Source organism: Hevea brasiliensis, chromosome 4 (assembly GCF_030052815.1).
Source record: "Hevea brasiliensis isolate MT/VB/25A 57/8 chromosome 4, ASM3005281v1, whole genome shotgun sequence".
NCBI lineage: Eukaryota > Viridiplantae > Streptophyta > Magnoliopsida > Malpighiales > Euphorbiaceae > Hevea > Hevea brasiliensis.
In genome coordinates this window covers 19,054,366-19,126,454 of record NC_079496.1, presented here as the reverse complement: position 1 = coordinate 19,126,454, position 72,089 = coordinate 19,054,366, and the positions used below count along the sequence as shown (strand labels likewise).

Genomic DNA, 72,089 nt, shown 5'->3' with positions numbered 1-72,089 from the left:
CCCCTTCACGTAAAGTTATAATTATTTGACATGAAAGGTTTTTTTTTTAATATTTTTTCTTAATCAAGAAAATGGAAATATTGCAGTAGATGATGAAATGGTTTGCAAGGTCACAAGCCCGAAAAAAATATATACGATTTAATACAAAATCTCTTCCAAGCTCAGAAAAAAAAGGATCTAAAGCTCAAATGTTGTGGAGCCCTGAGACTAAACAGGTTAACCTGAACTCTTTTCTATAGGCAGCCATCAAGAACGCCACCTTCTACTAGCAGAAACCAACTGAAGGAGAACTGAATCAGTCTAAGGGAAGTTGCAAAATCAGATAATGAAGCTTAGAGGGGAAACACCACAGTTGGAGTCATGCTCCTCACCCAGATGCATCAGACCAAAACATAATTAGAACAATGGAGTTAAAAAGTAAACGATGGATGGATGCACCAAAGGTGCTAGACCAGTGCCAAATGAATCGGGAAATGCATGGTAGAGACAAAGAGCATCTCATTCTCCTATAGCCTCGACGGATGATAGCCAATTAGATTCATAAGTATTGTCGTAATCACCCGCCGATAGGGAAGCTTCCTAACATTAGAATAAAACTACGCACGCTGATTTGCACCGAAACCCCCACACTAAAGCACAACACTCATAAAAACAAAACTATACATTAACCAATTGAAAATGGAGAGAGAGATTCACCCCTCAGCTGAAGGGAGAGGAGGAATCGTCCCCTTCCCATAGGGTATGAACGGCCATAAAGAATGGGACTCAGGAATTAAAACTCTAGAAGAGAGACAAAGGAAGCTCTGATCAGTTACATGAAAGCCTAATTACACAATATTCTTTTTATTATTATTTTCTTAAACCTTTGCATGATATGGGAAGAGCAACTCTTTTTTGTTTTATGAGAATTTGAGGATTTTTTTTATTCTACATAATATTTTGTATTCTTTAGTTTATTTTTTTTTTGTTAGGCTCCTGTTAAGATTTAAATTTTAATTTTATAAATAATTTCAATATTATTAAAAAAAAGTATTGGAAATAAATAGATATTCATGGTAAATTGTATGACATTCACTTACAATTCTTGAAGAACATAAATTTCTATTTGAATCCCATAATAATCACCTAATTGAAAAGGCATAGGTTTCTCAAAATTACACATATAGAGAGGGAACTATTTTATAGATAGGGGAAGAAGATATAAAAAGAGAGGGTGTCTTTATAATCGTAAGAGAGGAAGGGAGTTAGGCTTACTATCAGTGTTATTAGACCCAGTTCGGAGGTTAATTCAGTAAAGAAAATGAGTAAATAGGTCAAAGGTTCTATCGGCGAGTTACTAAAAATTAATTAAATATATAAATTATTTAAATATAATACCTATTAATATAAATAAATATAATTAATTAAATTTTAATTATTTAAAATGAAATTTTAACATTTGTTAAGTTATATTTAATAAGTTTAATAATGTTCTTAAATTTTATATTAAAATATTAAAGTAATATAACACATAAATGTATAATTCTCTTTTTCATATTTATTGTCACGACCCAACCTATGGGCCGGACCGGCACTAGGACCTGGGCCAGCCTAAAGCCCCCGAGGCCCGTAGTAAGCCTAACTGTTCATTTACCCAATGCTGAGGCCCATTTGGGCCCAATTTCAAGAAAACAAACGAACAGAGTCCGGCCATAAAATGGACTTATCAACGGGGAGTTTTTGACTCACCCGACCTGTAAACACAATAAACAATCCATTGGGGAGCTCAGCTCACCCTCCACATACTCATCAACATAATAATAAATGGGAGCTCAGCTCCCTCATCCAATCCATCAAAACAGACTTAAAATATTAAGTTTACAGGTCCAACATGATAATAATATTACAGACCAAATTCAAATAATTACTGCTAACACATGCGGAAATTATAGGAGTAAATAAAATTACACAAATATCGATAAACAACCTGCGAAGTATAAAAGCAGGTTAACCCAGAATAAAATATCCTCCTGCGGCCTGTAAAAATTTTTGAACAAGAGTGAGCGTTCGACTCAGAGAGTAAAATATCAATTTTAACCATAATCTCTATAACTATCTCAGAACTAATGCACTGTAGAGTGAAATGCAACATCAACATCATATTCACATCATAGCATCAAAAGGTAATTTGGAGCACTCACACACCTGTAGCATCAATCATAATATATTGAGAGCCGATCCCTATACTGACTCTCTTAAATCCAACACAGTGCGTGAAGAACTCAAGCCGGACTTTCGCTTAATAAACCAAATCGAGGGTCCCAGCGAAGACTCAAGCCGTGACTACCCCTCGAAGGAACGGGTCCCAGCGAAGAACTCAAGCCGTGACTACCCCGTCCTATCCATAGTCCACACCACATCACACGCACGCCAACGCACGCACACTGCTCCAAATTACCCCAACAACACTCATGGCACATTAACAGTTATGAATGCAACATAAATCGTGCCTAGAGTTTAACTATATAAATATATGCATATAAGTGATGCATGGGCATGCTGAACATATAATAATATCGAAATTACAATTAAAATTAATATTTTACTCACAGACTTGACGACAATCACTGTGGCGGCTAGGCGGAGGAAGAAGGTTGTCCCGGCTCACCTGACAATTACATTACAATTATTTAATACAAATGACTCAATACAAACAAAGAAAAAGACCAAATACGTCCTAAGTCGTGCCGAAAATCCGGCAGAGTCTCCCCTATACCTAGGACCTACCCAACCTGCAAAAGGGCTAAAAACGCACTTCTATACTCACAATCCATACATCAACAGTTCAATCATATCACACAGCCCCTCCTGGGCCCATCAAATCAGTCATTCATCACAATATGCAAAATTTCAATTTTGTCCTATTATTGATCATTTTTGCAAAAACTGCCTAAACCAGCTCTAAAAATTATAAAACTTTGCCCCGCTGTCCTTAGCAATATTACTAAGCTATTGCAAAAAGAATCGTAATTTTCTAAGCTACCACGAATATTTTATGGATTTTTAATCCTATTTAAGCACTAGAAAATTACGAAAAAGCAAGGTTCGAGTTTACCTTTGCCGATTCCGACTTCGGGAACGCGCTCGGGACGTCTGACAATGGGGGGCTAGCCAAAACCTCGGTCCAATTCGGAGACTTTTCCAGAACGTCCGTTCGCCTAATTTTGCGCACCGGCCAATCGTCGAATTTCCGCGAATCGAGGATACCTACACGAAGCCCATAACACGGGGGTTAGTACATAAATTTTTCAGAATTTTCTAAGCTCATTAAATGCTCGAAAATACACTGCGAAGTTCCGTGGGACCCACCGAAAAATGGTGTCGGAAAAATTTGAAATTTATATCGTTGCGAAGCTCTCGACGAATGGAGCGTGCTGGTGGCCTCGGTTTCCTCGTGGGATTCACGGTTTTCGAGAAATCTAGCCCAAAAGTCGAAATGGGCTAAAATCTTCCCGAGCAAAATCGGACAATCCGCTCGATGGATTTCGGCGTTCTTGGTGTCTATGGAAAGCTCTCGCCGAGTAGATGATTTTGGACACAAGACCCGGTCCAATCGGTGGCCGGATCGGCGGTTGGCGGGGAAGTGAACGGCGCAGCGCCAGGGGAGGCTTGCGCGTTTTCGGCCGTGTGGGCGTGCATGGGTAGGCGGCCGTCTCTTTTGAGTGGTGAGTGGTGGCCGTGGTGGGGAGGAGAGAGAAACGAGAGAGAAAAGGGAGATGGACGACGCGCGCGGGGAAGAAAAAGGAAGAAGGAAAAGGGCCGGTCCGATCCGGTTCGATTCGGTCGGTTCGATTCAGGATACAAAATTTTAAATTTTTACTCTGCCTCGAGACCGAAAACGAGGTCCAAAAATTTCGAAAAAATTCCATAAAACTCAGAAAAATACGTAGACTCCAAATATATTTTTAGTTTTGCCACGTGGTCTTTAAATTAATTTTTAAAAATCATCAAAGTTTATATTTTCGAAAAATCGAACCCGATTTTTAAAATCCGAAAAATCTCAAAAAAATTCATAAAATTCAAATAAAATTAAAATACCAAAAATACTCATAAATAATAAAATTTTGGGGTGTTACATTTATGAAATGTTAAATATATATTAAAAAATAAATAGCGAAATGAAAAACACATAGTTACCAAGCTAATTTACTTAATTTTAATTTTAAAGATTTTTTATTAGATTTTGAGTTAATTTTTTATATCAAAAATTAAAAAAAAATAAATAAAAAAGAGAAATTCTATTGAATAATTAAACCGATTAGTTCAATTAGGTCACAACAATATCTGGTTCAATCACTAGATCGATCGAGTCATGTCGGGTCACTTCCTTATTTAGTTCAACTAAAAATTCAAATCGATTCATAATTCAGTTTATTAATTCAATTAACTGGTATGATTGAGTTTAAAGACTATGTTTACTATCAAATTAATGTAAAAAAATGAATTTATCAAAATAATATAAAATTAAAATAATTTATTAAAGTAATGTTTATCAAAGAAAACGCTAATTGCAAGGGAAGATCATTAAAAATGCATTTTCCAATGACATGCATGTGAGACGCTAAAGTTAGGTAGCAAAAGATTTGCTCGAGAAAACGCTGTCCAAAAGATAAGAGAAATCGCAACGTACAGGTGCATAGCATTAACATTTGATATGCATGTCGTGGAAAATATTTTTTTTAATTTACATATTTTTATTTAATAGTTTTTATGAGAATATTTTAATAAAATTAATTATTAAAATTTTATATTTTAAAAAATATACTATTTAGTTCTCATTAATTTATTTAGTAATTTCATTAAATTTTTTATTATTTATATTATTTAAATTATTATTTAGTCTCTCTATTTTAAGAAAATTAATTAATTAATTCTTATATTTTGAAAAATATTACTTTTTAATTACTCTATTTTAACGAAATTAATTTGTTGATCTATATATTTTAAAAAATATAGTATTTTAAAAAATATATTATTGAATAAAAATAGAAATTTTACTATATAGAGATTAAATATGAATTTATATATATTTTTTTAATTTTTAATTCTTTAAACATCTTTTTATATTTTTTATTGAAAAATAATTTTTATTGATTATTTAAAAATTTAAAGAAATTAATGATACTATTTTTATTAACTCAACTCAACTCAACTAAGCCTTTATCCCAAAAATTTGGGGTCGGCTATATGGATTCGCTTTTTCCACTCTGAACGATTTTGGGTTAAATCCTCAGAAATGTGTAATGCTTCTAAGTCATGCTGTACTACTCTACTCCAAGTCAATTTAGGTCTACCCCTTTTTTTCTTTCTATCCTCTAGCCTAATGTGCTCTACTTGTCTAACTGGAGCCTCCGTATGTCTACGCTTCACATGACCAAACCACCTCAATCTCCCTTCTCTCAACTTATCTTCAATTGGCACCACTCCTACCTTTTCTCTAATACTTTCATTACGGATTTTATCTAGTCTAGTATGGCCACTCATCCACCTTAACATTCTCATCTCTGCAACTCTTATCTTAGATGCATACGACTCTTTCAGTGCCCAACACTCACTACCATATAGCATAGCCGGTCGTATCAGATGCGGTAAAATTTTCCTTTTAATTTATTGGGAATCTTATGATCACATAAAACTCCCGTGGCACGTCTCCACTTCAACCATCCGGCTTTAATCCTATGACTAATATCCTCCTCACATCCCCCATCTACTTGAAGAACTGAGCCTAGATATTTAAAGTGATTACTTTGGGACAGTGCCACTCCATTCAAATGATACTATTTTTATTAATATATAAAAATAAAAAAAGAATGAAGGCGATAATAGTATGGGCATAGTAGAAAAGAAACGTGAAAAGAAAAATAAAAGAAGATACAAGAGAAATAAAGAGAAAATTACTATGATAGTTAAGATATAAAAAATAATTATGAGACTAAATAGTTGACAAAATCAAATTACAATGACTAAATAATGTAATTTTTTAAAGTATAAAGACTAATTAAATAAAAATACTAAATAGTAGTTTGATCAATATTAACTAACGAAAAAATTAACGAAAAGACTAAACGACCTAACAAAAGTAAAATACAAATATTAAATAGTGTATTTTTTAAAATACATAAAATAAGTAATTAATTTTACTAAATTATAGGTACTAAATAATAATTTATCTTATAAATTACTTTTATAATTGACAATTTTTTTAATAAATACTATTTAAAATTACTTTAAGTTCACATTATTTGAATAATTTTTTTAACATTAATCTCAAAATAAACCCAAGGGAGTTCTCCGTTTTTGGTGCTATAACGAAGATGCATACAATGATGCGTTTCAACATCCCTCGTTATTCCATCTTTATTTATCGAAGGATCAACGACGACTTTATCTTTATATATATAAAGAACCGACTTTGTAAGCCATAAATATAAAAACGTTATCACTATATTTTTTATATAATTTATTAATTTTATGAAATATAAAATAAATATTAAATTGATAACAGATAATCTCTCATTATATTTATTTTTTATGTTATTTTAAAAAATAATATAAAACTCCCTTAATTCATTATAATGCAGAGATAAATTAACGATCAAAATTAAAATAAATAAAAATTAAGGTGACTTTGGACACCTTCATTGTTATATATTTATTGTTACATTTTATAATAAATAGTTATCATATTTAAAAAATTGAATTACAGAAATTGATTAATGACGAGAAATATAATATAGAAAAATATCGACATACAATCAAATACAATCAAATCATTGAAATGAATAAGATATAATTAAGATCTTAAAAGTATAAAATTTAATTGAAAGTCTATGGATAAATAAAGTCAATTAATTTTATGAAAAAAAAATTATTGATTTATAAAATTGTAAATTTTAATTTAAGTATAAATAAATTAAAAAAAATTATAAACTAAATAAGAACAATATTTTAGATTATTACATAAATAGCTTTTTTAATTATAGCCTTCCTTGCACCATCATCATTTAACATAGGATTTTAAACAGTTAATAATAATAGCTTCTTTAATTCAAACTAGCACTCTAAAATTTTATTGAAAATTTGTTAGTCTTTTTTTAAAAATTCAATGAAATTATTTATTATAAAGGAAATTTCAATGCAATGTGTCATCGTCCTTGTAAAGATAGTAATTTGATTATGTTTCACAGTTTTATCCTGTTTCATATTCAATATTCAATCATTTCCGCTGCCTTAAAAGATAATGGGTAAAATAAAAGAGAATTTAATGAAAATATTTAGATTTCATTTATTTTATAGGAAATATTTTATTAAAAATATTTTTAATATTTTTTAATATTTGTAATACTTAAAATGTATTGTACGAGTTATTTATTATTTTAATAATATAAATTTATATGTATTTTTATATTTTATGTTTTTATAATTGTATTAAAAATGTTATTAATGATAAATTTTTTAATTAATTATAATTTCATTTTAAGTGTGATAAATAAATAAGTTTATTAATATATTATTTTTAAATTATAAATAAAAGCTAGTTATCATCTTTATACTTTCTAGATATTAAATAATTTCAAACTCTAAATCTTTTAAATAAATTTTTATTTTTTGAAACACAAAAATATTTATACACACAAATAGATGAGATTTGATAAACAGTTTATCAAACATAAATATCAATATTTAAAAAATAATAATTAAAAAAATAATTATATAAAAAAATTAAATTACTGAAATTGACGAATAAAAGGAGGAAAATTTTAATAAGCACTATATTTAATATCTAACAGAAGTGATAAATGAATTTATTTTTTAATATTAATAAATTTTATTAAATTTTAAAATTTAATAAATAATATATTATTCATATTTTTTTAATTAGTTCATATATACATTTCATCGGATTAAAAAAAGCAAAATTAATATTTAATATTTTTTTTAATTTGAATTTTAAAAATTATAGAAATAAATTGACTCAAGTAAATTTTAAATAATCATTATTTTTATACCCTAATTTATATATCAATTAATCAATATCTTTTGCTATGTGGCACATCAATTAATTAATATCTTTTGTTAAGTGACATTTTTTGTCGATTGACTTATACAAGTTAACAAAAGATAATCATAATTTATTGACAAATGGCATAAAAGTTTAATGTCACGACACAACCTATGGGCCGGATCGGCACTAGGACCTGGACCAGCCTAAAATCCCCGAGTCCCGTAGTAAGCCAAACTATTCATCAATCCAACTCTAAGGCCCATTTGGGCTCAATTTCAAGAATTCAACCGGACAAAATCCGATCATAAAATAGACCATTTAACGGAGAGTTTTTAACTCGTCCGATCTATAAACACAATATATAATAATTTGAAGAGTTCAGCTCACCCTCCTCATAATAAAAAGGTCATAACTCAAATGGGAGCTCAGCTCTCTTATCCAATCCCATCATACATACAGTTAATAATCTTACAAGTCTAACATAACTTTTACAATACAGGCCCAAATAAAATAAGTGCTTCTAACACATGCGGAGTCTAAAAATTTAACTCAATTGTACAAAATACATTAATTACTATCAATGGACCTGCGAAGAAGAAGAGCAGGTTAGCTACAATAAATAATCCTCCTGTAGCCTGGAAAAATAAATGAACAAGAGTGAGCGTTCAACTCAGAGAGTAAAATATCAATTTTAAACATAATCTCTATAACTATTTAAAGCTAATGCATCATGTGGAGTGAAATGTAACATCGCCAATATTTTCATATCATAACAGCAAAAAGGCAATTTGGAGCACTCACGCACCCAACACTGTCAAACAGTACATATATGGGAGTTGATCCCCTATACAACCCTCTTAATCCAACCTCTGCCAGCGAGTGTCTCTTAAGCCAGACTTTCGCTTAATAAACCAAATACGGGGTCCCAGTGAGTGTCTCTCAAGCCGTGTCTACCCCGAAGGACCGAGTCCCAGCGAGTGTCTCTCAAGCCGTGTCTACTCGTCCTGTCCATATCCACTACCATACCACAAGCAAGCCACGCACACACACTGCTCCAAATTACCACAAACAGCATCTATAGCATTTCAACAATTACGAATGCAATATAAAGCGTGCCTAGTGTTTAACTACATAGATACATATTTATAAGTGATGCATGGGCATGCTTGAACATATAATAATATCGAAATTACAATTAAAATTAATATTTTACTCACAGACTCAACCGAAGTCACTGTGGCGGCTGGGCGGAGGAGAAAGGCTGTCTCGGCTCACCTAATAATTTTATTACAATTATTTAATACATTTGACTCAATACAAACTAAGAAAAGACTAAAGATGTCCTAAGTCGTGTCGAAAATCTAGCAGAGTCTCCCTTATACCTAGGACCTACCCAACCTATAAAAGGGCTTAAAATGCACTTCTATATCTACAAACCGCACACCCACAACTCAATCACATCACACAGCCCCTCTTGGGCCCATCCAAACAGTCAACAATCACAATATGAAAAATTACAGTTTAGTCATTGTAGTTAACCCTTTTTGCAAAAACTACCCAAATGAGCTCTAAAAATTCTAAAACTTTGCCCCGCGGTCCTTAGCAATATTACTAAGCTAATGCAAAAGGAATTATAATTTTCTAAGCTACCACGAATATTCTATAGATTTTTAATCCAATTCAAGCACTAAATAATTAAGAAAATGTAAGGTTCGGGTTTACCTATATCGATTCCGACCTCAGGAACGCGCTCGGGACGTCTGACAAACGGTGAGGTAGCCAAAATCTCAACCCAATTCCAAGACTTTTTCGGTAGCCTGTCTATCCGACCTGAAATTTACAGACCCTGGCAACTATTGAATTTCTACGAATTGAAGGTACCTACACGAAGCTCACAACATGGGGGCTAGTATATAATTTTTTACTGAATTTTCTAAGCTCATTTAGTACTCAGAAAAATACTACAAAGTTTCGTGGGACCCACAGAAAAACAGTGTCGAAAAATTTTGAAATTGGTATAGCCATGAAGCTCTCGACAAGTGGAGCACTCAGGTACTTTTGGTTTTCTGGTGGGGTTCACGGTTTGCGAGAAATTTAGCCCAAAAGTCGAAATGGGCTAAAACTTCCTGGACAAAAATTGGGCAAATCGCTCAATGGATTTTGGTGTTCTTGGTGTCTATGGAAAGCTCTCGAGGTTTAGAAGAGGTTTGACACAAGACCCGATTCGATCGGTGGCCGAATCGGCCGGATTTTGGCTGGAAAGGTGAAACGATGAGCTGCGCAAAGGGTAGGTTTTGTGCAACTTTTCCGACGGCCTGGAGCGTCGGCCAGCGGCAGGGAGGGGCTGGGGTGGCGCACCGGCGAGCTGGGAAGGCTGGGGTGGCAGCGACACGGCGAGAGGAGGAGAGAGGAGAGAGAAAATGGGAGAGAGGGAGAAAGCGTTTGGCGCGCTCGTGGAAGAGGAAGAAAAAGAAATGGCCGGTCCGATTCGATCGGTCCAATCCGATCCGGTTTGATTCGGTCGGTCCGATTCAGGATATAAAATTTTGAAGTTTTACTCTGCCTTAGGACCGAAAACGAGGCCCAAAAATTTTAAAAAAATTCTAGAAAACTCAGAAAAATTCGTAGAGTCGAAATATATTTTTAGTTTTGTCACGTGGTCTTTAAATTAATTTTTAAAAATCATCAAAGTTTTATATTTTCAGAAAATTGAACCCGATTTCTAAAATCTGAAAAATTTTAAATAATTTTCTAAAATTTAAATAAAATAAAATATTAATATTTACCCACAAAATAATAAATTTAAAAATTAGGGGTGTTACATTCTTCCCCCCTTACAGAAAATTCGTCCTCGAATTTTTACACAAGGTAAAATAAAGTATAGAATTACACATTGAATAGATAAGGGTACTTGCTACGCATGTCCCGCTCTGACTCCCAAGTGCACTCTTCCACTGACTGGCTCCTCCACAAAACCTTAACTATAGGAATCGGTTTTTATCTTAGCTGCCTCACTTGGTAGTCCACTATGGCTACAGGTTGCTCCTCAAACGTCAAGTCTTCCTTCAGCTCTACTATATCTGGCTGTAGCACATGAGAAGGATTAGGTATGTATTTCCTGAGCATAGAGATGTGAAATACAGAATGAACATGAGAAATGTTGGGTGGTAACTCCAACCGATAGGCAACTGCTCCAACTCTATCAGTAACCTCAAAATGTCCAATATACCAAAGTGCCAACTTGCCCTTCTTCCCAAATCTCATGACTCCCTTCATTGGAGAAATCTTCAGGAATACGTAATCACCTATTGCAAACTCTACATTCCTCCGTCTGGGATCTGTATAACTTTTCTGCCTACTGAAAGTTGTTTTCAATCGTTCCCTGAGTAAAGGAACCATCTCTGAAGTGTACTACACTAGGTCTACATCATGTACCCTCGCTTCTCCCATTTCCGTCCAACACAGAGGAGACCTACACTTTCTGCCATATAGTGCCTCATAAGATGCCATCCCTATGCTGGAATGATAACTGTTGTTGTAGGCAAACTCCACCAAGGGTAGCTGATCATCCCATTGACCTCCAAAATCCAAAACACACATGCGATCCAGTGTTTGGATTGTCCTTTTGGACTGCCCATTTGTCTGAGGGTGGAAAGCGGTACTAAAGTTCAACTGTGTGCCAAGTGCCTCCTGCAACTTTCTCCAAAATCGCGAAGTGAACTAGGGCCCTCTGTCAGATATTATGGAAGCAGGAACTCCATGCAATCTGACTATTTCTTGAATATAGAGCTGGGCGTACTGTGCAACAGAATATGTGGTCTTCACAGGTAAGAAATGAGCTGATTTAGTCAGACGGTCTATAATTACGCATATTGAATCATATCCCCGTGTGGTACGAGGCAACCCAGTCACAAAATCTATAGTAACCATTTTCCACTTCCATTATGGGATAGGGAGCTCTTGCAGCTTCCCTGACGGCCTCTGGTGTTCAAACTTCACCTTCTGACAAGTCAAGCACTTGAACACAAAGTCTGCTATGTCTCTCTCCATGCCATTCTACCAATAGCTATCTTTCACATCATGGTACATCTTGGTGGAGCCTGGGTGGACATTGTACAGTGTATAGTGTGCCTCTCACATGATTTCATTTCTGAGATTGTCCACGCCGGGCACACATATCCTGGAACCTTGCATAAGGGCACCATCATTGGCAAATCCAAACTCACCACCTTCACCCTACTGTCCTCTTTCTATGATCTTCATCAATTGTTGGTCTCTGTGCTGAGAAACTTTGACTCTATCTCGCAGGTCTGGTCTCACTGAAAAATGGGCCACCAATACCCCCTCATCAGAAAGATCTAAAATCAGACCTTGATCCATCAACTCATGTACTTCCTGAATCAACAGTCTCTTCTCCGTTGATATGTGCGCCAAGTTGCCAGAAGATTTTTTGCTCAAAGTATCTGTTACTACATTGGCCTTCCCAGGGTGGTACTGGATGGTACAATCATAGTCTTTCAGAAGCTCCATCCATCTCCTCTGTCTCAAATTTAAATCCCTCTGTTGGAAGTTGTACTTCAAACTCTTGTGGTCGGTGTATATCTTGCACACTTCACCATACAGGTAGTGTCTCCAGATATTTAGTGCAAAGACTATAGCCGCCATTTTCAAATCATGGGTGGGGTAGTTCTACTCATGCCTCTTTAGCTGCCTTGAAGAATAAGCCACTACCTTTTCATTCTGCATCAAAACATACCCTGCGCCAACTCTGGAGGCATCACAGTACATGGTATATCCTTCACCACTCATCGGTAATGTCAACACAGGGGCGGTGGTTAGACATTCCTTAAGCTTCTGGAAACTCTCCTCACAATCATCTGTCTAAATGAATGGAACATTCTTCCGAGTTAACTTAGTTAGGGGAGTTGCTAGCATGGAAAATTCCTGCACAAAACGCCTATAGTCGCCAGCTAGGCCCAGAAAACTTTGCACATCAGTGACTGTTGTTGGTCGAAGCCAATCAGTTATAGCCTCAATTTTCTTGGGATCCACCTGAATGCCTTCACTAGAAACCACGTGTCCCAAGAATGAGATGCTTTCTAGCCAAAATTCACATTTTGAAATTTTAGCATATAGCTGGTGCTCCCTCAAAGTCTGCAACACTACCCTTAAATGCCACATGTGTTCTTTCTCGGTCTGAAAGTATACCAAAATGTCATCTATGAATACGGGAGAGAGAAAACGGGAGAGAGGGAGGAACTCGGTCAGAGAGTATACCAAAATGTCATCTATGAATACGGGAGAGAGAAAACGGGAGAGAGGGAGGAAGCGTCGGGCGCACTCGCGAAAAGAGGAAGAAAAAGAAATGGTCGGTCTGATTCGACCTGTCCGATCCGGTAGGGTTCGATTCGGCCGGTTCAATTTAGGATATAAAATTTTGAATTTTTACTCTGTCTTTGGACAAAAAACGAGGCCCAAAAATTTTGAAAAAATTATAGAAAACTCAAAAAAATTCGTAGAGTTTAAATATATTTTTAGTTTTGCCACGTGGTCTTTAAATTAATTTTTAAAAATCATCAAAGTTTTATATTTCTGGAAAATCGAACCCGATTTCTAAAATCCGAAAAATTTCAAATAATTTCCTAAAATTTATATAAAATAAAATATTAATATTTATCCACAAAATAATAAATTTAAAAATTATGGGTGTTACATTTAATATACTCACAACTTTTTCATTTTTTAATATTTCAAAAATTCTTTAAGAAAAACTCTGCTAAATTTAAATATGGTCTCTTGTTACTAACTCAATAATATGTTCAATTCTTTCATATAAATCACATGTTAGACTATAATATTTTTCTTTTAAAAAAAATTCAAACTGTCAATATTTTCAAATAAAAATAAATAATAAAATTGTAGAAAATTTGTTAAAAAAATAATTATAATATTTTAAACATTAATTACAGTCCTAATTGCTTAAAAACACAATATATTACATGAATTTTTATTTTTTTTATCCCAAAACTAAAATTTTTTTACAAGTTAATATAAGTAATTGAGCACTCATTTAATCAATTGCATTATTCCTCACATTATCACATACCTACATATACACATTGTTTTATTCCATAATTTTATTATTGATTTGTTAGTTGATTGTCTGATTCTCAAGGGTTCAATTCTTAACATCTTTATGTAAATATATATATATATATATATATATATATATATATAAATAAATATATTAAAAAAAGGGGAGTTTCTAGGAGTTTGAAACCTCATATATCTATTATAAGACAAGCATGATAGTTTGGTACAATTATCTATTGTCTCACTTTAATCATTAGGCTTGCAAGAATCTAATGTTCACTATCAAAGAAAAATATTTTTCTATACCATAGATTGTTTGGTACAAAGCTACTAGAAAATTTTTCTATAGTCTCACTTCAATCAAGAATCTAATGTTCACTAGTTAGATCAAACATAAAATTTTGTTTATCTCTAAATATGCCTACCATAGATTCCAAGCATCAACTTTTGCCTATTATAAAATTTAAAAGGAAAAATGTTCAGAAATTTAATTGAATTTATTTTTAAATTTTTATTTAAATTAATTCAAAAATTTAATTAAAAATTCCTTCCAGTCAATTTTGCACCACAAAAAGCCCAAACAACTAGAGTTCTACACGGCCTTGAAGAGAATTTTGGCGAAATTCAATTATTCATTCAGGACCACTTCTTTAACAAAGTAATTTTTAAATTTTGGTGAAAATTTAAAAAGTTATTTCAAATTTTATGTAACCAAATATTATAGATCAACTGTTAAAAAATTTTGGAGGTATTTATTTGGTGCTTTAAATTATAAATAAAGGATGATTGCTAAATGCTCCCTAAAATTTTATAATCCAATTTACTAACAAAATACATGCTATATTTTAATTAAATAAATAAAATTAAATTAATATAATACACAAAAAATAAGGAATAATTGAATGCATTGCTAAAAGAAAAATTTTTATGGTGCAGCTATTATAAATTTGATGAATTTAATAATTTTTAGATTAAATATTTTATTTAAATTTATATATTTATTATATACATTTTAATTATTATTATAAAATTTTAATATAAAATATTTAATATTTTAATATAATTGACTCTAATAAAAACTTAAATGTGAGATATTTAATTATTATAAAATTCATTTTAAGATCAAGTTTATATTAAATATATTCAAAGTTTTAAATTTTATTAATTAATTAAAGGAAAATTATTATTTAATTTTTATATTTTAATAAAATTAATTATTTAATCTTTATATTTTATTTTCGTTAAATCAGTTAGTCTTTCCGTTATTTTTTTCTTTAGTTAATAAATTTTATTACTAATCAAATTACTATTTAGTTTATCTATTATAGTAAAATTAATTAGTTAATATTTATATTTTAAAAATATTATTATTTAGTTATCTATTTTAATAAAGTTAATTAGTTGGTCCTATATTTTAAAAAATATATTCATTGATAAAAATAAAAATTTTATTGTGTGAAGACTAAATGTAAATTTATATTTTTTAAAAATTGTTCAAATATTTTTATTCAATTATTTTGAGCATTATTTTTGTGTTCTATTGAAAAATAATTTTGCTAAATTATTACCTTAATTATATGGAAATATAGGGAATTGATTAATTTATTTAAAAAAATAGCTTTTATAATTTTTTATTAAAAGATAAAAAATTAAGAGATAATGAGAAAAGATTGATATGAATGTAAAAGAGAAGAAATATAGAGATAGAGAAATAAGGAAAAAATATTAAGATAATTTGAATATAAAAATATAATAAAAAAGTACTAAAAGATTAATGAAGTTAAATTATATGTACCAAATAATAGATTTAATTAGAATTAAAAAAATTAAATAATTAAGTTAAAAATGAAATTTAAAGATTAATTTATATATTTTTTTAAATATATATTAAATAATTAATTTTTAAAAATATAAAAATTAAATAATAATTTTTTTTTTAATTAAAATAATTTTTATTAAATTTTTTTATACGTAATGTCCTGATTCTGACTTTCTTTCATCCGTGGAATAAAAGCGTTGGTTAAAGAACCAAAGAGAGAGACTTTGAACGGTGCACCGTAAACTTACAAAAAGGGCCAACTTTTTTTGTCCTTTCAGCATTGATAACGACCGTTTGATCCCTTTTTTGTCCAGCTTAGCATTTTCTGGAAGAATATTCTGTTTCGACTTGCCGTACAAAGAGACGGAAAGAACGAGGGGTGTGGCGGAGGAATCAAAACGACAAATCACAAGGAAGGTCTTATAACTGTAAAGAGGGATAGTCCGCGTGTCGTTTTATTCTGCATGTCAATGTCAACGGAAAAGTAATCACTAACGTTACGCCTAGTTGTATGATTTGACTGAAAAATCTTCATTTGCGTCATAAGATCTCCAGTTTTCCACTGCGGGTTTCACAAGGCATGAAGTTAAATATCTTTTTTTAGAAAATACATTTTGCTTTTATTATTGTATTAAAATATTCTATTATTAAATATTAAAATACCATCATACTTATTTTTAAAATACTTTCTTTTTATAAATAATAATTATATTTAAAATTTTAATAATAATTAAAAAAATAATTAAATAATCTTATTTTTATAAAAAAATATTAATAATTTATTTAATTATCTATTTTTAAAAAATAATATCAATATAATAAATAGTTAATTTAATTAAAAAAGAGTGATAATATTAATTTTAAAAAATTATATAAATATTATTATATTTTATAAAATTAAAAAATAAAATTTTAAAAAATAATTTTTCTTGATCTATTAAATATAATAAATAATTTTAAATGAGATAAAAAATAAGTATATTAATTATTTTTGAACGAAGAGAATAATTTTTAATATTTTAATAATAAACTATTATTAAAATAATTCATACAGATTTATTTAATATATGATATATTTTTTATAATTTTAATTGGAAATAAAATTAAATTCTTTTATGATTTAATAAAAAAAATATATGGTTTAAATTTGTTTGTATAAAAACGTAAAATTAGAGAATTTTCTGTATTGGACGCAGTAAAACAGAGGCATTGTCGAAATTGGATTCTAGACTTTAAGGGAAGTGAGCAAATTGTTTTTCCTCTGTCGTCTATATATAGTGTACTCTGCTCCTCTTTTGCATCTGAAGCTTCATCTCCTCTCTCTCTCCTCCATCTCGCTGCACTATCAAATCTCACTTGTCCTGATTCAGGTATTACATTATCTCCATCTGGGTATCTTGAAAAATATCACTTTCTGTGTCTCCATTTTTTTTTTCTAGATATGTCTCCATATATACATTCTGTTTCCTCTGTTTTTATGTTCATTCACTTTTCATCGGTTTTTATCAACCTGCATTTTCTGCTCGCCACACGTGGCTTTTTCCCATGGAAACCTCGATTTCACAGGCCTAATTTTAGTGTGTCATGATCAGATTTTGCTGCTCTTGTTATTATTTGAACCAATCCGTGATTTTTGCTTTCTCTTTTTGTGGGTTTTTCTCCTTTTCTTTTCTTTTTTGTTTGTCTATTTTGTTTCGACTTTAATCCTTTTTTGGTGTGTGATTCATACAGAGAGAAGCTAAACAAGAGCTGAGCAATGCAACCTAAGAATCTTGAGAAGCTAGCATCGATTGATGCACAGCTTAGGCTTCTGGCTCCTGCAAAAGTAAGTGACGATGACAAATTAGTGGAATATGATGCTCTGCTGTTGGATCGGTTTCTTGATATTCTTCAAGATTTGCATGGAGAGGATCTCAAGGAAACGGTAGAATTACTAGTCTAACCCTTTTTTAATTAACAGTTGATTGTAAATGGAAAGTTCTAATGCTAAAAGAATGGATTTTTTTGGTGTGAATGAAGAAGACTCGATCCACTATGATTTGGATTTTTTATAATTTTTATTCCATGACAATGGATTTGTTGGTTTAAGTGATACCCAGATCACAATTTTGTTTCTTGGAGACATTATTCACTGAGAGGATCACTAAAAACCATCATAATCTGAAACATTCCACTCTTTACTACATTCTGTAGTCCACTGCAATAGTAAGGGGGTTCTTTTGAATTTGTTTTAAATTTGAGATATCTTTTCATTTTGGTCGGTTTTGATTCAAGATCTACTTTTCATGTTGTCATTCCTGTTTTGAATGATTTATCTTTCACATTGGAGAGATAGAAGTATGCAGTGATCATGATCCTGCAGTGTATAGCTTATGGTCTCTGACATAGAAATATGTGTGCATGAGTTTTGCTAGTTTTGTTGTGTGAGAAATAATAACAAGTGGGTCTAATTGAAACTTATATAATGAGTTACCATTAATTTTTGTCAACATGTTTTCTGTTTAGGTTCAAGAATGCTATGAGCTTTCTGCTGAGTATGAAGGGAAGCATGATTGCCAGAAACTTGAGGAGCTTGGAAATGTCTTGACCAGTTTGGATCCTGGGGATTCCATTGTTATTGCCAAGTCTTTCTCTCACATGCTTAACTTGGCGAACTTAGCTGAAGAGGTTCAAATTGCATATCGTCGACGGCAAAAGTTAAAAAAGGGAGATTTTGCTGATGAGAACTCTGCAACCACTGAATCAGATATTGAAGAAACTCTCAAGAGACTTGTTGTTGATATGAAAAAGTCTCCTGAAGAAGTTTTTGATGCACTGAAGAATCAGACTGTAGATCTTGTCTTGACTGCGCATCCTACTCAATCAGTCCGTAGATCTTTGCTTCAAAAGCATGCAAGGTTTGTTCAGGAATTCCTATGTTTTTCTTTTGAGATTTTTGTTGATTTCTTTCACCTCCATTTTGATGATTTCATTGTACCTACCGTATTTAAGTTTGCTTTTACTGTTTATCATATAAATTTTTTTGCTTTATCATAAAAAAGTTTATTACAGCATCCGGGTATCTAGTCATTCACAATGTCTTGTTTTTCTTGTTCTTATTGTTCAGGATACGTAATTGTTTGGCACAACTGTACGCCAAAGACATTACTCCAGATGACAAGCAGGAGCTTGATGAGGCTTTACAGCGTGAGGTAAATGTCACCTACAAATGTCTTTCTTTATCTGTGTCAAAGTCTCTGTTCGATTTATCTAAAGAAAATATGTACACACACCTTTTAAAGCTAGTTTTAAACAATAGAATGTTGATTTGTTTTCTCATTTTCCGTTTTTTCTTTCCATGCAGATTCAAGCTGCATTTCGTACAGATGAGATTCGAAGGACCCCTCCAACTCCCCAAGATGAGATGAGAGCAGGAATGAGTTATTTCCATGAGACAATCTGGAAGGGTGTCCCAAAGTTTTTACGTCGTGTTGACACTGCTTTGAAAAACATAGGGATTGATGAAAGAGTTCCTTACAATGCTCCACTTATTCAATTTTCTTCTTGGATGGGTGGTGATCGTGATGGTATGATCTTTCTCTATTGGTGAAAAACTGAAATTACACCCCCCCCCCCTTCCCCCACACCCCACCCTCCCTCTCCTTCCCCCTGTGCTTATCATTTTCTTGATCTGAGATGCAGGTAATCCAAGGGTTAATCCTGAGGTCACAAGGGATGTTTGCTTATTGGCTAGAATGATGGCAGCTAACCTATACTATTCCCAAATTGAGGATCTTATGTTTGAGGTACTTAATTTCTGTTTTAGCTTTAGGATTTTAATTATTTATGTAGTGCCCTTTTGCTCATTTCACCTTTATTTATTTTTGTCATTATTGTTGGGCTAATTGCCTACTGTGTTTTTCCATGACAGTTGTCCATGTGGCGTTGCAGTGATGAACTTCGTGTTCAAGCTGATGAACTTCACAGATCCTCAAAGAGAGATGCAAAACACTACATAGGTAAATTGGAATTAAGCAGTTCTTAATAAATGAAAATAGCATTTAGCTTGCTTCAAAGATTTTAATCTACATAAATTTGCCTAAGATATGTAACCATCCTTATATTAGGCTGTGGTTTCCTTGTTATTTTCACATATTTCATTGTAGGTTCCAGAGTCCGCACTCCTGAGGAAGTCGCAGTTACCATTTAGTTATAATTTATTGATGTGATTTCCCTTTTCTTTACTTGTGGTGCAGAGTTTTGGAAACAAGTCCCTCCAAGTGAACCCTATCGTGTGATTCTTGGTGACCTGAGGGATAAGCTGTACCAGACCCGTGAACGCTCCCGTCAATTATTATCCCATGGGATCTCAGACATCCCAGAGGAGGCAACTTTCACTAATGTTGAGCAGGTGTATATTAGTTTTTGTTTTTAGATTTACTTCTGCAATTACAACTCAACTCAACTAAGCCTTTATCCCAAAAATTTGGGGTCGGCTATATGGATTCCCTTTTTCCACTCTGAACGATTTTGAGTTAAATCCTCAGAAATGTGTAATGCTTCTAAGTCATGCTGTACTACTCTCCTCCAAGTCAATTACTTCTGCAATTATATACGATAATATTTTTGGGCCTCTGTACTTTAAGTGAAGTCAATGAACAGATATTTCCTGAATTCAAAATGCCTTGATCTTTTGAGAATTCAAGTTCAGGCAGTGGAATCATTTTGTTAATGTTTGTTTTGTTGTTGAGTTTTCAGCTGGAACTTATATAATTCCTTGCATGGGTAGCATGGCTGTTAAGAGATGATGATTGATTTTGTTGTGATATTATGCTAGTGTGCATTACAAAGAGATAATAAGAACCATTGAATTGCCTGTTTTTATGACAAGAGACATAGGACTTATTGGGTTTTCAATTTCATGCAGTTTTTGGAACCTCTTGAACTGTGTTATAGATCGCTTTGCTCTTGTGGTGACCGGTCAATTGCTGATGGAAGCCTCCTTGATTTCTTGAGGCAAGTTTCCACCTTTGGACTTTCACTAGTGAGGCTTGACATTAGGCAAGAATCAGACCGTCACACTGATGTCATAGATGCCATCACCAAGCACTTGGAAATTGGTTCCTATCGGGAATGGTCTGAAGAACGCCGACAGGAGTGGCTTTTATCTGAACTCAGTGGAAAGCGCCCACTGTTTGGTCCTGATCTTCCAAAAACTGAGGAAATTGCTGATGTGTTGGACACTTTACATGTTTTAGCAGAACTCCCTGCAGATAACTTTGGAGCATACATCATTTCTATGGCAACTGCTCCGTCAGATGTGCTTGCTGTTGAGCTCCTGCAACGTGAATGTCATGTGAAGCAGCCATTGAGAGTGGTTCCTCTGTTTGAGAAGCTTGCAGATCTGGAGGCTGCTCCTGCTGCTTTGGCTCGGCTCTTTTCAGTAGAGTGGTACAGAAACCGCATCAATGGAAAGCAAGAAGTCATGATTGGTTACTCAGATTCTGGTAAAGATGCTGGAAGACTCTCTGCAGCCTGGCAGTTATATAAGGCTCAAGAGGAACTTATAAAGGTAGCTAAGCAATTTGGTGTGAAGCTCACAATGTTCCATGGTCGTGGTGGGACTGTTGGGAGAGGAGGTGGTCCCACTCATCTTGCTATATTGTCTCAACCACCAGACACAATTCATGGATCACTCCGTGTTACTGTTCAGGGCGAAGTTATTGAGCAATCATTTGGAGAGGAACACTTGTGCTTTAGAACCCTTCAGCGTTTCACAGCTGCCACACTGGAGCATGGTATGCATCCCCCAGTCTCCCCAAAACCAGAATGGCGTAAGCTGATGGATGAAATGGCTGTTGTTGCTACAGAGGAGTACCGCTCTATTGTCTTCAAAGAACCACGATTTGTTGAATATTTCCGCCTTGTAAGTAAAGCATGCACCCAATTGTTTTATTGATTCTATTGTAAGCGATCAAAGTGGGGATTAGTAAAAATTTTCTGCTTTGCTTATGACTGTAGGCCACACCAGAGTTGGAGTATGGTAGGATGAACATTGGAAGCCGTCCATCAAAGCGAAAGCCAAGTGGGGGTATCGAATCTCTCCGTGCAATCCCATGGATCTTTGCCTGGACACAAACTAGATTCCATCTTCCAGTATGGCTAGGCTTTGGCGCAGCATTTAAGCATGTCATTCAAAAGGACATTAGGAATCTCCATATGCTGCAAGAGATGTACAATGAATGGCCTTTCTTTAGGGTCACCATTGATTTGGTTGAAATGGTGTTTGCCAAAGGGGACCCTGGGATAGCTGCCTTGTACGACAAACTCCTTGTTTCTGAGGAGCTATGGTCATTTGGTAACAAGTTGAGGACCAACTATGATGAAACTAAGAAACTTCTTCTACAGGTAAGTTCACATAAACATAAGAATTAAAAAATCCACATTTTTTTCCTTCTTATTATGACTTTGATACAGTACCATTGCATGCGCAAACCATTTTGATAGACCTTTTTGCTACTTTATCTTCAATGTGTAGTAACATGAATTCAAGTAGAAGTTGGAATATATATATATATATATATATATATATATATATTTTTTTTTTTTTTTTTTTTTTTTTTTTTCTTTCAACTCTTGTTCACTTGTATATTTGTTTTTGTACTTCAGATTGCTGGACACAGGGATCTTCTCGAAGGAGACCCATACTTGAAACAAAGACTACGATTGCGTGATTCATATATTACAACCCTCAATGTTTGCCAGGCCTATACGCTGAAACGGATCCGAGATCCAAATTACAGCGTGACTGTGCGGCCACATATCTCCAAGGAAATTATGGAATCAAGCAAACCAGGTGATGAACTTGTAAAATTAAACCCTACAAGTGAGTATCCACCTGGTTTGGAGGACACCCTCATCTTGACCATGAAAGGTATTGCTGCCGGAATGCAGAACACTGGTTAAAACCTGTGTTATCCTGCATCCTCTTTATCTTTTCATGGCTTTTCTATATATAGGTTTTGCCCAAAATGCAGAAATTATAGCTTACCGTAAGTGGATGCTGTTTAAATTATCCACCTTGAGGATAAAAATTCGGGCAAACTTTTTCCAGTTGTATGAGTGTTTAGTGTACTTGGATACTCCTTAGGGCCACCAGTGTTTGTTGGGGCCTCGTAAAGAGTGGAACTTTGCTCATAATGCTTTAATACTATTATTCCTTGAGCCATTTGAATACATTTTGCTTAGAATGCTTGTAATGCCTTATAGAAAACATTTTCTTAGAAAATAAATTTTATGAAAAATATTTTTTATATACAAATTATTTTTTATGAAATAAATAAAACATATTTTAATTTTTTATAATTATATTAAAATTTTTAATTTTTTTATATATATGGTTAAACTCTCTTGCATATAAAATAAAGAATTCAAAAGAAAAAAAAGTAAAAAGAAATATTGTCATTAATTTTAAGTCATTATTTTTAAGTCCTTTATGCGTAATATACTTTGCCTAGCATGCAATTTGAATAGGGAGATATGTCATACGGTTGATTTTGATTTTTATTAATGATTTTATATTTCTAATTAAAAATTATTTTTATGAATTAAAATGCCTAGTTTAACTTAAATAATTTTGGATGCATATTATCTGATTATTAAAATTGAAATTAATGTTAAATTAATATGATTAAAAATTGTAGCTAAAATTGAAAACAACCATTAAATGTTTTATTTTTTTTTTAATCATTTGGCCTTCTAAGATTATAGTAGATTTTATTATTATTATTATTATTATTATTATTATTATTATTATTACTACCAAAAATTATATTTAATTTTATATGAAATTTTAATATTTCAATTTAAAGGAATATATATATGTATATATATATATATATATATATATGTAAATTTTTAATATATAATAACAATGAAGTAAAAAAAATGTAATATCATAAAATAATAAATTCTCTTTATAATATTAAATTTATGATTGTATGGATGAATTTTCATTTTGTTAAGCGTTACATAATTATTTTATTATTAATAATATTAAATATGATTTTATCAATAGATATAATCAAATAATCATATATTTTATTTAATTTTATAATCATTTTTCATAATATTCATTTCCAAAAATATATTTTTAATCTTTATAATTATAACACGTAATATTAACATCAATTTTATAAATAAAAAAATTAATAAATTTTAATTTACTAAATATAAAATATAACACTAATTTATTATTTATTTTTAAATATTAAAATAATTTAATAAATTTAAAATTTTTAAATATAATAATATTTTAAAGGTTTTAGTTATCTCAGTAAAATCATCACATGGATAATTTTTTTAATGTATCTTAGAGGCAGTTTTATATATATATAAAAGTGGGATGAATTGACCCCTCCAATACATATAGCTCCGTTGCGTAATAAAGTGTCCAAAGTATCATCGTCACTAAGGAAGGAATCGCAAGCCCTTTTCCACGCCGGACCGGCGGGTCCTCACTCTCTCAATCATTTTCACGAACGCAGAAAAAGCAGACCCCATTTCACCCCATGGCTCTATCGACGCGGCAGCGCCGTCCTCTGCCTTCCGATGTCACCTCATCGTCGTCGGAACCGTACACGAAGGTTAGTAAACCTGGGAGATCGAATGTTAGGGAAGAGGAGGATAAGGGGTTAAGATGGTTCTTGCCTCTGCTTGCTTTGGGAATGTTAAGGTACATTAGTGCCACATCAAACATCATACACGACTGCGATGAAGTTTTCAACTATTGGGAACCTCTCCATTATCTTCTTTACAAGTCTGGATTCCAAACCTGGGAATACAGGTATTTTTTTTTGTATTGTATGGCAATTGGGTTTTCGTTTGTTTCTCTCTTTTTGTTGTTGGGGTAGTTTCAGAGCTGGTCTTGTGTTTGATGATGCTATTTAGAACTTTGTATTGCTGGATGCTTGAAAGATTTGATGTTGATGGTTTGGGGTTTTTTTTTTTTTTTACTTGCAGCTCTCAGTTTGCACTTCGGTCATATCTGTATATTAATTTCCATGAACTAGTGGGCTTACCTGCTTCCTGGTTGAATGGAGACGAAAAAGTAAGATATTTATCTTGCCTCTGCCTTCTTGAAATTCTCCTGATGGATGATGGTTTTTTATTTTTATTTTTTCTCCTTTTAGTGTGTGCTTTTTTCAATCTGAAAATTTGATTACCCAAATAAACTTAAACCATACTTTACTTATTCACAGGTGAGAGTGTTCTATGCAGTAAGACTCTTCCTTGGTCTCATTTCTGTTGTTGCAGATGCTACTTTGGTAGTTGGCCTTTCCAGGAAGTATGGAAAACGTCTAGCTTCCTATGCGCTTGCAATGCTATGCTTAACCAGTGGTTGTTTCTTTGCTAGTACAAGTGAGTGGTGCTTTTTTAGTTGCCTTAGTTGTTTTTCTGGAATGTGAATTTTATTTCTTCTAATTTGTGCTTCTGCTAGCAATGATTGCATTCAATTATCCAAGTATTGATGGTTGGAACTTTCTGTTCTGATTTCATTTAACCAATTATCCGGTGGATAATGATTTTGAATTATCATATTCTACGTATGATTTCTGTTCTCTTGGGGTTTACTTGCCAGGTTTTCTGCCAAGTTCATTCTCAATGTATGCCATGAGTCTCTCTTCAGGGTTATTTCTGCTTGGAAAACCTGCTATGGCTGTCATTGTAGCAGCTGTTGGGGTAATTCTTGGTTGGCCATTCTCAATCTTGGCTTTCCTGCCAGTTACATTCTACTCTTTGGCTAGAAGATTCAAGCAAACATTTTTAGCTGGTGCAGTCACTTCTATTGTTCTTCTTGTAAGTCCATCATTATTTGATTGCCGCATATCACTTTTGTGGCTCAATAAGTTGTATGCCTATATCTATCAATTGGCATTGAAGAGTTATAATAGTCTCTTATTAAGTCATTGGGAAAGTTAATTAATCCTCAAAACTAATGGTCATATCCAATAGCAGTCCTTAATTGAAATCTCTAACTTTCTGTTTTTAATTAATTTGTGTTTTGAAACCCTTGGGACTAATTTAGTAATTCCCCAATTTTAGGGACTAAAATGGACTTTTCCCTTAGTCATGCATGTTCACATTTTTGCTGTTACAATTTAAAGATCTGAATTCCTTCAGGTACTCTCAGTACTTGTTGATTATCACTACTACAGAAGGTGGACATCATCCGTTTTGAATCTTTTGCTATATAATGTCTTGGGAGGTGGTGAGAGCCATTTGTATGGGATAGAAGGGCCATTATTTTATCTGAGGAATGGATTCAACAATTTTAACTTCTGTTTCATCCTCGCTTTGCTCTTCCTTGGATTTTTGCCAATTGCAAGGAGAAAATATGCCCCTGACATGCTAATTGTGGTCTCACCTCTTTATATATGGCTAGGATTTATGTCCTTGCAGCCTCACAAAGAAGAAAGGTATGATTTATGCTGTTGGTGTGAAAGTCCTTATAGAATTGTGTTTCTTTTTGTTTAAAGGAATGATGTGGATCTGGATGCTTTATGGTATTCTTACTGTAACATTATGGGATGTTTCATTCGGATAGATAACTCTCTGTAATTAACAATCCTAGTTTGTTTGCCATTTATGAGTTTGAATTTAACAATGATTTATTGAATTAAACTATCAAATAGAAGAAATCTGTGGCTAAGTAAATTTATTATCTTTGAGGAGTTTTGTCTTGCCTGGGCTTGTGAATTTTTCTTGTTAAGGTCGTCCTATTTATATAATATTATTGTGCTGGTAAATTTAAGATTCTTATTCTCCCTCTTTGGTCTGTGGTCTTTGTATCACCAATTACACTGCATTTTTGCCATAACATCTGGTGTGGTGAATGAACCTGTTTTTCAGTGGTGACAACATAACTTATTTGTGTTACCTGGGCAGCAATGCTCTACTGGTACATCAGAATTCTTGGTATCACTTGAACTTTCAGATCCAAATTAGCCAAAAGGATAAATTTGCACTTAATAACATGGTTGTTAGTTTCAACTGTTTAAGTTTAGTTTACGGTGAGTATGACATACACTGCCAGTCTTTTTCTAAATTGAAGATTTGAGTTGACAATGACATGATCTTGCTTAGAGCAGCAACAAGAAGAGATGCGATTGACAATTAAAAAACTGGGTATCACTATGAGAATTCAAGTTTAATTTGGGTTCTGTTGGTTTGAGTAACACTTCATGCTCCCAAGTTTGAATATTAGAGTGTAATTGAAGGGAGAAAATTTTGCTCTACTACAAATTACTGTTATATATATAATCTTGAATCATAGAGATGGTTCAAAGAATTGATTGTCACATTATCTAATTTGGTGATTTGAGTTATTGATTTGAAATTAAAATTAAACAAGTTGTGAGCCTGCACTTTGTGCTGGTTTTAATTTTTATATTTTTTAATATTATTAAGTTTTATTTAATTATTTATTAAAATGCCTTTTTTCCTTTTATTTGTCTGTGAATTGATTTAAATACAGTTTTTAGTGTGTGTGTGTGTGTGTGTGTGTGTGTGTGTGTGTGTGTGTGTATATATATATATATATATGAATGTATTTTAAATATATAATTTTAATATTTAATGAGTATTTTATGAAGGAATTTATTGAAATGATTTAATTAAACTTTCTTTAATTGGCTTATTGAATTGATATTTAATTAATTTGAAATCAATTGAATCTAAAATCTAAATTATCAAATTGATAACGTGGAAAAAAAATCATGGAAACAGTATCTGAACTTTAAGATTATAAATACGCACACAATGGAAATTAGTACTAATTAAAAACAAATAAAATTTAATTGCATATTAAATAACATGGTAAGTAATGAATGGCTATCATATTGTTTTCCAATAATGTTGAAAGTGTCCATATCTGGTATGGACTGTGGGACATTTCTTTTTGTCCCCAAGTTGATTGCTTTGGGATGGAATTGGAGTGTGGTTTCTCAACCATTAAAAGTATAATTAATGTGGCAAACCAACTGAGTTTCAAACATATATATGGCAATGCTTATGAACTTGATAATCCGCTTGGTGCATGTTGTTTGCGGATGATATTGTTCTGATAGATGAGATACGAGAAGGAGTCAATAGAAAGTTAGAGCTTTGGAGAAGTACTCTAGAGTCAAAGGGTTTTAAGTTAAGTAGAACGAAGACAGAATACATGCATTGCAAGTTCAGTGAAGGCCAAACTGGTGATAGGGAAGGAGTTAGTTTGAATGGAGTGGTACTGTCCCAAAGTAATCACTTTAAATATCTAGGCTCAGTCCTTCAAGTAGATGGGGGATGTGAGGAGGATTTTAGTCATAGGATTAAAGCCGGATGGTTGAAGTGGAGACATGCCACCGGAGTTTTATGTGATCGTAAAATTCCCAATAAGTTGAAAGGAAAATTTTACCGTACAGCCATACGACCGGCTATGTTATATGGTAGTGAGTGTTGGGCACTGAAAGAGTCGTATGTGTCTAAGATAAGAGTTGCAGAGATGAGAATGTTAAGATGGATGAGTGGCCATACTAGACTAGATAAAGTCCGTAATGAGAGTATTAGAGAAAAGGTAGGAGTGGTGTCAATTGAAGATAAGTTGAGAGAAGGGAGATTGAGATGGTTTGGTCATGTGAAGCGTAGATATACGGAGGCTCCAGTTAGACAAGTAGAGCACATTAGGTTAGAGGATAGAAAGAAAAAAGGGGTAGACCTAAATTGACTTGGAGGAGAGTAGTACAACATGACTTAGAAGCATTACACATTTCTGAGGATTTAACCCAAAATCGTTTAGAGTGGAAAAAGCAAATCCATATAGCCGACTCCAAATCTTTTGGGATAAAGGCTTAGTTGAGTTGAGTTTAATGACGTGGTGGAATCATTATATTTTTTGTTTTAATACAACTGGAAATGCTGCTAAAATTTATTCATTTGGTTATGGTATCTCTTCCTTATAACTGTAACAATTGACATAATTTCCTTGCATTCATCCCTCAATGCTTCTACAACCATATTATCTGTCTGGGAGGAAATTTATTGAAGCTTTGGGATATAATATATTTTTTATCTTTATTCTAACAATTAAACATGCTTATTCTTTTTGCATAATGTGAAGTTGGTTTGATCTTATTGTCGGGTTACATCAAGGTTAGAAAACAAAAATGCTTAGTTCCATCAATAGGTTTCATCATGATGCCTAATTCCATCTAGTACGAGGCTCTAGTCTAGAAGAGTATAGGCTGAATGTATGTGTTAACTGTTGACTAAGCATACTTTCTACGACCAATGCAGGTTCCTTTATCCAATATACCCTCTTGTTTGTGTTGCTGCATCTGCTGTCATTGAAAGCTTTCCTGATCTTTTCCGAGACAGATACAATACCTATGACAATTCTCTGATGGTTATGGTAGGCTTCTTTTTCATTACCTATATATTCCTCTGGCTATTATATAAGCATTAAACTTATGGTACTCTTGTGCAGATAGCAAAATTTCTTAGACCTGTGTTTCTTGGCCTCATATTATGCGCATCTCATGCTCGTACATTCTCACTTATTAATGGTTATGGTGCTCCTATTGAGGTTTACAAAATTTTGGAGCACCATGATGATGCTGGAATAGGTATGAATCAAATTCTTGTTTGATTGTCTTGTATTTATCTTCAAATTGCAGACCATGAAATTTTCTTGTGGCACTAGCTGCAGTAACACTCTCTGTAGCAAAAAATCTTGGGAGAAGTACTAGTTCGTTCCTATGGTTTGTCATTATTCTCAGATGAATCTCTCTATTTGAAAAATTATATTATCATGTCCATGAGGTTTGATTCCATAAATTAAACAGTCCCTCTGTTACATTTTGCTATTAATGATGGGTGAAAATACAAAATTACCATCACCCCCCCGCCCCCCGCCCCCTTCTCCTCTTCTTTCTTTTTTTTCTCTCTCCCTCTTTTTCGTGAAACCAGCAGCTTACTCCCTCCCTCTCTCAAGCTTGCGCAACCATCTCCTTCACGAAACCAACAGCCTACCCCCTCCCTCTCTCAAATACACCCACCCCTCTCCCTCACAAACCCAGCAACCCCACCCACTCCTCACCCTCACCCTCATGAGCAAAACAATCCCACGCTCCTTGGCTCCACGGATCCTCCATCGATTGTGAGCCCGTTATCCGCTCCCTCAACACCAAGCTTGGCTGCATTGATACACTCTATGTGGGTCCTTGACCTATCATCATCATCACTGATTTCTCCCTTGCTCACCAGGCCTTGGTCCCGGATGGTTCCCTTTTCTTTGACCATCCACCCGCTTTTCCCATCAATAAACTTATCAATATCAATTAGCACAACATAATAAGTACTGCTTTCATGGTCCTACTTGGTAGCTTCTCCAGCATAATCTCATCTCAGAAATCCTCCACCCTTTGCATGTCAAATCCTATGCTCATTCTCATAACTGGGCAATTCAAATTTCTTTCTTTCGCGATATGAAAGTAAACTAGGGAAAGAGAAAAAAGGGGGATGTATTAGTCTCCGTTTGTCTCTTTTCTTTCTTGATCTTGTTGGTTTTTTTTTTTTTTTTTGCTTGGGGGGGTGTTCAGTTGACACAGCCTATGCAAATGGAAATGGTATGTTTGTTACATGCCCTTTTGCTACTTGTACTTATTTGGATCTCTGCCTTGTGATTTTGTTTGCCTTTTAATTCTTGTTGATGCTTTTCATTTGCTCTGTTTTGTACGTAATGAGCAAAATTGAAGAATGAATTGAAATTGGATAAGAGAGGGAGAGAGGTGGGAAATAGCAAATTAGGGCTTTTGTAAAATTTATTTAACTCCCAGAGCTTGAAGGAATAATCAAGCCAATTATTCCACAAAATCTCTTCTTCTCTTCTATTTCTTCATAGTTCAACTTTCTAAGGTTGGAAGAGTTCTTTTATATGTTTTTCTAGTCTCAAATTGTGGATAACTCTGTAATTGCATTTGTATAGCATCAGTAACCAGTAATCCTCTGATGTATTAATAGCAGATAGTGTTGTTCAATGGCATCTAATCATCCATACTGTTGATCATGAATCCTAGTATAAAGTGCAATTGCTTCTTTTGTTTCCAGTTTGCATTTTCCCGCCCATCTCATACACAACCTAAAATTTTTATAGGTCCTTTTATCACCAATTGGTTATTAGGCCTTTTTATGTTCTTAATTTGTACAAGATTGTTGCCTAATGTGGCTTAAAATTCTTTCAAAGAAGCACGTCATAAATTGGTTCCAACACATTACAGGTTCTGTGCTTTGTGTTGGAAGTGAATGGCACCGCTTCCCATCATCATTTTTTGTTCCCAACTATGTCAGTGAAATCCGGTGGATTGATGATGGGTTTCGAGGTCTTCTTCCACTCCCATTCAATTCTACCTTGGGTGGGACTGCAGCAGCTCCTCCATATTTTAACAACAAGAACAAGGCAGCAGATGAGCAATATGTAATTAATCTGTCCGCTAGTTATGGTTTTTTTTTTTTAATCATTTCATACTTTTCTGCCATGGAGTAAATAACACATCTTAATTCAACGTGCAGCTCCGTGATCTTGAGACCTGTACTTTCCTGGTTGAGCTGCAGCTTGATCGACCTTACCCTTCACGCGGAAGTGACTTGTCAACTTGGGAGGTACACATTTATATCCGTCTCCTCTCTCTTTCCTGTTTATTTATTTTCTTTCATGAGTCGTGACTGCACTGAGACTATTTACTTCAGCCTATTGCAGCATATCCTTATCTAGACAGGGAGCTCTCGCCTCCCATGTATAGATCGTTTTTCATCCCATATCTGTGGCAAGAGAAGAATGTTTTTGGGTTGTACAAGCTGTACAAAAGAATACGAAAATGACAGGCTTTCCAGTTTGCTGAACAATTGCAATTCTTGTAGTTCCAATTTTTGATGCCTAACAGCCATTACTACCCGAAATTTGATCGCAAAACCAAGAAGAGGAACTCCAAACAGAAATTGTAGTAATTGAATTCTAGTTTTTTTTTTTCAATTTAAAATTCTGTAGTAAATTGAAGTCTGTTAATCTGAGCTATGGCTCGTAGGTAGTAGTCCTAAGATTTTAATGTACCAATGACCAGCAGAGGAAATATCCAGGGACCCCTTCAGAAGAGGAAGTGATTCCTTGAAATTGATTGCATTTTTGTATCTTGTTGTTTGGCTTCAACTCTTTGTTTAGTTTGTTTTTCCTTTTTTTTTTTTTTGTTAACTTCAGAAATTTTTAAATGAAATGTTGTGTTCCCTTGCACTGTCAGACTATTGAACAAGTTGATGCATCGTTTTTAAATTTTATTGTTCATTCACTATTTCTTTTTTTCCTTTGAATCTCATTGGATAAAGTGCTTTTATAAAATTTAAATAAAACGAGGAATTGAAATAAAACATAGCAAATTAACATATTTAGTTTATTACTATTTATTTTTTCTCAACACTTTTCATAATTAAAACATAAAAAGTTCAAAAAAAAAATTCACATGGCTCTATTTAGTTTATTGGTAATCAGCAAGTTTTTTTCTCGTACTACAAATATTTGCATAAGAATCTCTCACAATCATAAGGCCCAAGAACATAAAAAAAAAAAAAAAAAAATCCTAGGTTTGAGTGGGCCAACAACCCATCTCGAAGATCCAACATCTTCAAACACAACAATACCGCACGCCAGTTTCTCCGGCGGGAGCTTCAATCAGACAGTGAGCATGCAAAACGTCTAAGGGGGCGTTTGATTTACTTGTTGGGTGCAGTTGATAGCTAATGAACATCGAAACAGGTAAATTATAATATTTGACAAGCTTAAAAAAATAGAGTTAATAGTGATAAAGAATCGATGATACCCATCACCGCAGCTTTATATCGATTCTTTTTAGAAATTTTTCATCAGTTAATAGCTGATTTTGTTTTATTTTTTATTTTGACTATATTATTATTTTTTATTTAATTTAAAAATTAATATTATTAATGTTTTTATTTGTAATTTTAATATTTTAATTAAAGTATTTTAACTTTGTTAAAATATTTTTTATTAATAACATAAAATATAAAATATTTATTTATATCTAAAAACTTAAAATTAATTATAAATTTTTCTATTAACAATAATTATTATTTTATTATTTTATCTATATTTTTAAAATTATTTAATTATCTTAAAAAATAATTATTTTCTTATTTCAATAATAAAATAAATGATATAATATAATAAATTAATAATTATATATTTATTTAAATAATATAATATATTAATTTAATAATTATATATTTAATTTAATAATAAAATAAATAATATAATATAATAAATTTATAATTTTATATTTATTTAAAAAATTAAATAAATTACATGATATATACTCTTATTAGTCATTTCACATATCAACAGCAACAGTTAAATATAATTTTACCAAATACTTGATATAAAATAACTATCATCAGCTATCAGTTATCAAGAATAAATTGCCACCAATAAACTATCATTTAACAGTTAAACCAAACATGCCCTAAATCTTGGTCATACCTAGGAGCTCCATGCTAAACCACTGGAAGGCATCCAGGGAAGGGATCCGATCAAAGTATAGAAGAACCAACGATCAATGGATGGAAGAAAAGAACCTCAACAGCTTAGCTCAAGTAGACTGGAGGGTGGTAAAACCCCATAGCCTCTCAATTTCATGTAGCTTGAAAGTCTAACGCTAGAACCAAAGCCAACAAAACAACTTGGATATGCCACCACCAAGACCAAAGAAACCTTCTTGTCAATTAAAGAAAAAGAAGCCTAAGAAGCAAAGCAACACAGCGAACCCCCTACGCAAATCAGCCAAGGAAAAACATCCTCACTATATGTTCTTGATCTGCAAACCAACAATCAACAGTCATCACAAAAGGTATATACACTCCAATCTAACAGTGTGGAGAGTGGAAACCCACAAGCTAGGTCGGGAGGTCACTTCCTGTCCCGTAAGGGCAAGGGAAGCTTCAAAATAGAGACAAGAAAATGAAAGGAAAAGCTCTCCGAACCGAGAGAGAGAGAGAGAGAGAGAGAGAGAAATCTCCGTAGAAATCTAGCAATTAAATGTTGATGGTTGGTAATTGTCAAATGATGGCATTAACAATTATAAGGTTGAGTGTTAATTTTTTCAAAAATTGATTCAAAAGTTATAATTATTAAATAGATATTCATAGTAGTTGTTAGAGGCTCTTCTTTTGTTATGTTTACCCAACAGTTAATCAACAGTAAAAAGTTTGAACCAAACAATGTTCTTTTTTTCTTTCATCGGCAAAAGGCCATTTTTTGCCCCTAAAATTATGGTTAATAGTTATTTAAGCTCCTAAAATCTTTTCAGGTCATATAAGCCTTTTAAGTGTTTAAAACTTTATAAATAACTCTAAACTTGATAGAAATTAAATAATATTGAATTAAAAATGAATCATGTGATCACGTAACTGACAACTCCGTTTCCTTTCTTAATTGTTTACTGTCATCCTATTCTATTTCATTTCCATTAACTAACCCTAAAATTTTATCAGAGGTAAAGGAAATTGGGTCATTCATTCATAAGTATAGGTGAGCTGAATGAAAAAAAGTGATGGATTCTTCTTCATCATTGGCACTGATCTTTTACTTCTGAAAGAATGAGTTTACGCAGAAGAGTTGAATCGACAATGTTTAGCCATTCGTGAATTGCATTGTCGTGTACCTGTCAAAGTATGGACGACATGGAAAGATATAAATCCTAGAAGACATTTTTATGGATGTGCAAAATTTTTGGTAAGTGATAATATTAAATGAAATTAATTATCTTGTTATTTATTTGTTAAGTGTTATTAAGCCTCTCAGGCTGATCAATTTGGTTTTTCTTCTACAAAATAGCAAAGCAAATGACCCATGTAAATGATAACCATGGCATATGATTGGGATAAATGGATTACCTTTTACCCACTTGCAAATAAAAAAACGATAGTTGTAATGCTCTAAAAAATTTTAAAATTTATTTATAATTAAAAAAATTATTTTTTTAAATGTTATTTCCTTCAAACATATTTTAGGAAAATGTTTTAAAGTTTAATATTATATTAAGTATTAAAGTATTAGTATTATTAAATGGGATTTTTTTATAATAATAATAATAATAATAATAATAATAATAATAATAATAATTATTATTATTATTATTATTATTATTATTATTATTATTGTTATTGTTATTGTTGTATATTATTTAAAATTTGATTTAAACTGATTAAAGTACTATTGGACCCTATTGAAAAAAATTTTGGACCTAATTGAAAAACTTATAAAATTTTAAGGATTTATTAGGTAATTAAAAGTAAAAAAAAAAAAGAAAAAGAAAATAAAAAGAAAATACCCCCCCCCCCCCCTCTTTCTTTTCTTCTTCTTCTTCTTCTTCTTCTTTCTCGATTTCCTTTCTTCCCCATTCCTCCATGTTTTCCGGCAGCGAGCTTCAAACTCACCGGCCCAACCACCCTATCGACTCTAAACGATGGCAAGAGGACTCCGGCAACATATTCAACCAACGACAGCAACGTGGAGCTCATTTCTCTAGCCCAATATGTGCGCGAAGATTACACCTTACCCATCTGTAAGGCATAACATGATCCCGTAATATACCTAATGAATTATCGAACTTCATCTACCGATAATCCATTAAATATACTACAAGAAATTTTAAATCAATTTCTATTCATTTTTAAAGTGTAGGGTAATGATGAACAATTAATAAAAAGCCTTTAATTAAGGTTTATGTCATAGGATAAAATTTGATTTATTTGGGATTTCGAAAATTTTACAGAAATTTCGGCAGAATACCGGCTATAAATTGAGAAAACAGTTCTTTAAAACCTGTTAAAACAATTCCAATATGTATATAATACCCACAACTCTATTTATGGTCAACACAATCCAAGTCAATCAACACAAATTCAAGCAATTTTAATAGCATTCCATTCAATTCAACTTAAATATAAAACTTTGCAATTCCAGAAAAGAGAACAAAATATTAATATTACAATTTTGATTGTACAACTGCTCAACTAGTTCTATAGATATATATGAATAATAATTTACATCAAAAAAAAATTTATAAGGGTATAAAATATCATACCTGTAAAAGATCCAAAAATAGATTTCCCCTGCAACTATAGCAGCTCACTCTGCTGCTTTATCCTTCTCCTTATCTGCGACAACAAGAAAAAGCCATCGCTGAGTAATTTACTCAGTGGTGCACAACAATAATTTCTAAAATCATCAAAAATATAATCATTAATTGATAATAGGAATTTAAAAATTTTCACAATCACAGTTCACAAAATTGATGTCAAGATTTTTAATAATAATTTATCAAAATAAATTGTAAACAATGGTGTTGCCAATTAATACACAACTTAGGTCATGACACAAAATTTCACGATCAATACCGTGTTATACACCATGACAAAGCAATCTACAACCTCACTAATTGAAATTAATGAGAGAGGTGGCTAGCTAGCTATATGAGTATTCATCTGATTTTAACCTCAACTAGCAAGCCAGAGAGGGAAGAATATAATCAATTTCAACTCCAAAGATGGAGGAGGAACACAATAATATTACCATGTCAAGTGTGATTTCAAAGTCCAATTCAAAACCAAATCATTCAAATATTTCATACAATTCACAAATCATATTTCATTCCAAATTTTTCATTTACAAAGTAGACAACACACTATTTTTCAAATAAGATTTTCAAAGCCATAACAATCAAAATTATTCACAACATTTATTTCAAGAATTATCAAGTAGAAACAAAGAATTTTAAGTTTGTTGTGCACAAACTTCTTATGTTGCTTTGACTTAGTCCACTCTTCCTCCTTCCTTGTAGGGCTCCTTTCCAACTGAAACACATAATTTAAAGTGTTTCAATACCCATCCAATTCATTTCTACTAATTAATCCAACCATTAAATTTTGCATACTTAATTTTACTTATAAGTTCTCCTAAGGGTTGAGTTCTTTGTAATTGATAATATCGTGGTTACTATTCACATTACTATTCATGAAAATTTTTGACTTTTTCATAATTAATTGGTATACCATTTCTAAACACATGGTCATACCACATTTTGGGTCATAAATTTATTGGCATTGGTTGCTAATTACAATTCAAGGCCTATTAGATGAAATTCCAAAATTTCAGATCTGGTCACTTAGGTTTACTATTCCGTTGGACCAATCTACAGTGAAAATTTGGCTAAACTTTCTTCATCAAAGTTGTTCCTTAATGTGTCTAGTTTAATTCCCTTTTTTGAATCACTCCATTTGGAATTTTGTAGCTTAAGTTATGATATTTTTACCATAACTGGCTGGATTGGTCATTTTCAGATTTTCTAGGCAAGTTTTTGGTTCTGACAGTTTTGGTAACCTAATTTTAGTTAGCAATTTAACTAGGTTATGGTTCGAATTTGAGTTTCTGTTCTTCATGAAAGTTGTTCTACTATGTCTAAGCTTTCCAATGGTTTAAAAATCAGGTCATTTGGACCTCTCTACACAAACTTATGACCATTTGAACATATATTGTTCATTTAGTCAATTTTGCCCAGAATCAGGGCACCAATTCCGGATTCAACCTAATTTTAGACAAACTTATGGTCAGTTTTTGGGTAAGATTTCTTCATAAAAAATGTAGCATTATGACCCTAATTTAGCTTCACACCAATTGGAGCAACACAATTCAACTTATGGCTTGTTAACCTAGCTGGACTCATTAGTTTAGAATTCCACAATTCCATATCCACAACTCAACTCAATTCCAATCATCAATTCACAATTCAAAACACCCTAAATGACCAAAATTGAGCATCATACACATCAATTAGTCAATAATTTTCAAAATCCCCAATTTCCCCCAATTTCCATAAACCCTAATTTACCATCTTACTAATCCATGCAATTTCATGAAATTTCTCTTCACTAAACACATATACCACTTCATCTAAGTCCTAATTCACATCCAATTAAACTAAAACACATTAAAACCCTAGTAAACCATGCCTGGCCGAAATTTCATCTCTCCCTACATGCATGATTTTCATGTTTCTTTACATAATTTCATCAATTTCCACTTATATTCAAGCATATACACTTAGTTAAGTAGAGAGAGAACTCACATATGCTCTTCTCAACATCTATTCTTTCACTTTTCTCCCAAATTTCTTGATTCATTTCTTCTCTTCTAAGGTCAATTAGGAGTTTTCTATGATTTATGGTTAGGGTTTATGATAAGAAATCAAGCTTTGGAGCTTGAATTGGTTTGTTAATGGAGGAATTTAGGGAGAGATTTTGAGAGAAAGTGGGACGGCCAAACAAGAGGAAGAAGACCAAATTTTCTTTTCTTTTAATGTTTGTCTTTTTATTATATCATTATACCCCAAATTTTCAAAATTTAAAAATTATAATTTTTTATTGTGTCATTGATGATGTCATAAAGCATTTAATTTGAATTTTTCTTTTCCTTTTTCCTTTCTTCCATTCACCTCTTCACTTTTTATTTTATTTTTCATAATTTTAATTTCCTATATTTTAACAGACATTTAGGCCAAGAGTCACCTCTAAGGGTGAATTGATCAAATTGTCCCCTATTGGTCTGATCAATTTTTCTAATAGCACTGAGTTACTTCCTAAACTTTGATTCAATTATTTGAGCTTATTCTCCATTCTTTTCTGTGGTTTTCATAATACCATTAGTTTCGCAATTATCCTTAGGCCTGGGGTGTCCTAGGGTTCCACACGAAATTAGGGCAGTAACTGAGCTCGCAGTCACTTCCCAGTTCGGTTACCCATCACCGGGACCTCGGCTCATTTAACTGATTATGCTTTATTTTTCTTATTCCAATTTTACCTTCATATAATTTATATTAATTTTTATTTATAACTTTTCTAGGTAACATAAATATGGTTCTACACATCCTGACTGTTCAAACGGATACTAGTCACCAGAACAGTAGAATGTATAGACTACTTAGTATGGGGGTGTTACAATTCTCCCCCCTTAAATAAATTTTGTCTCAAAATTTTACTTGGTTTTAGTCTCCGAACAGCTGTGGGTGTTGTCTCCTCATATCCTTCTCGCACTCCTAAGTGGCCTTCTGGCCTGAATAATGGTTCCACAGCACCTTAACCAGTGGTATCTGCTTGTTCCTCAGCTGCTTCACCTCGTATGCCAGAATCTCTATAGGCTCTTTCTCATAAGTGAGGTCTGGATTCACCTCAATTTCTTCTACTAGTAGAACATGAGATAGGTCGGATCTATACCTCCTCAACATAGAAACATATAAGACATTATGTATCCTTTCTAACTCTAGAGGTAGTGTTAGTCTATATGCCAGAGGACCCACTCTTTCCAGAACCTTATACGGCCCAATAAAGCGAGGACTCAATTTCCCCTTTCTGCCGAATCTCATAATTTTCTTCCAAGGATAAACCTTGAGGAATACCTTGTCACCCACTGCATACTCAATATCTCTTCTTTTCAGAACAATATAAGACTTTTGATGGTCTGATGCAGCTTTGAGTCTATCTCTGATGAGCTTAATCTTCTCCTCTGTCTGTTGAACAATTTTTGGGCCAATAAGTTTTCTTTCACCCACTTCATCCCAACACAAAGGAGTTCTGCACTTTCTGCCATACAAAGCTTCATATAGAGGCGTCCCAATGCTTGATTGATAGCTATTATTGCAAGCAAATTCAATCAAAGGCAAGTGTGTATCTCAACTACCTTCAAACTCAATCACATAAGCCCGTAGCATATCCTCCAAAATTTGAATTACCCTTTCAGACTGGCTATCTATCTGTGGATGGAATGGAGTGCTAAAGTTCAATCTAGTTCTCACGGCTTTTTGCAGACTACACCAGAATCTAGAAGTGAACCTTGAATCTCTGTCTGACACAATCGATACTGGCACTCCATGAAGTCTCACTATCTCATCAATGTATAGTTTAGCCAATCTGTCCAGAATATAGTCCATTCTCACTGGCAGAAAGTGAGCAGACTTAGTTAATTTGTCCATAATGGCCCATACTACATCATGATCCTTCTGTGTTCTAGCAAGTCCCTTCACAAAGTCCATCGTGATTCGTTCCCATTTCCACTCGGGAATTGGCAATGGTTGTAGCAAACCAGCTGGCACTTGGTGTTCAGCCTTTACTTCCTGACAAGTTAGGCATTTGGATACATACTCAGCTATACCTTTCTTCATACCCATCCACCAATAGTGCTCTTTTACCGTTCTATACATTTTAGTCCCACTAGGGTGCATAGCAAAAGGAGAGTCATGTGCTTCCTTCATGATGATTTACCTCAATTCCTCATCATTTGGAACGCACACTCTGCCCTGGTGTAACAGTAAGCCATCATCATTCACTGAAATCCAGGTTTCTTGCCATCACGAGCTTCCTTCATTAATCTCACATACTTTTCATCATTCAATACTGTCATTTTTATCTGATCAGTCAACATTGGCTTCACTTTCCAAGTAGCTATCATCTGTCCCTCATTATTTATCTCTAGATTAGCATGCAATGCCCTCAACTTGTGTACCATGGACAAAGTAGAAACCCTTAAACTAGCCATAGTTTTACGACTTAAGGCATCAGCTACTACTTTTACTTTCCCTGGCTGATAATCTATCAAGCAATCATAGTCTTTAATCAGTTCCAACCATCTCCTTGCCTCAAATTCAGCTCTTTCTGTGTGCCCAAATACTTTAAGCTCTTGTGATCTGTATAGCTATAGCATTTCTCCCCATACAAATAGTGTCTCCAGATCTTCAGAGCAAATACAATGGCAACAAGCTCCAAGTCACATGTAGAATAGTTTCTCTCATGGGTTTTCAGCTGACGAGATACATAAGTAATGTCTTGCATCAGTACACAGCCTAGCCCATTGTAAGAAGCATCACTATAAATAGTATATTTTTTACCCGGTGCAGGTAAAGTCAGAACTGAAGCTTCAGTCAAACATTTTTTCAACTCATCAAAGCTCTGCTTGCATTTATTAGTCCACTAAAATTTTACATCTTTCCGAAGCAGCTTGGTCAGTTGAGATGCTAACATAGAAAATTCCTTTACAAAACGGCGGTAGTAACTAGCTAAACCCAGAAAACTGTAAACTTCTGTAACATTTCTGGGTGGCTTCCAATTAAGGATAGCTTCTACCTTTCTGGGATCTACCTTAATGCCTTCAGCTGATAAAATGTATTCCTTTAGCCAAAATTCACACTTCGATAACTTGGCATACAACTGTTTCTCCCTTAGGGTCTGTAGTACAATCCTCAGGTGCCTATCATGTCCCTCTGCATTCTTTGAATACACCAAGATGTCGTCAATAAATATCACAACAAACCGATCTAAATATGGTCTGAATATAGTGTTCATCAGGTCCATAAAAGCAGCTGGAGCATTTGTTAACCCGAATGGCATAAGCAGAAACTCATAGTGGCCATATCAAGTTCTGAAAGCAGTTTTTGGAATGCTCTGCTCTTGCACTTTCAACTAATAATAGCCCGATTTTAAATCAATTTAAGAGAACATAGTTGCACCCTTCAACTGATCAAACAAGTCTTCTATGCGAGGCAGCTGATATCTATTCTTTATAGTCACCTTATTCAACTATCAGTAATCGATAAATAAACGGAGAGTACCATCTTTCTTCTTGACAAACAGAACTAGTGCCCTCCAAAATAACACACTAGGGCGAATGAAGCCCTTATCAAGCAATTCTTGCAACTGCACCTTCAACTCCTTCAACTGAGCAGGTGCCATTTTATAAGGTGTAATGGAGATTGGGTCCACACCAGGCATAACCTCTATTTCAAATGGCACTTCTCTTTCCGGAGGTAACCCTGGTAATTCTTTAGGAAATACATCCGGAAAGTCACATACTGTAGAAATGTCCCTCAATGCTGGACTCCCTACTTGGGTGTCTATCACGTGGGCCAAATATGCTTCACACACCTTCTGGATCATTTTTCTAGCAAGTGTAGCTGAAATGAGATTTTATGGCAATAACTGCCTCTCCCCATGTATTACCACATCACCATATTGAGGGAGACCAAAAGTGACTATCTTCAGTCTACAGTTAATCATAGCATGATGCCTGGCTAACCAATCCATGCCCAAGATGATGTCATAATCTCTGAAGGGCATTTCAATCAAATCAGATAGGAAAGTGTGTCCTTGGATCACCAAAGGACAATCTTTATACATTATGTTGACCTTAACTTCTTGTCCTAATGGGCTAGTCACTAACACCTCAAAATCCATTTTCACATAAGGAACAGTAATAAAACAAGTAATGCTGGCACTAACATAGGAGTGAGTAGACCCGGGATCAAATAGCACAAGTACATCTTGTTCAAAAATAGAGAATATACCAGCTATAATATCAGATGTCTCTGCCTCCTCTTTCTACCACATAGTGTACACTCTGGCTGGTGCGCCACTTGGCTCTGGCTGATTTGCTGTACTCTGACTACCATGTGTACTACCCCTACCTCTGCCTCTGCCTTTGCCTCTACCAACTGAGGGTGAACTTCTGGGGGTAGAAACTTGGGCTGATCCCTCTGAAGTAGCAGGTGGTCTAGAATGGCGTGCACTTGTACAATCCTTGGCAAAATGACCAGTGCCGCCACAATTATAACATTCCCCTGTGGCTTTGTAGCATATCCCACCATGCACCTTTCCACATGTTTCACAGGTGCAGACTGACAATGTCCCCTTGGATGTCTATTGGGTAGACCTGGGTGGCCTCTGTCCTAAGGATCTGCCTCTACCAGACTTATGAGATCTGGATCCTTCAAAATTTTTCGTCTTTCTTGATCCACTATCAGAAGCTTGACCAGTAGCCTTTCCACCCTTCTCCTTTTCCTTTGATCCCTTTTTAGGTGCCCCTTCCATTTTAATTCTCTCCAGCTCTAAGGCTTGTGAAATCAGCTCTGAAAAGTTCTAATGTCTGAACCCCACAACTTGCATTCTCAAACTAGGCCTTAATCCAGCCTCAAAGCGTTTACATCTGTCTTTAGCAGTGGTAAGTAGGCTTCCAGCATAGTGGATCAGCCTGGAAAAATCCCTCTCATATTCTGCTATTGTTCTGTCCCGTTGCTTCAAACTCAGAAATTCTTGCAGTTTCATGTCGACATACGTATTAGGGACCCATTTCTGTCTGAACTCTCTCAGAAAATCTAACCATGTGAAGACTGGGGGCTCCACTAAACTATGCAGGATGGTCTTTCACCACTCATACGCATCCCCTTGTAGTAGAGAGACTGAGTATTCAAACTTTAGTTCTTCCGTGCAGTGTAGCTTTTTAAATACCCTTTCCATTCTTTCAATCTACTGCTCTGACTCTAGTGGATCCATAGTACCCTTAAATTCAGTAGCCCCAAATTTCATCAGCTTATCATACTGCCTAGCTGGATGCTATGGTTGCACTACTGGTGCTTCGGTTGGGGCTTGTGTTGGCATGTTTCCAGCCATCTGTTGGAATAAGGTAGTCATCTGCTGAGCTAACTAAGTAGGAAACTGCGGCATGGGTGGGGTTAGTGTAGTTGACCCACTAACATGTTGGAATAATGCAGAATGCCGGTTATAAATTGAGAAAACAGTTCTTCAAAACATGTTAAAACACTTCCAATATGTATATAATACCCACAACTCCATTTATGGTTAACACAATCCAAGTCAATCAATACAAATTCAAGCAATTTTAATAGCATTTCATTCAATTCAACTTAAATATAAAACTTTGCAATTCCAGAAAAGAGAACAAAATATTAATATTACAATTTTAATTATATAACTGCTCAACTAGTTCTATAAATATATATGAACAATAATTTACATCAAAAGAAATTTACAAGGGTATAAAATATTATACCCGTAAAAGATCCAAAAATAGATTTTCCCTGCAGCTATAGCAGCTCACTCTGCTACTTTATCCTTCTCCTTATCTGCGACAGCAAGAAAAAACTATCGCTGAGTAATTTACTCAGTGGTGCACAACAATAATTTCTAAAATCATCAAAAATATAATCATTAATTGATAATAAGAATTTAAAAATTTTCACAATCACAGTTCACAAAATTGATGTCAAGTTTTTTAATAACAATTTATCAAAAATAAAATGTAAACAATGGTGTTGCTAATTAATACACAACTTAGGCTATGACACAAAATTTCACAATCAATACTGTGTTATACACCACGACAAAGCAATTTACAACCTCACTAACCGAAATTAATGAGGGAGGTGGCTAGCTAGCTATATGAGTACTCATCCGATCTCAACCTCAACTGGCAAGCTAGAGAGGGAAGAATATAATCAATCTCAACTCCATAAATGGAGGAAGAACACAATAATATTGTCATGCCAAGTGTGATTTCAAAGTCCAATTCAAAACCAAATCATTCAAATATTTCATATAATTCACAAATCATATTTCATTCCAAATTTTTCATTTACAAAGTAGGCAACACACTATTTTTCAAATAAGATTTTCAAATTCATAACAATCAAAATTATTCACAATATTTATTTTATGAATTGTCAAGTAGAAACAAAGAATTTGAAGCTTGTTGTGCACAAACCTATTATGTTGCTTTGACTTAGTCCACTCTTCCTTCTTTCTTAGAGGGCTTCTTTCCAACTGAAATAAATAATTTAAAGTGTTTCAATACCCATCCAATTCATTTCTACTAATTAATCCAACCATTTTGCATACTTAATTTTACTTATAAGTTCTCCTAAGGGTTGAGCTCTTTGTATTTGATAATATTGTGGTTACTATTCACATTACTATTCATGAAAATTTTTGACTTTTTCATAATTAATTGGTATACCATTTCTAAACACATGGTCATACCACATTTTGAGTCACAAATTTGTTAGCATTGGTTGCCAATTACAATTCAAGGCCTATTAGATGAAATTTCAAAATTTCAGATTAGGTCACTTAGGTTTACTGTTCCATTGGACCAATCTACAGTGAAAATTTGGCTAAATTTTCTTCATCAAAGTTGTTTCTTAATGTGTCTAGTTTAATTCCCTTTTTTAATAAATCCATTTGGAGTTTTTTAGCTCAAGTTATGGCATTTTTACCATAACTAACCGGATTGGTCATTTCCAGATTTTCTAGGCAAGTTTTTGGTTCTGGCAGTTTTTGTGACCTAACTTTGGTTAGCAATTTGACTAGGTTATGATCCGAATTTGGGTTTCTGTTCTTCATAAAAGTTGTTCTACTATGTCTAACCTTTCCAATGGTTTAAAAATCAGGTCATTTGGACCTATCTACACAAAGTTATAACCATTTGAACATGTACTGTTCATTTAGTCAATTCTGCCCAGAATCAGGGCACCAATTCCGGATTCAACCTAATTTTAGACCAACTTATGGTCAGTTTTTGAGCAAGATTTCTTCATAAAAAATGTAGTATTATGACCCTAATTTCATCTTCAATTGGCCTCACATCAATTGGAGAAACACAATTCAACTTATGGCTTGTTAACTTAGTTAGACTCATTAGTCCAGAATTCCACAATTCCATATCCACAACTCAACTCAATTTCAATCATCAATTCATAATTCAAAACACCTTAAATGACCAAAATTGGGCATCATACACATCAATTAGTCAATAATTTTCAAAATCCCCAATTTCCCCCAATTTCCATAAATCTTAATTTGCCATCTTACTAATCTATGTAATTTCATGAAATTTCTCTTCACTAAACACATATACCACTTCATCTAAGTCCCAATTCACATCCAATTAAACTAAAACACATTAAAACCCTAGTAAGCCATGGCTGGCCGAAATTTCATCTCTCCCCACATGCATGATTTTCATGTTTCTTTACATAATTTCATCAATTTCCACTGATATTCTTGCATATACACTTAGTTAAGTAGAGAGAGAACTCACCTCAAAGATGCTCTTCTCAACTTCTATTCTTTCACTTTTCTCCCAAATTTCTTGATTCAATTATTCTCTTTTAGGGTCAATTATGAGTTTTCTATGGTTTATGGTAAGAAATCAAGCTTTGGAAGCTTGAATTGGATTGTTAATGGAGGAATTTAGAGAGAGATTTTAAGAGAGAGTGGGACGGCCAAACAAGAGGAAGAAGACCCAATTTTCTTTTCTTTTAATGTTTGTCTTTTTATCATATCATTATCCCCAAATTTTCAAAATTTAAAAATCTTAAATTTTTATTGTGTCATTGATGATGTCATAAAGCATTTAATTTGAATTTTTCTTTTCCTTTTTCCTTTCTTCCATTCACCTCTTCACTTTTTAATTTATTTTTCATAATTTTAATTTCCTACATTTTAACGGACATTTAGGCCACGAGTCACCTCTAAGGGTGAATTGACCAAATTACCCCTTATCTGTCTAATCCATTTTTCTAATAGCACTGAGTTACTTTCTAAACTTTGATTCAATTATTTGAGCTTGTTCTCTATTCTTTTCTGTGGTTTTCATAATACCATTAGCTTCGCAATTATCCTTAGGTCTGGGGTGTCCTATTGTTCCACACGAAATTAGGGCAGCAACTGAGCTTGCAGTCACTTCCCAGTTTGGTTACCAATCGCCGGGACCTTGGCTCATTTAATTGATTATGCTTTATTTTTCTTATTCTCCGTTTACCTTCATATAATTTCTATTAATTTTTATTTATAGCTTTTCTAGGTGACATAAATATGGTTCTACACATCCTGACTGTTCGGACGGACACTAGTCACAAGAACAGTAGAATGTATAGACTACTTAGTATGGGGGTGTTACACCTTCCAAGTGCGATTCTGGCATTGTTTGGTAGCCAACACTATCGATTTAGTCAGCAATCAGCTCCCCTTACTGCCAGTTCCAATTTTCGACCAACGGAGCTTGATTTGGTGGCCGAAGGAGAAAGAATGGAAGAGAGAGAAAATAAGTCTCTTCAAGGCTTTACGGAGAGTTTTCCGACGATACAATTGTTAGATTGGTAATCTGAGACCACTGTTAGTTCAGAGCGACAAGATCTTCAAGATGGGACCTACCCTGCTTTGATCGGGTACCATTTGGAAAAGGCAATCATCGAATGGTCCAGATCGCTCAATGAGATTTTTGAGTTTTTCGATTCCCGTAAATTAAATATAATTATATGATAATCATTAACAATTTATGGGCTTCATATAGGTGCGATTGGATCAATGATAACTCACCGATACATAGGACCGAGTTTTAGGCCCGATTCGAATGTTCGGCGGACTGTTCCGAAAGGTGATCATGTTTACAGTCGTTTTCAGTGTTTTTAGATGTTCTGAATGCGTTTCAAGTAGCAAAAATTGCAAAGATAATTCCGAACTCAAATTGTGTAATTTTTACATTGGCTAAGCTAGCTGATAAAATCTATTAAATATTCCTGATTGAATGAAATGGAGTAAAATGAATTTAAACAATAAAAGAATGATAGAGAGGACTTTTACGAATATTTTTATAATTTTTGAAGTGTTGAAAATAATTATTTGAATTATAGAAGAGTTAGAGTCCCGAGCTGGAGTTTGAACGATTCGACATATATTAGGTTCCTTGTAGGCCCTGGATGGGCGTTGTATTTGCTATTGTGGGCCTCAGGCTCTGTGTGTTGTGTTTTGTTTTAGTTTTCTTGCAGGAGGTTAGATCTAGTTTTAAGGGAGTCTATGCTAAAATTTTAGCAATACCTTATGATTAATTTCTTGCTTCTTAGATTTAATTTAATTATTTTGTCAATCTATTAATAGAAGTCAATGTGCCTATATAGGTGTTTGGGCTGGCCATTTTCTTCTCTCCAGCCTGTGAGTTAGATATTAGTTATTTTGTAATTTCAGTGTTATTTATATATTTGACATGCTTATACATTTCATAAATATATTTACATACTTAGTTAAATAATTTATGAGTATTTTTATTATTGCATATTTATTGGATGATAATTACTTGTGTTTGTCGCACTAATGATAATTTAGAGCTGTGTGGGGTGTGTTATATATGGCAGCTGATGGATATGGATTGGACGGAAAGTCATGGCTTAAGCTAGTCTCTCTAGAATCAGGTCATTATGTGTACACCCTCATTTTATGATGAGTATGTGCATTGAGGCTGTGAGAAACCCGATGATGAAAAATTATATGACTATAAGATGTAATTGAAGGCATAGAGCTGAATTATTAATTCCATGGCATGATCTTGAAAAAAAATAATAATATGTTTTTTTTAGAAGTGAATTTAATTAAATTTAAATAAAAATTTATTTTGTTTAAATTTAATATGGGTAGTTTTTAAATGTACCTAATTAAGCTTAATTGGGCCCCATGGGTCTAAAAAAGCCTAGTTATGAATTTTAAATATGACCCACTTAATTTATTTTTTGAAAATTAAAATAAAAAATATATTTTTCTCTATCTTTTCCCATACAAACTCTCTCTCTCTCCCCTTTTGGCCCTACTCTCTTCCTCATTCCCTATTGGTGTTACCCCCTTTCCTTCTCTTCGTATTGGTTAGAACACCCCACCCATATCCCAATCTTATCCAAATTCCTCAATCTCAGTTGTTTAAGTTATCTGAACCTTACCACACTAGGACTTCAAACCCTACCACACCTCTTCCTCACTCCCTATTGGTGCCTTCCCCTTCCCCTCTCTTTCTATTGGTTGAAACACCTTATCCATATCTCAGTCTCACCCAAATTCTGCAATCCTAATTGTTTAAGTTATTTAAACTTTATCACCCTAAGACTCCAAACCCTCTCACACCTCTCTCCCAAAACCCTATAAATACCCTACTAGAGAAGGAAAAAAAAAAGGAGGAGAAGACAAAAAATTTAAAAAAAAAAAGGAAAAAAATTTAAAGAGAGAAATAGTCAAAATTTCTTTTAGTTCTTCTTTCTTTTTTGTCATATTTTTTGAAGATTAGTTCTTTTATTTTCTTTTCAAGATCTATGTCATGTAATATTTAATTCTATATTCCTTGTTTCTAATCTATCTTGCATGTTCATGTGGATCATGTAATCATGTTTAATTTGAGGGGATATACAACTCTGTACATATTCAGTTTTCTGTCTCTCACATTTTTATTATTTTTTTGTTATTTTATGAATCTGTAAAAAATTTGAAAAAGTTATATTCATATTCTACACGAAATTTTATTAATTTTAGGCTCAAGAATCACTAAAAAAGCTTTAATATTTTGTAAGTTATGGCTGTTTGAAATTAGGATTCCTGTAAAATCCGATTTGCAGGATACCTGACTTGTGGAGCCCATATCTCTCATGTTTCTTAATATTTTTGTCTAAATATGGTGTCTAAAAGTAAGTTTGGAATCTTGTGTAGATTATTTAGTTCCATATTTTGATTGGTGAGTTATGAATTTTACAAAAAAGTAGCGCGATTCTGTCATCAGGAAAATTAAAGAATTGTGTAGATTATTTGGCTAGGATTTTATTTAATCTATGAATTTTATGATGTTGTATGATATTTTGGCTATCTTTTGTAATTTTTTTCATGATTTTTAGGCTTGTCTAACTATTTTTCAAAAACCAAATTTCTTGCTACTGTCAATCTGCAAGAATTTGGAAATTGTATGTTTATACATGTTCTTATATTTTCTTAAGTTTCAATTGATATTTGATCTATTTTTCTGTGCTTTTTTTAATTCAAGAAGTGTTATGAAGTGTTGGGAATATGTTAGAAGATGTGGAATTTTAGGTAGTTGTAATTAATTAGGAATCTTAACCCTTTAGGAGAATAGAGTTAGAATCCAATGTAAATTGTTATTAATATTTTCTTATTTTCTTTATTTCTTTTAGTTTTTTAGTTTCTTTATTTTTATTACAAACAAAAATTGGTAAGTAGCCTTAAGGTAGGTATCAAAGCGGGCATTTGCGTGGAGTTTATATGGAGCTAAACGGGAATAAGTCAGGGATATCATTGCTATACTAGAAGAAAAGACCATTTTTTAATGACATCTTACCCCAATGGCAACTGTAATTACTAACAAGTAAGTAATCATAAATTCCTAAAATAACCATTAGGATGAAATTGTAGTAATAATAGGATTTTTATTTGGTAAATTAAAATTAACTTTGTTTTTAATTTAACTTACTTTTGCATGTAATTAATTTAAATAAATACTTTGTAAATAAAAATTAATCTTATTTATAAATTAAACTAACCTTGGCATGTAAAATAAATTTAATTTGATGCTTGGTAATTGTAAAATAAATCTGTATGTTAGAAATCTTTATTAGTTTGTGATTGTTTGAGCCTTATGTGATATTAGAATAAATTACACATGTACATAATTAATTTAGTTTAATTATCCTTAGGGCAACTTGGTGAAAATTAATTAATTAAGTTAAATAAAAATTTAGGCTTATTTGAAATTGAATTTGTTTGTAAATTAAATTCTCAATAATAAATTAATTTTAGTTATTTGGTAAATATCATTTAAATAATTAGCAACCCTATAGTGATGAATTACTTGTGCATGAAAATTATTTGTAAACAACAACCCTTTTGTGAATTACTTGCGTATGTAGGATTAGAATTGTATTTTTAGGATAAAGTTTAATAAATGAATAATAAACAAGACTTCTGAAAACATTAGTAGAGGACTGACACTCGAATTAACGAGGTTAGACCAAGCGTAAAGGGTGCCTAACACCTTCCCCTTACGTACCCACTATCCCGAACCTAGACATTGGTCTACGGTAATGATGGTTGTGGAAACTCTACAAGGAGTAAATTGCCATCCATGACCCTCGAAAGAAATACTAAATATGTCCCAGTTATTACCCGGGTGGCAACTCATGTCTATTTATACCTTCGTGGCATAAATCCTTAGTACCGTGGTAGTGTTATGGGAAGACGGTACTTATCAGTGGTTTGATTCTATTAGGATTGTATGAAGTGCATATCTAGGAAATGTTGTCTAAGGAGGTGATACTTAAGTAAGACCATTATGACTCTACTATCTTTCCTGGGCATTATCTGGTGCATTTTATATAATTCTAGTGGATGATATTTCGCCTCACACCCTCCCTCTCCCCACAGTTTGACAACTCCACTTGGGACTAAATGGATAGTTACTCCAACATGCTTTTATTAGTCTAATATTATTCCTCTGTTAAACTTTTTGCATTGCACTACACTATCACATGGATCACCTTTACCCTTTTAGCCCGCTAGTACTAGCCAAGGAGACCATAGTTCCACTCAAGCTATGACAAATTGGTGAGTGCTAGCACCCCATGCCTGTACCTTCAAGTATATAAAAGAGCCACAGCTCCGGCCGTTGTGCTTAATGGACAAACTCTCGCATGGGTGACTCTTTTCCTACCCGATGAAGCCCATAAGCCATAGATTTCAGCCCTAGGTACCCCGTAGATTTTTGTTGTGTTGTAACCTTACTGTTCAAATCATAAGTTCTAGTGGTAGTTGAGATGAACCTAGGCCTATGCATAAACCCAATGTGTGCATAGGCACAAGTCCATTTTAAAACCCATGTTAAGCAAGAGGATATTTACTTATAGTTAAACTTTAAGGATATAAATCCTTTGTTTGTGAGGGAAGGATCGTCCTGGACCACCCCCCGTTGGTGTGTCCAATGTACCGTAGCCTAGGATAGAATTTTTTCTTATCCTGCACGTCAGAGTTGAAGTTATAAGGGGGCAAAGATTCAGTTCTGGAGATTTTTTTTTTTTGGTTTTGATTCAGTCTTTGGTTTGATCTTAGTTCAGTTTATATGGTCTGGTTTTGGTTCAATTTTGGTTCTATTGGTATGGTTCGGTTTTGGTTTTGCAAAAGTAAAGGCAAAAAATAGTCCATTCATGCATTGCATTCATGTACATAGCATACTTAGGTTAACCCTTAAATCCTATTTTTTTAAGCAAACATAGCCTCAAAACACACCAAAGAGACTTCCAATCAGGTCACTTGGGTTAGGGAAGGGAAGAGACTAGTAAGGATTTCACCTGCACTACTTAAGATGGAAGAAACTATGGCCAGACTTGATGAAATATTGAACGCCAAGATGTTTGAGCTAGAAGAGAAAATTGTGGTCAACTTTAGAAAGAGGCCCCGAGGTAGGCCAATTAAGTGGCATTAAAGTTATTGAGGTTCAAATTGTGTCTCACACCCTAAGGAGATTTTTTCCAATTCAGCCAACCTTTATCCAAAGTTTTGGAGTGTCTCAAAGCTCAAGACACCTACAACTCTTAGCACCCAAACCACTACCAAATCCACTCCCACCTAACTATGATATCAATCAATGTTACCGGTTCTACCAAGCCCACAGTCATAAAATCGACTAATACTTTCAACTTAAGCATGATATCTAAGATCTAATTGATGCCAAAAGGATAATTGACCTAAAAAATCAACCAAAAAAACTCACACTAGCCCCATGCCTAACCAAAATTTCCTCCTACACCAAGTCTCTACATGATCTCCATCACCCCAAATAATCCTAACAGAATTATTAACTTTATCCAACCCATCCAAAAGCCCAATGAACCTATCCAACCCATTCAAAATCCTAATTAACCTATCCAACCCATTCAAAATCCTAATGAACGTCAGTCTATAATGGTTATCGACATTTATGATAATTCTAGCTATGATGATGATCCTTTGGATGTCTGGACTGGTTCTGATAAAGAGATAATTGCATTACAACTAGATCGTTCAGTTCCACTAGTGTCTGATTTTCAAGTTGTTAGGATCTATGAAAACTAGATGAATCTAAAAGTGGTTACTATGAAGAAAGGGATAAAGTTTTTTCTTAGCATAGGCCTAGGAGAAAGTATAGATGGTCTAGTAACTTTTCCTAAGATGAAGGGGCAGATCACGAGTCGTGGTTTGGGCTATGAGCCAACAGAAGAGGAAGAAAAGCCAAAGCCTCCTAAGTTCTTGAAAGAGGGGGCAATTACCTTAACATATAATTAAGGGTTACCACGTGTGAAAGAATTAGAGCAGAAAATCAGCACTATTGATCTAAAGACTGCATGAAAGCCAAGAACCTAAAGTTACACTCCTAAGTTTGAGTTTGTCTTTTGTAATGCTCACAGTAGTGATACTGATGTTTCCATTTCTGATATATTTGGTGCTGATTTTAAGGTGAAGATCAATAATATGACCAATCCTTCAGCTTACTTGTTTGATGTTTATTCTAATGGGCATATGCATGGCATTCATAATAATCTAGAATCTATTTTTTTTAATGCATTAAAATCGATCTCTATTAATTTGGGTGCACCAAATAATCTTAAAGATATTAAGTTAGCTGAAGATTTAACCCAAGAAGAAAGAGATAGATTTATAGCCTTGTTAACAAAGTACCAAGAAGCACATGCCTCGAGCTTAAAATCAGATGGCTGATTCCCAAGCCACGCTAGTGTCCCCATAGGAAAAGAGTGATCAAAAGTTGACTTAGCTAGTTATCCTAATGAGGACTAAAATTTCATGTTATGAAGGATTAATAGTAGCACATGTGGACCTAGAGGGAGAAGAAAAATGATATGAAGACATAAGGAGGTCTCTGGAAGTGAGAGAATACTCGCAATAAGCCAACAAAAAAGAAAGAGCAATAATTCATAGATTAGCCACTCAACTTACTTTAGCTGGAGGGCAATTCTACAAAGTCTTATGCATGATAGAAAAATAAGCTGAGCAAATAATAAAAGAAGTACATGCAGGAATGCGTAGTCCCCATATGAATGGAAAGGTTCTAGTCGGAAAAAAAAATGTTTGAAACATATAAGGATTGGCCTGAAAAACTCATTTATGTTCTTTAAGGTTATCGTAGTACTACAAGGACATCCACGAGGGCAACCCCATTCTCTTTAGTGTATGGGACTAAAGCAATGCTATCCATTAAGCAAGAGGTTAGATCCTTAAAAGTAATGCTAGAAGCTAAGATCCTAAAAAATGAGCGGGCTTAAAAGAGATATGAAGAACTAGTTTTGATTGATGACAAGAGAATGTGAGTCTTGTATCATATGCAAGCTTATCAAAGGAAGATAGCCAAGAAAGGTGAAGCCAAGAAAGATCAAAGAGGGAGACATGGTTTTGAAACAAGCTCTGCCCGTCCCTTTTGATTTAAGGGAAAAGTTTAACCCAAGCTAGGATGGTCCATACATATTCAAAAAGATCTTGCAACAGTAAGAATATCAAACCTAGATGGGAATGAATTTCAAGAACTAGTCAATTTAGACAAGCTCAAATGATACTTTGTGTGAGATAGGCCCGCTAGGCTGAAAACCTGCAAAAGGCAGTCTAGGCAAAAGTAAGGGTTAAAAAAAAAAAGAAGAAGAAGAAAACAAAATGCTAGATTGAAAATCTACAAAAGGTGATCTAGGCAAAATGAGAGATAAGAGAAGATCTGGATGGAAAACCTGAAAATGCCATTCAGTAGGTTATAAAACTTATTTCTAACTTTGAAAAGTTGAAAATTTGGTAAAACTAAATGTAAGAGGGAGTAATGGTATACCTGAATAAATAAAGAAACTTTTATTGCATTAACCAAGAATAAGTTTTATTTAATTATGATTGTGAATGTTTGTGTCTTGAGGGATACATCAAAAGATTAAGTAATTGAACTGCATTATTTTAATTAACCTATTGTCTTGTGAGCATGACAGAATAGGTGCTTGATATTAATGCTCTGGTGATTGTCTAATTTAAAAAAAAAAAAAGAGAAAAAGAACAAGAAAAAGAATAGAAAAAAAGAGAGCTCGCTAAGTGGAAAACCCGAAAGGGCCGCTTACGCAAAAATTAAAACAAGCCCACTAAAATGAAAACTCGAAAGAGTATTTCAGGCAAAAATTAGGGCACAAAGAATTGAGTTCATGGAAGAGAAAGGAGTCAAAGCAGAACAAGATTTTGAAACAGCTGTAGAATAATGAAGCATGGGGGAGAGAAGAAAAAAAAATCAGAGGGAAATTGTATTATGACCTTAAGGAAGTCTTTTTAGTGAATGGTTTTCCTCAAAAATTTTGAGGCTAAAAGAAAGTTTTTGCAAAAGAGATCCCTCAGAGGACTATGTTTTTTATAGAATCTCCAGTAAAATTTGCATGTCCATGATAGGAAGCAAGATACAGGAAGCACAGAAATCATAGAGAATTTTGAAACCCAGTCATCCCAATTTCTTCAAATCATGAATTAGATATTTTTTAGTAAATCCTTAGACATTATTTAGGGCGCACAACATTATTGTATAAGGAGTAGAAGAACACACATCAACATATCACCTGTAGGTGTGTAAGGCCTAAAAGAATATGCATCACCACAGTTTCAAGTTTCGAACTATGAGAGGGTCTGATTCTTCCTCAGAATAGCAAGGGGGATACGTAGGTAGTTTAAGACTGCGATTCTAAATACGAACCAACAACATTTCATGACAGATATTTTTTGGTAAGTCCTTAGACGTTGTTTCGAGCATATGACATAGTTGTGTAAGGCGTAGAAGAACACGCATCAACATGTCACCTATAGGTGTATAAGGCGTAGAAGAACATGCATCACCACAGTTTCAAGTGTCAAACTACGAGGGGGTTTGATTCTTCTTCAAGATAGCGAGGGAGATACATAGGTAGTTTAGGACTGCGGTTCTAAATACGAACTCACAACATTTCATGATAGATGTTTTTTTGTAAGTCCTTAGACGTTGTTTAGGGCATATGGCATAGTTGTGTAAGGCGTAGAAGAACATGCATCAACATATCACTTGTAGGTATGTAAGGCATAGAAGAACATGCATCACCACAGTTTCAAGTGTCGAACTACGAGTGGGTCTAATTCTTCCTCAGGATAGCGAGGGGGATACGTAGTAGTTTAGGACCACGATCCTAAATACGAATCCACAACATTTCAAATCACATAGTTGCCATTGTCATGAGACCGTAGCTAGTCTCATAACGCAGAGTGTATCGACAGAACAAGATGCACTAAATTTTCACATGACACAGTTATCACTGTTATGAGACCGTAGCTAGTCTCATGATGCAGAGTTTATCGACAGAGCAAGATATACTCATTTTTCACATGATATAGTTATTACTGTTATGAGACCATAGCTAGTCTCATAGCTAGTCTCATAACATAGAGTATATCGACTGAGCAAGATATACTTGATCCTCATAGCTAATGTTTTATAGTTATTAGAAATTTGAGTTTCATTTTGACGAAACTTGAGCAATACTTTCATATTGATTTCAACTTTTGCCAAAGTGGGGGGCAGACTGTAGACCCTTATTTTGTGATGAGTATATGCATTGAGACTGTGAAAAACCCGATGATGAAAAATTATATGACTGTAAGATGTAATTGGAGGCATGGAGCTGAATTATTAATTCCATGGCATGATCTTGAAAAAAAATAATAATATGTTTTTTTAGAAATTGAATTTAATTAAATTTAAATAAAATTTTGTTTTGTTTAAATTTAATATGGGTAGTTTTTAAATGCACCTAATTAAGCTTAATTGGGCCCCATGGGCCTAAAAAAGCCTAGTTAGAAATTTTAAATATGACCCACTTAATTTATTTTTTGAAAATTAAAATAAAAAAATATATATTCTTCTCTATCTCTCTCCCATACAAACTCTCTCTCTCTCTCTCCCTTTGGCCCCACTCTCTTCCTCACTCCCTATTAGTGCCACCCCCTTTCCTTCTCTTCCTATTGGTTAGAACACCCCACCCATATCTCAGTCTCACCCAAATTCCTTAATCCCAGTTGTTTAAGTTATCTGAACCTTATCACACTAGGACTTCAAACCCTACCACACCTCTTCCTCACTCCCTATTGGTGCCTTTCCCTTCCCCTCTCTTCCTATTGGTTGAAACACCTCATCCATGTCTCAGTCTCACCTAAATTCTGCAATCCTAATTGTTTAAGTTATCTGAACTTTATCACCCTAGGACTCCAAAACCTATCACACCTCTCTCCCAAAACCCTATAAATACCCTACTAGAGAAGGAAAAAAAAGGAGAAGGAGGAGAAGACAAAAAATTAAAAAAAAAGGAAAAAAAATTTAAAGAGATAAATAGTCAAAATTTCTTTTAGTTCTTCTTTCTTTTTTGCGATATTTCTTTAAGGTTAGTTCTTTTATTTTCTTTTCAAGATCTATGCTATGTAATGTTTAATTCTATGTTCCTTGTTTCTAATTTATCTTGCATGTTCATGTGGATCATGTAATCATGTTTAATTTGAGGGGATACATAACTCTGCACATATTCAGTTTTCTGTCTCTCACGTTTTTTTTTTGTTATTTTATGAATCTATAAAAAATTTGAAAAAATTATATTCATACTACACGAAATTTTATTAATTTTACGCTCAAGAATCACTAAAAAAGCTTTAATATTTTGTAAGTTATGGCTGTTTGAAGTTAGGGTTCCTGTAAAATCCGATTTGCAGGATACCCAACTTGTGAAGCCCATATCTCCTTTGTTTCTTAATATTTTGTCTAAATCTGGTGTCTAAAATTAAGTTTAGAATCTTGTGAATATTTTTCAATTAGTTTCGCATTCATATCTGTTATGGTTGGTGAGTTATGAATTTTACAAAAAAGTAGTGCGATTCTGTCATCAGAAAAATTTACAATTTGTATAGATTATTTGGCTAGATTTTTGTTTAATCTATGAATTTTATGATGTTGTATGATATTTTGGCTGTCTTCTGTAATTTTTTCATAATTTTTAGGCTTGTCTAACTATTTTTCAAAAATCAAATTTCTTGCTACTGTCAATCTGCCAAAATTTGGAAATTGTATGTTTATACATGTTCTTGTATTTTCTTAGGTTCCAATTGATATTTGATCTATTTTTCTGTACTTTTTTTAATTCAAGAAGTGTTATGAAGTGTTGGGAATATGTTAGAAGATGTGGACCCTTAGGTAGTTGTAACTAATTAGGAATATTAACCCTTTAGGAGAATAGAGTTACAATTCAATGTAAATTGTTATTAATATTTTCTTATTTTCTTTATTTCTTTTATTTTCTTTAGTTTCTTTATTTTTTATTACAAACAAAAATTGGTAAGTAGCCCTAAGGTAAGCACCAAAGAGGGCATTTGCGTGAAGTTTATATGGAGCTAAACGGGAGTAAGCCAAGGATATTATTGCCATACTAGAAGAGAATACCATTTTTTCAGGGTAACTTACCCTAATGGCAACTACAATTACTAACAAGTAAGTAATCCTAAATTCCTAGAATAACTATTAGCATGAAATTGTAGCAATATTATGATTTTTATTTGGTAAATTAAAATTAATTTTGTTTTTAATTTAGCTGACTTTTGCATGTAATTAATTTTAAAAAAAATACTTTGTAAATAAAAATTAATCTTGTTTGTAAATTAAACGAACCTTGACATGTAAAATAAATTTAATTTAATACCTGGTAATTGTAAAATAAATCTGTTTGTTAGAAATCTTTATTAGTTTGTGATTGTTTGGGCCTTATGTGATATTAAAATAAATTACACATGTACATAATTAATTTAGTTTAATTATCCTTAGGATAACTTGGTGAAAATTAATTAATTAGGTTAAATGAAAACTTAGGGTTATTTGAAATTGAATTTATTTATAAATTAAATTCTTAATAATAAATTAATTTTAGTCTTCTGGTAAATATTATTTAAATAATTAACAACCCCATATATAGGAATTACTTGTGCATGAAAATTGTTTGTAAACAACAACCCTTTTGTGAATTACTTGCGTGTGTAAGATTAAAATTGTATTTTTAGGATAAAGTTTAATAAAAGAATAATAAATAAGACTTCTAGAAACATTAGTAGAAGATTGACACTCTAATTAACAAGGTTAGACCAGGCGTAAGGGGTGCCTAACATCTTTCCCTTATGTACTCACTATCCCGGACCTAGACATTGGACTACGATAATAACGGTTGTGGAAACTCTGCAATGAGTAAGCTGCTATCCATGACCCTCGGAAGAAATACTGAATATGTCATATTTATTACCCAAGTGGCGACTCCTGTCTATCTATGCCTTTGTGACATAAATCCTTAGTATCGTGGTAGTGTTATGGGAAGACAGTACTTATCAGTGGTTTGATTCTATTAGGATTGTATAAAGTGCATGTCTAGGAAATGCTGTCTAAGGAGGTAGTAATTAAGTGAGACCATTGTGACTCCACGATTTTTCCTGGGCATTACCTGGTGCATTTTATATAATTCTAGTGGATGATATTTCACCTCACGCCCTCCCTCTCTCCACATTATAGATATGAAAAGTTAGGGTGAGGCACAGTTTTGAGTTGATCTCACTAGCCTCCGCACTTGGATTTAAGTGAAAATCCGGCTTGAATTGAACTTGCTGGCAAGATTTGAATTAAGAGAGCTGTATAGAATATTAACTCCCATACTTATGCATTGATGTGATATACTGGATGCGTGAGTAGCTCCAAGTTATCTTCTCGTGCGAATATTGAAATTGTTATATGTGTTTGATGTGTATTTGATGGTAGAATTGCATTAGTTTTAAGTAGTTGTAGAAATTACATCTGTAATCAATATCTAAAGTCACTGAGTTAAACGCTCACTCCTATTCAATAATTTTTCTCCAGGTTGTAAAAGGAGTAATTTTCTTCAAAGTCTAACCTACACCATTTTCTCACAGGGTACAATATTGATAACTAGAAATTTATATTTTATTTATTAATTTATTTAATTATTTATCTTCAAAGTCTAACTTACACCATTTTCTTATAGGGTACAATATTAGTAACTAAAAATTTATATTTTATTTATTAATTTATTTAATTATTTATTTTATTTTTAGAGCTCCACTGTGATACTATTTTATAAATATATAGTATCTGAGAATTTTAAAATTTTACTTTGAGAATTTGAGAATTTTTCTCAACACAATAGATTTTACGATGGGTGGATAAGTTACAATATGTTAACAGCAGGAAATGACTAACATATGGGCCATTCTTCTAGACGGACTTAACACATTTCAAATTTAGAGCTATTTATACTATTTTAAATACTTGAGGGGCTTATATGGATCAACAAAGATTTTAAGAGCTTAAACGACTATTGACCATAACTTTAGGGTGAAAAATGGCCTTTTACCTTTTTTAATCTGAAAGGTGAGAACTTCATTCATGATTTATGAGAAAAGTACAGCCTATCTTTAACTCATAGATCAGCTAACTTGGGGAGGATTAAGGATCCAGTCCAACAATAAGGATCCAATCCTCACTTTTCCAACAACGTAGTAAGCACATCCATTCGTTGTTCTAGGAATGAACTTGACCTATCACCTACGTTGCACGAAAATGCTGAGTCATGCCGTTTCCCCATTTTAGAAACGTTTTCACGAAGAGACACGCCAACGAAACGTTTCGGGCCCATTTCCTGAAATTGAGAAAGTCGAGAATGCGTTTTCGATGTCGGAAACACGTCTTTTTAAAAAAAAAAAAAAAAAAAAATGGCTTAGGCTAGCAGAGAGAGGTGAGAGCACTGATCAACACTGCTTCACAAGAAGAAGAGGAAGAAGAAGAAAAAGAGGACTTACTTGGCAACGACGGCACTAGACCAGCGATGCGGCCATGGCATCACAGGTGAGTCGATCCGATAATCCCTTTAATGTTCCCAGTTTCCATGCTCTGTTCTGCCTTTGATTGGCTTTTTGTATATGGGTTTTGAATCTTAATCGATGGTTGAGGCTGGCTTGTAGCATGGGGGTTTGGTTGTGATTTAGCTCGAACTTGCTTTTGGAGGGCACTCAAACTGGATTTTTGTGATACCGCCTTCCGTTCGTCTCTCCTCGTGTCGAAAAGGAACCGACCCGAAGACGCGAGGTCTATCGGTGCATCAAAGAATTTCGTTTTGAGAAGGCTAACAACTGACACATGGCTACACTCTAATGGTTCTCATAGCCTTCAAGTCAAGGGAACGAAGAAAGGAAGTGGCAGCTACATCTGAACCCACACCTCTACCATCAACATCAAGCAAGACAAGTTAAGGCCAAAATACTTTTTCTTTTTTGAATAATACAATATTACTTACTAGTCATAGGCACTTGATCTCCCATTGCGGGGAAGGGAGTTTTTTTTTTTTAATATAATTGGCTCTGATTTGGCAAACATATATATATATATATATTAAAACATATTGAGTTAATATATTTAAAATTATTATTCTTAAATTGCTTCACAATGTAATCAAATTTTAATAATTACGAAAACAAAACTTATTTTTACCAAATGAATTATTTTATTTGGTGAGAGTATTATTTCTAATATTTATATTACAAATAATTTTGATGATTAAGTTTTTAATCCATAATTTAAGATATAAATTATGAAAACAACTATAATACTAATATTATTGGGTTAAAAACTCATTAATTTTATATATATTTTTTATATTTATATATTTCTACACGTTTTCATTTTTTATAATTTTAAAAATACCATTTTTCGTGTTCGTTTCCAAATTTTTCCGTTTCCACATTTTCTGTCCGTGCTATAGAGCATATCACATAAGATACACAGCTAACAAGCTCTTAACATCATGAACTACTGCCCCTATTTCCCAACGATTGAGTTGGAGGGGAAGTTAGACTAGAAACCAAATAGTCTTAACCAGTTGTCGGACTTGAACGCTAAATAAAAACACCCTTTTTTTTTAATTAATATATGAATTTATCAATAATTTTTTTTTTTTTTTTTACTTTTAACGAAAGTAAAGGAAAATCAATATTCAACATTAATTCAAATCTCTCTATATTTATATAAAGCAAATAAATTTATTTCAAATAAATAAAATTATATTTAAAAAATAATTATTATAGAAAAAATATATAGAAGAGAAAACATATTTTTCACTTTTTTGTTTAATTTGAATAAAAAATAAAATTTCACATAAATCTTCATAATTTTTTTCTTTTTTTTACACAATAAGAAATTTTTATTTTTTATTTTTTTTCTTTTCAATAAATTAAAGGAATTATCTTTCTATTATTTTTCTCACTAGCAATAAATTATATTAATATTAAAAGTATAATAAATTAAAATAATAATAATATTTAAAAATTATAAATATTAAATAAAACCAAAACTTTTTAATCTAAATCAATAAAAATAATATTAATTTTACAAATTCATTGAAGTACAATTTAGGCGAATTTTATTATTACTTATTCAAAATAAAGAAAATATTATTCTATTATGAAAAATAATGGTATTTAACATAATTTTACAATTTATCTTATTAAACTTTTACAAAATAATTTTTCATGTAAAATAATCAATTATGAAAAATTTATTTATTTAATAAAAAAATAATTTTTTTAAAAAAATTTAAAATATTACCAAAAAAACTAATTTAAGATGTTAAAAAAATTATCTTCAAATTAATAAATGATTTTACAATTAACTATTTTATATAAAAATATCATTTTAAAAAATATTATAAGATAAATTATAAAATTTTATTAAATCACTTTATATATATACACTTATAATTTTATTAGCGCTTTTGGGACAATGAATTGCCAAATTATTATGCATATATCATTAGCTTGTAATAAAATAAATTCAAGAGACATGCTAACTTTAAACCTGAAAATTATTTATTTGATTCAATATGTTACAACTTATTTAGTAACCCCCATAATTTTCAAGTTATTTTTCAAGTTATTGCTAGAACCCAAGACATAATTGACTAATCAACTAAGACCATTGACAAAAAACTAAAAAAAAAAAATTGCCTACAAATTTAATTGAAGTCGAATAACATGTTTGAAAAGCTTTTATCACCTGTTATCCATTACCTTAAAAAGAAAAGCAAAAGCTAAAGCTGAAGCGATCCACAGCGCACACACAAACAACAAACACAGAAAACCACCAGAAATCAATAAATCAAACACCACCATTTCATTTCATTTCATTCCATTACAAATTCACCATAGTTACAAAAAGAACCCAAAACACCAATAAGCAAAACTAGCATACCCATTAGCCAAACCCATCAGATTACTTACAATAACTTCCCTATCTAAACATCTATCCAAAACCATACAATTTCTTGACAGCAAGACTTAAAATCAGAATCAAAAGCTCTAACCACCAAATCCATAAAGGGTTCTACCCTGTCTCTTCAGTGCATACACCACATCCATGGCTGTAACAGTCTTACGGCGAGCGTGTTCGGTGTACGTCACAGCATCTCTGATCACATTCTCAAGGAAGATCTTGAGGACACCACGGGTCTCCTCATAGATTAAACCACTGATACGCTTCACACCACCTCTGCGAGCCAAACGGCGAATTGCTGGCTTTGTAATGCCTTGGATATTATCGCGAAGGACCTTGCGGTGACGCTTGGCTCCTCCCTTTCCAAGCCCCTTGCCTCCCTTGCCGCGCCCAGACATTTTTCTTCACAAGCAGGATCTGTAAATTTGATTTAATTGATAAATTAGGGCCAAGAGAATAGAATTGTTTAGCTGAGCTATAAACTTTAACAATAAAAATATAAACAAATGAGGGCACTAATAGCTTAAATGTATACACTATATATGCTAATTTTTCTTTCCTTTTCCCGCACTTTCTCCTCAACCAAACAGCCACCACGGTAGGAGGGGTAATAAAAATTATTTTTTTTTTTAAAAAAGGAAAAGCTAACAGCTACTTATGGGTTCTGAGATTTTCTAAAACACCAAATCGTTAGTTCGACTGACGCGAAACAAGCAGCAGCAAGAAGAAAAAGAAAAATTTAACAAAAATAGTAAGAAAATTTTCGATGTAAATGAAATCCTAATCTAAATCAAACCTAAAAATCAAATGCACAAAATGCTCAAATCAAAATAAACAAAAATCGCCCAACGAAATCTAGTTAAATCAGACTAAGCTAACGAAATCTGAGCAATTCTAACCATAACTAAGCTAAACCATCAGAAATCCAAAGAACCCCAAGTTTCATTTTCATCCAAGCAAACAAATTTCCCAAAAAAAAAAAAAATGAGGCTAAGAACAGAAGCAGAAATCGAGCATGAAAGCAAAGGGAAAATGAAGAAACATATAAATTACTGCATAAGTAGAGAAAAAGGAAAAGATTAAGGACCTGATGCGTAAAAATTTGAGAAGAAGAGAGGATGAGAGACTGCTTTTCTCGGTGGGAAAACCAGACAATGTCAACTGGGGGTATTTATGCAAAGACCTGAAGAGGGTACCTTGGTGTCGATCCGTGCCGCATGTTTTCTAGGAGAAATTTGGACCGTTGTTTTCTGTCGGACGGTTGAGATTGGGGCTCTTTAGGCAATGCGGATTGATGCTGTGGCATTTCTGATTCTATGGCTTTTTTCTTATTGTGAAATTGAACTACAATTTAGATCTTTATAATGACTTCATTTTAAATAAATTATTTGCGATAAAAAAAATTAATTAAATTTTTATATAATTATATTTAATTTATATTTTTTTAATAATTTTTTTAAATTAAAAAAATTCATTTTAAATATATTTTTCTCTTTAAAAAGTATAATTTTATAAAAATTTAATTCAATAAATTTTTTAATTAATTTTCAAATTTTTTCTTTTTGATTTACAAATTTTAATTTAAAAAAAATAAAATTAAGTATGATTGTGTAAGAATAAATTAATTTTTTTTCCTTATAAATAATTTATTTAAAAAAATATTAATTAATAAAAAAAATAATTAAATTTAATTATTGTAAAATTATAGTTTTCAAGCAAGAGGAATAAGAAACTTTAGTTTGGTTACCTTCATTTTACAACTCTAACAAGGTCTGCTTGGGTATTTTAAAAAATATTATTTTAAATGTTGTTTAAAAAATTAATCTAAGAAATTATATAATTATTTTAAAATTTTTATAATTAAAATTTTTTAAATTTAAATTAAGTTCTAATATACTTTTCTTGACAATAACTCTAATGATAATATTAATTAATAAATTAATATTACATGCAACTTTTCTTATGGTATTAAATTCGCTCAAGTTATATGTTTTCATTTTAAAGAAAATATGTTTAATTTGCTTATATAAGATATATATTGAATATTTTAGAATTATTTTTATTTATAATATATAAAAAATTAATTTAATTATTTGAATTAAAATATAGTTTTAATGTCAGTTTAAATAATAGAAAATTATATACAGGGTTAAATAGTTTAATAATTCTTATAACATTAGAATTATTCTTTTGTTTGAATTAAAATAATAATTGTTTGTAGAATTAGGATTTATTTTTTAAGTATTACATTAATTTTTTAAATTTTTTAAGTGAAAAAGTAAAAACAAAGCCCGTTTATTAATAATTTTTAATTACTAAAAATAGGGAAGGGAAGAATCGATCATGAGAGACCACTGCTATCAATAATGCATGTTTTGTTCTCTTATAAAAGGGCTATATATATATATATATATATATATATATATATATATATATATATATATATATATATATATATATATATATGCATGCTTTGCTATGTGGTATAATCACTTTTTTTTTATCTTTATTTTTATATAAAAAATAATTTATCTTATTAAATATTAAAATTTTTATTTATATATTTTTAATTTTCAACTAATAATCGCTAATCTTATAAAAAATTATTATCTTAATTTTCTTTATTATATCTCTTAAAAATTTTAGTTTATAATTTTGGATATTATAAATATTAATTCATCAAATTATACACTCCCAAAATTAATCTTTTTTAATTAAATTTTCAATCATATTAGATGTAACGACCCAAATTGGGGCTATTACTGACGCTAAGAATAGAGTCAACTTAAAACTGTCGGAACTCAAAACAAGCATAAAAACCTATTAAACATAAATACATTCTTGTATCTCACAATTTAAGCATACTCTAAATCATTACACTTTAATTTTCTCATTCATAATTAATATAAGGTTGACTCAAAATTTGAACCTTCACATATATAAAATTACTAAAGTGTGATTAGTTCATACATATATTCTCACATAAGGAGTTAGCTTAGATTTCAACCATTGATAATTACATCACTTATACTTAAGATATAACATCTATCATAATCTTAAATATCAATACAATAAGTATTCTTTTACATATTACATGTCTGCTAACAAATACAACATACATGTAAACACTCTACAGCTACTCCTGTTGCTCAAACTCTAAAAGACTCTTATACTTTTGCACACTAGCATCTAGAGTTAGGGGAAAGGGGTGAGCTCACACAAGGTCAGTGTAACACCCCTCACCCGTCTACAGTGTAACCGAGCGAGGTGTACTATATTCGGTGTCGGAGCACCCTATCTTATCTTACTTTATTCATTTAATAATTTGATTTCGTTATATTTTAATATCAATTATTTTTTGACGGAGAAACTAACGGAGTTTCTCCTATTTTATTAAATATTGACGTGATTTACTATTCACATGTTTAAAATTTACAATAATATTTTCAAATAAATATCTCATTCATGCTCATCATTTCTGATAGTGTCCATACATTTCGATTCTTGTTCATTACCATGCATATTCATTCATGCTCATTTCATATATCAAAATTTTCAAATTTCCATTAATTTATATAATTTAAAAACTGATTGCATAAATTCATAATTTACATCAGGTGCTTATTACATACAATTTCCTGATTTTTAATATAATATAATAAATAATTATAATGCACAAATTACATAATATGACTAATATGAGCCCTATCTACATGCATTGCTAAGGAGGTGACAACCCTGAATACTTTAGATACTTCTGTAGATCAGAACTCCAAAATCCTTGTTTAATATTCGCTGGGCTTCACCTTCAGTACCTGCGCGAAGGAAACAAATCCATCGCGCTAAGTATTTCTGCTTAGTAGTGCAATAATATAACAAAAAAATAATATACAAATAAAGAAAGAAATTGATCAAATATTGGATACTCTAGAATTTAATTTAATTTCATATAACACTTCTAGTATTAACTATCATTTATTCTAATTTATTCCTCTTCAAAAGCGCTCAATTCTTTCATAATAATTAAATATTAATATTGTTCCAATTCATTTCAAATTTTTTTTTCGGCTAAATAACTAATCTAATTTATTTTAAATATTCTTACTCATTTATTTAATTGCTAATATTTTCAGTTGCTAATATTCTTAACTTATTGTTTAGTCGAAGGCTAATACATCTTATGATATTAACTCTTTCTAGCATTTTATTAATCGTTTTCTTGATGATTTTGAGCCTTTTTTTTTTACTGTAATCATACTTGTTCTTTATCTTGATATTTAATTTCCTTACTTCCTTTAATAATCAATTCAATTACATTTATACTTCTCCATGCCCAAGTAACCTATACAAATTGATCGGACTGGATAAACAGGTAAACTAGCACTGGGTACCAGGTACCTCTGGCCGTCACACCATCGGTCATAATGTGTCCCCCGGTGTGCAGACAGAATGGCTAATAAGCCATAAAAGCAATAAGGCATAAAGCCAAGTATAACATCATAATCAGTATAGCCATAGGCTATCATATCACAGAATGGTATGAAGCCATACGCAATACTGCTATCAGAACTCTATTGGCATGGTAACCTATCCAAACCAATCACATTAGGCCTACTAGGGCATATTACAAAGTTATTTCTTGAATATTTGTACTTAACATGTAAGGTTACTATTCATTTGATCATTTAAGTCAAAATATTGACTTTCTCATAAATAATAGTTACCTGAGTTTTAATTACATAGATTTACTACATTTTAGTTCCAAAAAGTGTTGGCATTAGTTGCCAATCCATACTTCTAACCAATGGAAAATAAATTAAAAATTTCAGTTTTGGGTGCTAGAGTTCACTGTTCCATTAGGCCATCTTACAGTGAGAATTTGACCAAATGTTCTCGATCAAAGTTGTTCTTTATTGTGTCTAATTATATTTCACTTTTTGAATTACCCCATTTGGAGTTTTCTAGCTCAAGTTATGGCTATTGCACCATAACTGGTCGGTTTGCCTTTACCCAGAATTTCTGGGCAATTGTTGGATATTTGCAATTTTTGTACACTGACTGCAGGTGAGTTTTTGGATAAGTTATGGTCAAAATTTGTATTTGTTTTCTTCATGAAAGTTGTAGGGCTATGTCTCAGCTTTCTTTCGGTATAAAATTCAGGTCAATTAGACTTTTCTATACTGAGTTATGACCAAATGAATGAATACTGTTTATTTAGTCATTTTGCCCAGGTAATATTGGTGCTATCCGGATTTGGTCAATTTTTAGGGCATCCTAAGTTTATTTTCTGGACAGGTTTCCTTCATTAAAGTTGTGTCATTATGTGTCTAATTTCATGTCCAATTGGCCTTGTATCAATTGAACCTACACAACTCAAATTACAGCTGTCCAAACATGCTGGACTCACATCAAGACCTGTAGTGCACACTAGACAGCATACCCAACCTCAAATCCCAAGCTATCATTCACTTCAATTCTTCATTATACTCAGCCAAATGGTCACTAATTGACTATTAGAACTTCCATTTACCATCAATATGGTATGATTCTAAACTCATTCTTTAATTAAAATAATTTAATAATTAACTCACTTCTAATTCAATATAGAGCTTCTAGCCCATAATATCACATTTCTAGAGAAAATTCTAGCTCTTCAACAACTATGATAGACTAAAATCCCAAAGCTCTATTTATCAATAAGTTTCAACTAATCTTTTACTTATGTCCTATAAGTTATTATTCACTTGACTATTTCCATTCAAAGGTTGACTTTTTGATTTATAATAAATTTTTGAAGCCTAAGTTTACCAAGATACCACATTTTGCATTTTATTTTTGTTGGCATTGATTACCAAAGTCAATTCCTAGCCTCCTAGGTTTTATTTCAAATTTTCAGAATTTGAGGTCCAAATTCACTGTTCCATTGGACCTTGCTACAGTAACAATTTGATAAATTTTTCTTCATGAAAGTTGTTCTTTTATGTGTCTTCTTTAATTTTCTTTTTGAATCACTCCAATTGGAGTTTTATAGCTCAAGTTATGGCCTAAATACCATAATTGGCTGGATAGGCAATACCCAAATTTCAGGCGTAATCCATTCCGCCGCTTTGGTGTCCCGAGTTTGGTGGGCAATTTCATTAAGTTCGTCAAAATTTGGAGTTGTGTCCTCCATGAAAGCTATCCTAAATTGTCTAAGCTTTATATTGATATAAATTTCAGGTTAATTGGATATTTCTATAGTGAGTTATGACCAAATAAACAAACACTGTTCATTTGATCATTTTCTAGGGATGACTTGTTGGTCACCCAGATTGGGGCAATTTCTAGGTCATTATAACTTGATTTTCTGGGCATGTTTCCTTCATCAAAATTATGCCATTTTATGTCTAGCTTCATTTTCAATTGCCCTTGAACCAATTGGAGTAACATAGTTCAAGTTATAACCCTAGGAATACACTGGACTCAAGTCTAGTATTCAGCAATGGGGACAACATACCAATTTCAATTTCAAGGCCACAATTACTTCCAATTTTGGGTCAAACTTCATCAAATGGTCACTAATTGACCATTAGAACTTCAATTAACCATTCAAACACGATATCTCCAATTTTCATACTAACCATACTTGATCAAATCTCATTCTCATACAAATTCAAAAAGATTCAACTCCATTCCACTCCAATTCATATGTATACATTAATTGACATTGATATACAAACTTAATTGCAACTAAACCATCAAAACCCTAACCCTCTCTTGGCTGCCACAATTCATACATACTCCTACATAAGTGTTTTATTCAATTTCTTAACAATTTCTCATTCACTTGAACTTCCTAACATAGAATAAAAAGAGAAATTTAAGAGTTAGCACTAACCTTAGGAGGGCAGAATTTTCCCTTCAATTTCCTTCACTTTCTTTGATTTTCTTAGCAGCCAAACACCTTCCCAAGTAGTGTAGACAAGTTTTAATGAAGGAGGTTTTGGGTTTTGTGGAGGTAAATTAATGAAAATTAAGAGAGATGAAGAAATTTTTTTCATGGAAGAGAGAGATGAGAGATTTCTAGCAATGAGAAGAAAAATGAGGAAGATGGTTGTTTGGTCTTTGTTTTTATCTCATTTTTATCTCTTTATTTAATTTGTCAATTTGTGATTGGGTGGGGGCATGTTAATGACATCATGTGATGTCATAATTCCCAATTTATTTCATTTTTCTTTCCTTTTCTTTTCTACTCATTTTCAATTCAATTTTTAACAATATTTATTCATATTTTATGTCATAATAATTATTTACTTAACTGGACAAGTAGGTCAAAAATCATCTCCGAAGACAAAATGACCAAAATGCCCTCCGTTTGGCTTATTGAGCCAAAATCGTCTGTACCGATCGAAAAAAATTTCTAAGCCTTTTCTTGGCATTCTAATGCCATAGAAACCTCAATGACTCTTCTCTAGAGTTTCAAATTTTATTTCATGAATTTTCCCCCAGGTTTAGGGCTCCTACCTGCGAAGACCGCAACTTCCCACTGGGTTACCCATCGTTAGGGCACCGGCTCATTTAACTTGGTTGTATTTTTTTTGTAAAATTTTTCCTAGATTTTTCTTACTATTATTTGAGTTATTTATAATTCCTTACTCTAGTCTAAATATTTTTTCAGATGTTCTAGCTGTCTGAACCAACACTAATCACCGGAATAATAGAATGTGCAGAATTGCTACAGTGAGGGTGTTACAGTCAGTGAGTAAACTAACCTATATAATTTAATTATATCATTCATACATATGCAATGCATCATCTAATGAGTTTTCACATCAAAAACATTCCACATAAGATGTGCTTGTCATTAGTGATTCCTTAAATCCAATTTGCCTTGCTCATACAGAGGCTCCTTAGGACTTTCGCTTAAAAGCAGTGTGCTAAGGGCTTATTAGACCTCGCTTGGTCTTACCACCAAAGATCATGCATGATCATATCATAAATATAAAATATACATAACGTAGCGGAAACCAATATGTAACACCCCTAATTTTTAAATTTACTATTTTGTGGGTAAATATTAATATTTTATTTTATTTAAATTTTAGAAAATTATTTGAAATTTTTTGATTTTTATAAATCAGGTTCAATTTTCTCAAAATATAAAACTTTGATGATTTTTAAAAATTAATTTAAAGACCACGTGGCAAAACTAAAAATATATTTGGACTCTACGAATTTTTCTGAGTTTTCTAGAATATTTTTGGAATTTTTGGGCCTCATTTTCGATCCCAAGGTATAGTAAAAATTCAAAATTTTGTATCTTGGATCGAACCAGTCGAATCAAATAGGTCAAATCGGACCGGCCTTTTCTTTTCTTCTTCCTTCCTTACCTCCGCATTCCCGTCCCTCTTCCTCTCTCTCCTATTTTCTCTCTCCTCCCTCCTCCCCACGCTGCGCCACTCCACCTCGCCGGCGAGCCGCCCTAGTGCCTCCCCACGGCCGACCGACGCTCTAGGCGACCGGAAAATGCACGCGAAGACCCACCTGCCCGAGCGCACCGTTTCGGCTTTCTGGCCAAAATCTGGCCGATCCGGCCACTGTTTGGGCTAAGAGAGAGCAAATTTCGGTTTAAACCAAAAAATCGAACAAAACCCAGTCAATTCGATTCAATCGGTTCGATTCGATTTATAATTTTTTTTATAATTTCAGTTAATCGGTTCGGTTCGATTATTTTCATAAAAAATAAAAAAAATCAAACCAAACCGAAAATTATTAATATATATATATATATCAAGGAAATCAAAGAAAACCGAACTGAAATCTAAGATTTTGGTTTGATTGGTTTAAAATCGAACCAAACCCAGTTGAAAATCAAATGCTCAATTTATAAATTTCGGTTTGATTGGTTTAAAACCGAATCAAATCGATATTTATGGGTTTGGTTCGGTTCGATTTTCTCTTATTAATCGATTTGGTTCGATTTTTAAAATTTTTTATTTTCAGTTTTTGATTTTATCTGTTCGGTT

General features: G+C 32.8%; 3 protein-coding genes across 4 annotated transcripts; 2 read left to right on the top strand and 1 right to left on the bottom strand.

The window, feature by feature from the left end:
- Positions 1 to 17,168: 17,168 nt before the first annotated feature.
- LOC110633957 (phosphoenolpyruvate carboxylase, housekeeping isozyme) lies at positions 17,169 to 23,171 on the top strand. 2 transcript variants are annotated; one of them, XM_058145519.1, is made up of 11 exons: positions 17,169 to 17,326; positions 17,688 to 17,880; positions 18,462 to 18,853; positions 19,063 to 19,147; positions 19,300 to 19,522; positions 19,638 to 19,741; positions 19,867 to 19,954; positions 20,192 to 20,346; positions 20,863 to 21,861; positions 21,957 to 22,343; positions 22,605 to 23,171. In XM_058145519.1, the coding sequence occupies exons 2-11, from the start codon at positions 17,713 to 17,715 to the stop codon at positions 22,899 to 22,901; spliced, it is 2,898 nt and encodes a 965-aa protein (XP_058001502.1). In that variant the 5' UTR covers positions 17,169 to 17,326; positions 17,688 to 17,712; the 3' UTR covers positions 22,902 to 23,171. The 2 variants fall into 2 exon arrangements, with proteins under 2 accessions (XP_058001502.1, XP_058001504.1); XM_058145521.1 differs by lacking the exon at positions 17,169 to 17,326 and adding an exon at positions 17,462 to 17,604.
- Positions 23,172 to 24,354: 1,183 nt separating this feature from the next.
- On the top strand, positions 24,355 to 32,159 carry LOC110633956 (dol-P-Man:Man(6)GlcNAc(2)-PP-Dol alpha-1,2-mannosyltransferase). Its single transcript, XM_058145518.1, has 10 exons — positions 24,355 to 24,780; positions 24,957 to 25,044; positions 25,196 to 25,355; positions 25,576 to 25,793; positions 26,118 to 26,413; positions 29,271 to 29,385; positions 29,461 to 29,599; positions 31,253 to 31,449; positions 31,545 to 31,634; positions 31,722 to 32,159. Exons 1-10 carry the CDS (start codon positions 24,506 to 24,508, stop codon positions 31,851 to 31,853), a joined length of 1,710 nt encoding a protein of 569 aa, XP_058001501.1. The 5' UTR covers positions 24,355 to 24,505; the 3' UTR covers positions 31,854 to 32,159.
- A 30,803-nt stretch (positions 32,160 to 62,962) lies between these two features.
- Positions 62,963 to 63,784, bottom strand: LOC131179252 (histone H4). The gene has a single exon (XM_058145517.1). It carries the CDS (start codon positions 63,480 to 63,482, stop codon positions 63,171 to 63,173), a length of 312 nt encoding a protein of 103 aa, XP_058001500.1. The 5' UTR covers positions 63,483 to 63,784; the 3' UTR covers positions 62,963 to 63,170.
- Between the last annotated feature and the right edge of the window lie 8,305 nt (positions 63,785 to 72,089).

Coding starts and splice junctions, on each gene's coding strand:
- LOC110633957 (XM_058145519.1), top strand. CDS start 17,713: ATGCAACCTAAGAATCTTGAGAAGCTAGCATCGATTGATGCACAGCTT. Junction 19,955..20,191: donor AGATGCAAAACACTACATAG/GTAAATTGGAAT, acceptor CTTGTGGTGCAG/AGTTTTGGAAACAAGTCCCT. Junction 22,344..22,604: donor CTAAGAAACTTCTTCTACAG/GTAAGTTCACAT, acceptor TTTGTACTTCAG/ATTGCTGGACACAGGGATCT.
- LOC110633956 (XM_058145518.1), top strand. CDS start 24,506: ATGGCTCTATCGACGCGGCAGCGCCGTCCTCTGCCTTCCGATGTCACC. Junction 25,356..25,575: donor TTGTTTCTTTGCTAGTACAA/GTGAGTGGTGCT, acceptor TTTACTTGCCAG/GTTTTCTGCCAAGTTCATTC. Junction 29,600..31,252: donor CCATGATGATGCTGGAATAG/GTATGAATCAAA, acceptor AACACATTACAG/GTTCTGTGCTTTGTGTTGGA.
- LOC131179252 (XM_058145517.1), bottom strand. CDS start 63,482: ATGTCTGGGCGCGGCAAGGGAGGCAAGGGGCTTGGAAAGGGAGGAGCC.